The sequence below is a fragment of the Populus nigra genome, chromosome 1, assembly GCF_951802175.1.
Source record: "Populus nigra chromosome 1, ddPopNigr1.1, whole genome shotgun sequence".
Lineage (NCBI taxonomy): Eukaryota > Viridiplantae > Streptophyta > Magnoliopsida > Malpighiales > Salicaceae > Populus > Populus nigra.
In genome coordinates, this window is record NC_084852.1 from 44,705,459 (window position 1) to 44,775,312 (window position 69,854).

At 33.1% G+C, this 69,854-nt stretch overlaps 7 protein-coding genes and 1 long non-coding RNA gene across 15 annotated transcripts; 7 read left to right on the forward strand and 1 right to left on the reverse strand.

Moving 5' to 3' along the window:
• The first annotated feature begins 1,307 nt into the window (after positions 1–1,307).
• On the forward strand, positions 1,308–11,763 carry LOC133680764 (ADP-ribosylation factor GTPase-activating protein AGD3-like). 2 transcript variants are annotated; one of them, XM_062103747.1, is made up of 19 exons: positions 1,308–1,913; positions 2,450–2,526; positions 3,435–3,535; positions 4,721–4,791; positions 5,349–5,411; positions 5,810–5,854; positions 6,624–6,689; positions 6,789–6,836; positions 6,969–7,064; positions 7,158–7,199; positions 8,118–8,333; positions 8,424–8,555; positions 8,660–8,884; positions 9,054–9,140; positions 9,212–9,541; positions 10,089–10,234; positions 10,334–10,427; positions 10,578–11,071; positions 11,260–11,763. In XM_062103747.1, exons 1-19 carry the CDS (start codon positions 1,869–1,871, stop codon positions 11,372–11,374), a joined length of 2,493 nt encoding a protein of 830 aa, XP_061959731.1. In that variant the 5' UTR covers positions 1,308–1,868; the 3' UTR covers positions 11,375–11,763. The 2 variants fall into 2 exon arrangements, with proteins under 2 accessions (XP_061959731.1, XP_061959732.1); XM_062103748.1 differs by having other exon boundaries at positions 5,349–5,405.
• A 6,583-nt stretch (positions 11,764–18,346) lies between these two features.
• On the forward strand, positions 18,347–21,421 carry LOC133680765 (inactive leucine-rich repeat receptor-like protein kinase CORYNE). Its single transcript, XM_062103749.1, has 2 exons — positions 18,347–19,967; positions 20,548–21,421. The coding sequence occupies exons 1-2, from the start codon at positions 19,093–19,095 to the stop codon at positions 20,855–20,857; spliced, it is 1,185 nt and encodes a 394-aa protein (XP_061959733.1). The 5' UTR covers positions 18,347–19,092; the 3' UTR covers positions 20,858–21,421.
• A 1,948-nt stretch (positions 21,422–23,369) lies between these two features.
• LOC133693211 (disease resistance protein RUN1-like) lies at positions 23,370–28,884 on the forward strand. 2 transcript variants are annotated; one of them, XM_062114387.1, is made up of 7 exons: positions 23,370–23,754; positions 23,881–24,373; positions 24,515–25,613; positions 25,723–25,998; positions 26,108–27,034; positions 27,141–27,668; positions 28,393–28,884. In XM_062114387.1, the coding sequence occupies exons 2-7, from the start codon at positions 23,886–23,888 to the stop codon at positions 28,453–28,455; spliced, it is 3,381 nt and encodes a 1,126-aa protein (XP_061970371.1). In that variant the 5' UTR covers positions 23,370–23,754; positions 23,881–23,885; the 3' UTR covers positions 28,456–28,884. The 2 variants fall into 2 exon arrangements, with proteins under 2 accessions (XP_061970371.1, XP_061970378.1); XM_062114394.1 differs by lacking the exon at positions 28,393–28,884 and having other exon boundaries at positions 27,141–27,813.
• Positions 28,885–29,256: 372 nt separating this feature from the next.
• On the reverse strand, positions 29,257–30,306 carry LOC133690706 (uncharacterized). The gene is made up of 2 exons (XR_009841492.1): positions 30,173–30,306; positions 29,257–29,837 (listed from the first exon to the last, which is right to left on the reverse strand). It is a non-coding gene; the product is annotated as an uncharacterized LOC133690706 (long non-coding RNA).
• Positions 30,307–31,364: 1,058 nt separating this feature from the next.
• Positions 31,365–32,312, forward strand: LOC133694157 (light-regulated protein 1, chloroplastic-like). Its single transcript, XM_062115620.1, has 3 exons — positions 31,365–31,599; positions 31,690–31,845; positions 31,955–32,312. The coding sequence occupies exons 1-3, from the start codon at positions 31,424–31,426 to the stop codon at positions 32,019–32,021; spliced, it is 399 nt and encodes a 132-aa protein (XP_061971604.1). The 5' UTR covers positions 31,365–31,423; the 3' UTR covers positions 32,022–32,312.
• Positions 32,313–43,399: 11,087 nt separating this feature from the next.
• LOC133680767 (auxin response factor 2-like) lies at positions 43,400–49,011 on the forward strand. 3 transcript variants are annotated; one of them, XM_062103752.1, is made up of 15 exons: positions 43,400–44,124; positions 44,232–44,344; positions 44,447–44,545; positions 44,643–44,699; positions 44,821–44,976; positions 45,062–45,146; positions 45,627–45,717; positions 45,907–46,071; positions 46,233–46,352; positions 46,493–46,568; positions 46,655–46,823; positions 46,909–47,711; positions 47,826–48,016; positions 48,158–48,365; positions 48,608–49,011. In XM_062103752.1, the coding sequence occupies exons 1-14, from the start codon at positions 44,043–44,045 to the stop codon at positions 48,327–48,329; spliced, it is 2,379 nt and encodes a 792-aa protein (XP_061959736.1). In that variant the 5' UTR covers positions 43,400–44,042; the 3' UTR covers positions 48,330–48,365; positions 48,608–49,011. The 3 variants fall into 3 exon arrangements, 2 of the variants coding, with proteins under 2 accessions (XP_061959736.1, XP_061959735.1); XR_009836382.1 differs by having other exon boundaries at positions 43,401–44,124; positions 48,158–48,425; XM_062103751.1 differs by lacking the exon at positions 48,608–49,011 and having other exon boundaries at positions 48,158–48,557.
• A 6,730-nt stretch (positions 49,012–55,741) lies between these two features.
• On the forward strand, positions 55,742–58,465 carry LOC133688185 (pentatricopeptide repeat-containing protein At5g13270, chloroplastic-like). Its single transcript, XM_062107587.1, has one exon. It carries the CDS (start codon positions 55,843–55,845, stop codon positions 58,246–58,248), a length of 2,406 nt encoding a protein of 801 aa, XP_061963571.1. The 5' UTR covers positions 55,742–55,842; the 3' UTR covers positions 58,249–58,465.
• A 4,745-nt stretch (positions 58,466–63,210) lies between these two features.
• On the forward strand, positions 63,211–68,151 carry LOC133688193 (protein NEOXANTHIN-DEFICIENT 1-like). Of its 4 annotated transcripts, none has more exons than XM_062107605.1 (11): positions 63,211–63,525; positions 64,020–64,157; positions 64,276–64,359; positions 64,460–64,523; positions 64,648–64,694; positions 65,211–65,289; positions 65,692–65,730; positions 66,180–66,348; positions 67,072–67,135; positions 67,224–67,280; positions 67,624–68,151. In XM_062107605.1, exons 2-11 carry the CDS (start codon positions 64,093–64,095, stop codon positions 67,874–67,876), a joined length of 921 nt encoding a protein of 306 aa, XP_061963589.1. In that variant the 5' UTR covers positions 63,211–63,525; positions 64,020–64,092; the 3' UTR covers positions 67,877–68,151. The 4 variants fall into 4 exon arrangements, with proteins under 4 accessions (XP_061963589.1, XP_061963582.1, XP_061963597.1 ...); XM_062107598.1 differs by having other exon boundaries at positions 63,212–63,525; positions 64,037–64,157; XM_062107613.1 differs by having other exon boundaries at positions 63,216–63,525; positions 64,037–64,157; positions 65,235–65,289.
• Positions 68,152–69,854: the final 1,703 nt, after the last annotated feature.

Consider the following 69,854-nt stretch of genomic DNA (forward strand, 5'->3'; position numbering starts at 1 on the left):
CTGATAATGCATACAACCTTTTTCATTATCATCGTGCAACCTTTCGCAGTGGCACTAGAGTCATCTCTGTTAGCTTTATCTGATGATGGAGCGGTGTCCATAGTGGAGTGATGGTAAGTCTTCTTCATACTTTTTTTTGCTTCTCCTTTTAGGTATAATATTAACAACTTATTTTTTATTTTTAGTTATTGTTGATTTTTTTGTTTGTTTTGTTTACTATTGATGTTTTTTTTTTAAATTATATTATTAAATTAATCAAGTTATTAAACTAGTCAAATCAATGACCATAGTCTTAAATTTTTCTTGCTATTTTAAAAATACTAGTGTCATTTAAATATATATTTTTTATGTTATAAAAAAATTGACTAGGCCCATGGCTTAGGACAAGCTGTCTAACTAATATAGACTAGACTGGTTTATCCATTAAGAATAAATACTAGAAGCAACTTCATGTAGATTTTTTAGGATTGAAAAAGGGTGTGTTTATTTACATGTTCATACTATGTTTTTTTTAAAAATTGAATTTTCTTGCTTGAAATTTTTTTTTTATATTTTATATTATTTTAATGTGATAATATTAAAAATAAATTTAAAAAAAATAAAAAATTATTTTAAATAAAAAAAATCCAAAAACAAAAAGTACTACACAAGCAACTGAAAACACACATGCTGCATCAAGTGGAGCACTGAAAACACACATGTTGCATCAAGTGGGCGTGTGTACTGAGCAGTCGTATACTGGTCCCAGCAGTCCCACTTGAAGGATTTTTCTCCATTTTTAAGATAGAGGATGGAGGAAGGTGCAAGTGATATCGCTGTCAGATATTTTTAAGTGCTGCAATAAATATTTTTCTGCTTTTCTTTTCCTTTTCCTTTTCCTTTACGGGGGTTGTGGCGACTACCATTTTCCTTGTGTCTCGAGCATGGTAATAGAGAAGAGAGAAATTTCTGTCTGGGGCCCGCTACTTCCAGTGCTTAGTGGGACTGACAGAAGCGTCTCTCAGATTCGATGCCCTAAAACCCACGCGCAAAGCCGCCACTCGAACTTACCCGCGTGCTAGTTGCTTCTCCTCCACTCCGTTAGCAAATACACACGCTCCTGTAAGCGCGTTGGTGGAACTGGGCTTCCTCGTCCATTTCTTACCGTGTAAAGGTGACCACTGTCAGTAGCTCTCAGACCGTTCCTGATTACTCTAATAATCAAATGGAATGGTAGCTATTAAACGACACCGTTGGATTTGAAGATTGAAACGACGTTGTTTAGTGGGATATATCAATCCTCAAACTCTGCTAAAATCGCCATCTTTCCACAAAATTTGGCTCGCAAAACTGAAAAGCAAAGTCCCAATTTGGCCAAAAGAAAAATAAAAAGAAACCGAAAACAAAAATAAATAAAAAAGAAGAAGAAGAAAGTCTCTCTCTCTCTCTCCCTGTCTCTCTCGGTGTGTTAAAACTCTTTTATCTATGCTTTTGCGCTGTTGATTGTGTGTGTCTGTCCGTTCGACAATTCCAGGCTTTAATGAATGAAGGAAGTGGCTTAATCGATCCACTCAATTTCCAAGACTTCCTTAAACACGCACCAATCTCATGTTTTCTTGCCTCTTCTAGGGTTTCTTTCTTCCTTTGTTGTTCACTCTCCTAGGGTTCTTAAAAACAACTAGAATATACAAACCCATATATAAATAATAAACTTATATGAAAATAACAGCTCTCAAAAGTGGTTGATTAGGATTTTTATCTCACGAAGTGGTGATTGGGATCGGAGTGAAAGAAGGCAACATCTCAGTCAGCTGTGATGATATTTGGTTCGATCGAGCATTTGTTGGAATGGTAATTAGAGTTAATCTCGAAGAATCAAGGTTTCAAAGATGCATTTCACAAAGCTCGATGACTCTCCTATGTTTCGCAAGCAGGTCAGTAATCTTGCCTTCTCTCTGTCTCTGCTTGGTTTTGTAAGGAATTGAAGCTTTGTTCATTGATTGTTGAGAGGTGAGGAAATAAAATTTCCAGCTACATGCACTAGTGTCGTTATTTCTTCTTTTCTTTGATTTCTTTCCGTTGCTTTAATATTCTGTTTAGGAAATAAATCAGAACGTTTAATTTATTTGTTTTGTTAATGACTGGGTTATCTATGTAAGGAATTTGGAGTTAAAGGAAAGCGGATTGATTATTTGTTGTTGTTTTAGAAAAGGAAATTTTACTTGTGGAATGGATATGATCATGTGAGGTTTGTACTTGAAATGTTTTGGTAATTTGTCAATTTTTTAGGAGAAATTAGATCTGCATTAATAGTTCAGCCTTTCAATCGCTACTATCACATGTCTCCCGTCTATACTTTACTTTTTTTTTCTCACTCTGAAATATTTATTTTTTCCTTATCAAATTTATTCGTAACAATTTGCCTGTTCCATAGTTTAATGGGCTCTTGATCATTTCTTTTGTGGAACAGATGCAATCACTGGAAGAAGATGCCGAATCATTGAGGGAGAGAAGTTTAAAGTTCTACAAAGGATGTAGAAAATATACGTATGCATCTATGTATTGGTTTTTACTTTGGTTGACATTATATCGAGAAAAGCTTCTAGTCGTAGTATTCTAAATCTTTAGGGAATTGAAGTTTTCTATTCCACCAGGACGTGGTTAGAATTTCCTTGTAGCCTTGTATATTGCTGTTTTGTTGTTGCCAATCAGTGAAAGATACAATTTGGAAAAAACATGGAAAGCCTTTTATAGTTCATTTTGGCTTGTCATTCTCTTTTCTTTTGTGTTTTTTGCTTGAATTTCCTCGTATGATGATATTATAATGAAAAGAAATCTTGTCATTGTTTTAGGCAAAATTTGATAGTTAATTATCTGCCAGCAAGCTTGAATTTCTCTCTGTAAATGCAGGCCTGCTGTTTTTGTCTCATGCATGTTGATTTGTAGAACTGTTGACACTGTAATAAGCTAGTAGCTGTTGACAATCACTTGAGTATTTGCACACTACCCCCTACTCTTTCAGTTTTAGTTGCACTATTGCATGTGGACTGGGATAGAAGGAGCTGTGCATTACAGGGCTCAGGATTTAAGAACGTGATTTTCTTGCTTTATAACCCAATTATTTAGATATAGACAGAAGTGCATGATATGATTCCCTAAATTAAAAATGCAAATTCATAGGTGAGGCCTGAAACCGAGTTTCTTTTCTCATACTTCATAGTATCCTAAATACTGAAATTTCTCAAAAGGACTCCTGACTTAAAGATAAACAACTGTTACATCAATGTATATTTTTTAAGATGGTTAAGTTTGCTCAATATTCTGGTTAGTTAAAACCACCCATCTGTTTGGCATTATATGCAGTTGCATTGTTTTTCTTTCTCTGGCTTAGCTATGTCATGGGCATTGAGTTTGGGAAGAATTTACCTTTGTGTCATTTTTTTACGCACTTGCAGTGAAGGGCTTGGAGAGGCATATGATGGGGACATTGGTTTTGCCAGTGCTTTAGAAACTTTTGGTGGAGGGCATAATGATCCTATTAGTTTGGCTTTTGGAGGTAATTTTATTGGAAATTATGTTTATAAGTTGTCTTAGACGAGGATTAAAATTATTTTCTGTTGTCATTGGAGAGTTGTAAGCACCAAAATTGTTTCTTCTTAGTTGCTTGATTTTCGTTACCTATCAAATGCAGTACCATTTCAATTTGTAGGATGTTGAAATTGGTGATGCAGACGAGAGTGGAGGATAAGGGTTTGTTACAAGTCAAAACTCTCACAAACCAAAAACATTACAAAGTATAGGGAGACAACCAAAATATTCAATTTTTTTTCATCTACGTCTCCACTTGCTAAAAGGCTATTGCAACATTTTATATAGAAAAAACTAGAAAACATTAATAATATTATAATACTGAATAGGAAAAAAATAAACTAGGAAAAAAATTCCCTTCAAATAAGAAATTTTTTTTAGAAAAGCATCATAATAAATAATAGAAAAATATCTATTTTCCTAAAAAAACTCATATATCAGTCTCCTAGGCTTGGAAGGAACTTGTCCTTGAGGTTAAAAATTGTCTTTCATCAAGAATATCCTTTTGTGCATAGGGTGTTAGGCTACCCCATCATATGTCTCTAGCACAACACCTTTGTGTAGGTTGTCTTATCGTTGGCTCCACCACTAGGATTTCGAATGACAACAACTGACTTAGACGAAAACAACTTACTAGTTTCTGAATTTTTTTCCTTGAGGGAACATCCTCATCCCCTCCCACACACAAAGCAAAATAACCATTAAGGATCGTTGGACTCTAATACCAATTGACAGACAAGAGCGAAGGATAAGAGGTTTGTTATAAGTCAAAACTTTAAAATACCAAAACACCATAAGTATAGGGGACAACCAAATATTCAATTTTTAATCATCTGTTTCTACCTGCCAAAAGGCTACTACAACTCTTTATAAAGAAAACCAGGAAACCCCAATAATAATACTGATTAGGAAAAAATAAACTAGGAAAAATATTCTCTTCTAATGAGAAAAAACTAGAAAAACATCATAATAAATAATAGAAAAATATTTATTTTTCTAAAAAATCTTATGTATAAATTTTCTGTGGTTAATCTTGGTAGTTGAATTCAACATTGTATGAAATTAAAGATATTAGTTAATTCAATGTGTATAGTATTGGAATTTTAAGTCTGTTTATTGAGATTATTGATTGAACATCTGTTTGCTAATGCAGGCCCTGTTATGACCAAATTCACCATAGCCTTGAGAGAAATTGGGACATACAAGGAAGTTCTCCGATCCCAGGTAATTTTTTGATTTATTGCTTTGAATGCTTGACACACATTAACACCCCAACATTTGGAAGTGATTTTGTTCTTATTGTTATTGCTTAAGCTGAGTTGATTGAACTTAAAAAGTTGTGGCACTTGTGCTCCAACTCCTGCACTCATGTTCATATGCAGAAGTTTGTTGTCAAAGGCAAGACTATTGCTTACGGGTCCCACTTCTTTTCCGTTACAACCCAATTGAGCCCTTGAAAAATGACTTCTTTTTACATAACATTTCAAATAGTGTAGTACAATAAGATCATTCATAGAAATTATTCTTGAGGATAAAATCTCGTAGGAAACTTCACGCTAATGTAAGTCTTAGATAATAAGCCAGACAAAGCATAGACATCTAATGATCTTGTGCTCGAATAGAGTATCTGAACCCATGCTGCATAGAAAACAGAGTTTTGATAATGATAGTTGACATTTATTGAGCTTATTTGGAGAACAGGATCATTTTCTTGCTTTTATTTAGAAAAATAATGTTTTGTTCTCTGGTGTGACCTAAGCAACGTTCCCTTTTCTTTTCAGGTTGAGCACATGCTGAATGACAGATTACTACAATATGTCAACATTGATTTGCATGAGGTGAAGGTACAGAATTTTGCCAAATGGCATTTCTTGTCTGACTTATGATGGTCAAATGTCAATGAATGTCATGCAACTCATGCAAAATATAAATTTTGCAAAGATGTGACATGATTTGTTTCTTCCTTATTTTGTATATAAATACTGTACCAGATAGGATAGATTTATTAGTAACCCTCAACTTTCTGCTCTTTTCTCTCCAACTTTTTTCTTTTAACTATTGATTAGTGTGAGATCCCTAAGGAGGTTTATGGTTTCCCTGTTGCAAGAATTGCAAATTTGTTTTCATAATTCTGGTCTGAAGATCTTCCTAGATGGTCATTTTATGTGTCTTTACACTTCAATGTTCTCTAATTCATTGATGTTTTTTTAATTGCTACTTTAAAAATCTTCTCTTGATTCAGGAAGCAAGGAAGCGTTTTGACAAGGCTAGCCTTCTTTACGACCAGGTACTTCCCTCATTTTAAGATTCTTAATAATTTGCCATTCTGGTGGAAGCCATTTCTTGCATGATTGAATGAACTTTTAGCATTTGACAGAATAATAGTTGTTCTAGATTTCTAGTATTATTAATTTTGAAGTAGACTACATGTCAGAAACGTTGGGATGAACCTATAATGGTCTTTGTCAAGTCTAAGGAAATCATAGCTATTCCAATTATGCTGCAGTTAATTTTAGTATTATCCCTAGCTAGAACAATATCCTTTCTTCTTTATTACCTTCAAAGGTAATTGAAGTCATGCACAGCATGCAAGTGAATTGAACAACTTTAGGCTGACAAATTTTAATATGTCGAATGGAATTGAGATGAAACCTTCTGCATCACGCATAAAAAAATTGAAATGTTTATTGTTTATATTTCCTTGTGTCCCTTTGGAGGATGCGGTTTTAATTATCCAAAGATAATTGGACTTTGTAGTTCTGAAGCTCTACTTGGTTTGGCATGTCACATATAGGACCTTGTGCTGTGGAATTAGAAATTGAGTTATGCAGTATCCACAATAGGATGGATGTTGCATTAATTTATAGCATGCAACTTCTAATGACTTGCAGACGCACTATAACTAGAGTTTGGCAATTGTTGAGTTGTTTAAAAATTAGAGTCCATTGATAATAGGGTGAATATATAGAATGTAGCTTGATGGTGTCTTGAAAGTTCCACATTTTAATTTTTGCAAAAAAGTTTTTGTTTATGGTTAATGTTCATGTATGCGACAGGCTCGTGAGAAGTTTCTGTCACTGAGGAAAGGCACGAGGTCTGATATAGCTACTCTTTTAGAGGAGGTATTATGAACTTTGATACATCTGCAGTTCTTATCTATGGTTCTGATATCTTGAACATCCTCCATTTTATATTTCTAATGGAGTTTTGATATATACCAGGAGCTTCATAATGCAAGGGCTGCGTTTGAGCAAGCTCGCTTTAATTTAGTAAGTAAAATCCAAACTAGGCACTGCATCTCTCTCTCTCTCTCTTTTCTTTTAAAATAGTATAGTTAATATTAGCATTTAGTCTTTGATATTTCAAGAACTTGGGTTTTATAATCTGCTCACTCCATCCAGGTAACTGCTATTTCTAATGTCGAAGCAAAAAAGAGGTTCGAATTTTTGGAAGCAGTCAGTGGGACAATGGATGCTCATCTACGTTACTTCAAACAGGTAGGACACATGGTGGCACTTCTGAACTTTGTGAACATGCTTTAATCTCTATCATACTTCCATATGCTCAAGAGAAACCTTTGTTGCTTGTAGGGCTATGAGCTTTTGCATCAAATGGAGCCATACATTCATCAGGTTTATTATTATTATGTATTTTTATATATTACAGTGCAAACTCTTCCAATATTTGTGTCATTATATTCAAAATACATAAAATCTGATTATTTTGCTAAGGAAAACTGTGTTTTGTTCATACTTTTCCTATAATTTGAGAGAAACCAAAAAAAGAGTAGAAGGGGATTTAGGTATGTAATTCAAAAGTGCTCCATTGGATTTTAGCCATCAAGTGACTTAGCCTTTTAAGCAAGGACTGATGAGGGAGGGTAATGAAAGGAGATGTATCAGAGTTTCTTGGTCAACAATTGCCCTCCCCTTTGCATCCTATAGGGTGGGCCTGTGGATGAACAGTCCAGCAAAGTGGCCTAAATACCATAGCACCGTGGATGGCATTTCTCAGGAGCAACCAACAATAATATGAGCTCTGACAAACCTAGAAGCTTGAAAATCTTGTGCTCGTATGGAAATTAGAGCTTTTGGAATGTTGGAATGGTGAGGAAGGTTAGCGTGGAAACCCCCTACAGTAAGAGGCTCTGTTCAATATAAGTAAATGTTAGTAGATTAACAAGTACGAGGATGTGTACAGAGGCAAAACTTCAGCAGTGTTGGTTGTCTCAATGCCTAGCCAATATCCAAGTATTCAACTTGCATTTATGTGCTTAAATTTGTTTGATGGGTATTAATTGAGTTGATTAATTTCTAACGTTTCTGAAGTTACTATGTGTCATTAGTATTGTATGTCTAACTATAAGGTCTGGATTAAACATGGTCACATGACAAGTACAGTGGTAAAAAAAAGAAGAAAAAAGAACAGAAAAAAAATCACGAGGCCATTCATAAATATTTGGATAAATATTAATACAAAAGAAAAGGAATGGTATTAAGGCTTTTGCATATTTGACTTATGGAAACACAACACCACTTCTTGTTTTGTAGGTTTTGACTTATGCTCAACAATCAAGAGAAAGGTCTAACTATGAGCAGGCAGCTCTCAGTGAGAGGATGCAAGAGTACAAGAGGCAGATTGATCGTGAGAGTAGATGGTCTTCCAATGGTTCTAATGGATCTCCAAATGGAGATGGTATACAAGCCATTGGTAGAAGTTCACACAAAATGATAGAGGCTGTTATGCAATCTGCTGCAAAGGGGAAGGTATTTAGAGTTCTTATGCTTGTGAGGGAACTTCTTTTACGGACCAATTTTTTCCCATGAAATCTTCTAAAACAAGAAGCAAACTTTCAGGTTCAAACTATTAGACAAGGTTATCTGTCAAAACGATCCTCTAGCTTGAGAGGTGACTGGAAAAGAAGATTTTTTGTTCTCGATAACCGAGGAATGCTTTATTACTATCGCAAACAGTGCAGCAAACCTTCTGTGAGTAATTTATGTGAAAAATAAGTTTACATGCAGAGTGCTTGAAGTTCATTCTGTTCTTGATACTTTGGGTTTTTATCATCATGCTTGATATGTTCATTTAGGGTTCTGGGGGTCAACTTTCTGGTCAAAGGAATAGCTCTGAGCTTGGATCTGGATTGTTGGGTCGGTGGCTTTCTTCTCACCATCATGGTGGAGTGCATGATGAAAAGTCTGTCGCTCATCACACCGTGAACCTTCTTACATCAACAATCAAAGTTGATGCTGATCAGTCAGATCTGCGATTTTGCTTCAGGATCATTTCACCAACAAAGAACTACACATTGCAGGTATGATGTGGAATGTATCTTGTATCTGCGACTTCTGTAAAAGCTACCTCGCATTTGAAATATAATCTCCATCGTTGATTTCTGGCGGGGATGGATAAGATGACGTGTAATTGAGGGTTCTTTTCTGCAATAGATTCTTAACAATGCTTATTTATGCTTGTCAGTGCAGGCAGAGAGTGCACTGGATCAAATGGATTGGATTGAAAAGATAACTGGGGTTATTGCTTCACTACTTAGCTCTCAAGCACCTGAGAGGGTAATTATTCAGAGCATTATTGACATTTAATTATCATAGAATTGTTTATGTGTAGTTTTGTTAAATTTCAGTGTCTCTCGGCTAGTCCCCTGGGAAGCAGTCATCATCGGTCTGCCAGTGAGAGTAGTTCATTTGAAAGTACTGATTTTGATCCTTCTGCTGTCGATGAATATACATCTGAGAGGAGCCTTGCCGCTTTACATGAACGAGCATTGAGAAGTTCACAACAGCAGCGAGCCAGTGCAGAGAAGCCGATTGATGTGTTGCAAAGAGTTTGTGGAAATGATAAATGTGCTGATTGTGGTGCCCCTGAACCAGATTGGGCATCTTTAAATCTTGGAGTTCTTGTTTGCATTGAATGTTCTGGTGTTCACCGTAATCTTGGTGTGCATATATCGAAGGTAAAATTGTTTCCAAGTTTTAATTATTTGATGTTTTCACAGCGTTGCTTTTTCAACCATATTCCTTAATATATATTATGCTTTTAATGTTGCAAGAATGTGGGTGGTATCAAACATCTATTGGACAGCAATGTAGACCAGTATCTATGAAATCTACTTTGAGCAGTTAGAATAATCATTAAATAAAATAGGCAGTTTGCGCTCGGTTCCTTTCATTCAAACCACACTCAGGAGCAGGATATTTGCTAGGTGGACAGGTTTTAGCATAACTTGATCAACTTCTTAAGTGCTACTGTTTTTCACTCTTCTTTTTATCAACCGCCAGAAGATTGTCCTATTATGCTGGGCCTAAGCATCTATCTCCTTTTTCTGTCTGAAAATAAATTGGCAAAGCTGCTTTATGTTTGGGTATATGTTAATTGTTATGGACGATACTGTTCTTGGAGGTGTTCTGGTTATGTCCATTATTAAATCCCAGACCTAGTAGTGATATTAGTACTGCTGTTTATCTGTCAAACTCTTAATCTTCTGGTGAATGTAATTGCAGGTAAGGTCACTTACACTTGATGTCAAGGTGTGGGAGCTTTCGGTCATAAGTTTGTTCCAGTCTCTCGGAAATGCCTTTGCTAACTCAGTCTGGGAGGAATTATTGCAGTCAAGAAGTGCCTTGCAGGCTGAACTCATCCCCTCAGGGTAAAGGACCTAATCATGATCGAATTAAATATTAGATGTTGCTAACATATTTAGTTTTATTAGATGTTGCTAATATTCATGAATGTTCTGCTGATGAAGCTCATTCAAGTCGGATAAACCGCAGCTGCTTTTTATCAGCAAACCCAATCCTGCTGACTCTATATCAATAAAGGAGAAGTTTATCCATGCAAAGGTTGAACTAATAAACTCTGAATCTCTTTTTGTTTAGTTGCAGATAATTGCTCATGGTTTTTTCTCTTTATTATTATGGAGATACTTGCTTGATTTTTAAAACTGACGTGGGCTTGTTGGAGATGAAATCTTTGTTTCCTTTGGATGACAGTATGCAGAAAAGGCATTTGTTCGCAAGCCAAGAGACCACCAAAGTACTCGATCAGTGGCACAACAAATCTGGGAAGCTGTTCGTGCTAATGACAAGAAGGCTGTATACCGGCTTATTGTTAATCACGAAGCAGATGTCAGTGCTGTGTATGAGCAAGCATCTTGTAGCTCTTCCCTGACACGTGCTAAAACAGTGCTATTGCAAGAGCTGGCCAACCCTGACAATTGCTGCTCTAGCTACTCAACAGGGAATTCGTTGGATAGGTCTTCCACCATCTCTTTAAACTTTCCAGGTACAACTGAAGGCCAGACCTTGGAGGATGTAGATGGGTGTACCTTGCTTCACCTCGCTTGTGAAACTGCTGACATTGGCATGCTAGAACTTCTCTTACAGTATGGTGCAAATATAAATTCAACTGATTCGGGAGGTCAGACGCCACTCCACCGTTGTATTCTTAGAGGCGAAGCTGGACTTGCAAAAATGCTCCTCACAAGGTGAATTTTACTGGTTCATGATGGTCATGATTACATTAGGCATGTGCTGTGCACACAGTTTCCTGTTTATCGTCATTAATATCCTCATGGCTCCGTCCATCCCCCCCTCCTCATATGCCCCCCTCAAGCAAAGCAAAAGATATTAACATCCATGAAATGATCTATTAAATGGTCCTAATGCATTGCAGGGGAGCAGATCCACGTGCTGTCAATGGCAAAGATAAAACCCCACTTGAGCTTGCAGTAGAGTCCAAATTTGATGAGAGTGAGGTCCTTGCTCTATTATCAGACTCAAATGGCTGACATGCTCGAAATAGTAATATATTTAATATTTAATTGGTGATTACAATGAAGCTGGAGAATTGAACATAAATTGGCTTTGATATTGTGCTTTTTCGGTAAGTATATTTTGTAAGTCTAAGAGCTGGTTCTCCATTGAAGATGTAAGCAGTGTTTGAAATAGAGTAGAGTGGTAGGTTGGCATGCCTGCCCCAGGGGCATCTCTGCAAAATTAGCTGCTGCTCAAGCTTGTATTGGTAATGCCCCCCTGGTGAAGGAGGAAAGGTTCTGTAATGTGTTTTGTTTAATCAGCTTGTTTTGTTACTTTTGTGGTGGAGTTGAGAGGGTTTAGGTCAGGCCACTGTGTATTTGTACATTGGTTTATTCTAGTGAGAGCTTTCTTGTGGCCACAACTCTGATTGCAAGTTTGCACCACCAAAAAAAAAAAAACAAACCGGTGAAAGGTTTAAAAATATGAAAGAATTCAGTGAAGCTTTCTTTCTTTCCTCTGTTTTTTGTCATCTTCGGAGAATTAATTAACATCTGATGCATGCAGCCAACCAAAGAAAAGGAAAGGAAACCAGTTTCCTCAAAAGCTCCCCGCAGAGCACGTGTTGCCCTGTCACGTCTCCAGATTCCAGGCAACCTACGTACGTAGATCAGTTGGGTCAAAAGAGCCATTTACTAGAGTCCTAGCAGTTTGTTAAGTTTGATTAGAATGTTTACCTTCACTCGTAGATGATATCAAAAATTGAGTTTTAATTTTATTTTTTACTGTAAATTTTTTTTATATTATTTTTATATCGTTATATTAAAAATAAAATTTAAAAAATAAAAAAAATTATTTTCATGCATTTTTAAAACAAAAATATTTTAAAAAATAATTGTTATTATATTTTTAAACATTCTTAAATGGTGATTGATATTGAGGTTAAACATGAAAGTTTTTGCTTTAAATTATTTTTCTTTAATGGTTTTGGATTGTTTTAATATATTAACATTAAAAATAAAATAATATATACTTTTATACATTTACAAATAAAAAAACATTTTAAAAACAATTTCTATTACATTTCTAATCACCCTCGAACTCAAGATTTGTAGTAAAAATATTAGAACCTTCAAGGACACTTCCCTGGATTTTGTTCAGTATGCAACAAAGAAACCTACAAAGAGTATGGTCTAATATTAGCAACTAAGGAACTACAGAAATGCGACATTAAATTGACTGCATTTCATTTAATACCTTTTTGCTAATTTTTTCTTCACTATTTTTACTTTTGCATTTCATTATCATTACTGTCATGATTTAATCCATTGATCAACTGCTTCCAGATCAAGTACATGACATAACTTGCTGATGTCTCCTTTTGTGCCTTTTCATCTCAATTTTGGCCTTTGTCAGCTTGCTAGCGATACCAACGGGTCAGTCTTTTTTTCAATGTTTTTTTTACAATGCTATAAAAAGATATAAACGTTAGCAACCTGTTTTTAACCGTCAAAGAAAAATCTTTATTGTGCTGAAAAGTTGCTAGATAATTATGCGTTAATAAATGTTAATCTAGAAAAATATACATGTTAGGATATATACAATAATAAATTTGTTTTTTTTTTAGAAAAACAATAATTTCAACTCCAATGAAAAAACTAATTTTCTTGCATAATTCATGCTTTTCTTATCGATATAGTTTCTCATAAAATAACACATTTTTTCATTAGTTCTTACTCGGAAGCAATAAAACTTAAAAAAAAAAAAAACCAGAGATGATTTGTGATAAGGATATATATAAAAAATTCTTCTATTAAAACCTTGTTATCTTATTATTTTGCTTTATTTGCTTTGCCATGTTTTTTAATAAAAAGTTGTGAAAATAAAATTAAAGTGTTTTTTTTTGTAATTTAACTCATTTGAAATAATTATAAAAAATGAATCCCTCCAATCTAAACCTCATTCATTTATTAACACATCTCTCTTGATTGTTTTAGCAAAGATATGTAATTTGATTCCAATCACTGTTTTTCTTAAAAAAAATCCGTCATGATTTAAAACAAACCAAAACAAAAAAAAAATTAAAACAAACCCCAAGTATTCTATATAAAACAAAAATAAACATGAGGAAATTATGTCAAAAATCCACTAGAAATTAAAAAAAAACCTGAATATTTCTAAACTTGTTTTTTTTTCAATATTAGATACATAATAATTGAAAACAAATTGCGAACATCCTCGTAAAAACCTAAAACATTATAAGAAAACCATGAAAAAAAATACAATAATAATTGAAATATCATATCAAGGTTTTTTTAGTGCATTTAAATCTAAATCTAATAAATAAAAAAATACACCAGGGTTAGACCCATGTGGTCGACTTTTTTTAATGTCTCTATTTAAAAAACATAACTGATGATACATCATTTAATTCTGCAAATTCTAGCCACCTAAAAGGCAGCTGAAAAATTGAGGTTCGATTAGTTTGAGTAAAAAATCTACTTTCAAGTTATTTTGATCTCAAAACACCTAATAAATATCTTTAACTCCACAATAAATCAATTTATTAAGTAAAATTTTTTCTAAATCAATTTAAAAATACAAAATTAAACCAAAAAAATATATTTCTCAACCATAATCTTTTTTTTTTCTAGCAAAATGAGGGTCAAACAACACCTCAATAGAACTCCTCTAGTATAATGAAACTTATTGACACTAGAGTTCATGTTTTTTATGGTAAAAAAAAGGTCCAATAGATAACTTTCTATTTTTTTACTTGTATTTTAGCAACTTTCTCTCTCCTCCCTCAAATCAGAGGTAAAAAATAAAATATAATGAAGTTATAGATAAAAAATAAAAGTATAGAAATTAAAGGGATTGAAAAGGTAGTCAGAAAAAATAAGGGGTCTAAAATGAATTTTTTTACATGAATTTTAGAGTGACCATATGTGTTTGTAAAAAAAAGATTTAATCTGGCAACAAAAAGATCTAATCGAGGAGAAAAAAAAATATTAAAGACCAAAAAAAAAAAGATTAAAATAACACTATGAATTCCTATAGAAATAGTCGATGCCTTTTATAACTTAGGATATCTTGAAGAACTAAAGTTAAAATAAAAAATAAAAGTTGTCATCTAATTTTATGATAACTTGAAACTCTAACTGGTTTTTAGAATTCTAGGTAAAAAGGTTAATTATATAATAGAAAATGTGATAATTATTCTAAATATTTTACCTAAAGTAAATTGTATTGTTGTTTGTTTTTTTTTTAAAAAACAAATACTTATTCTGCTCTCACTAAATATTTACCTAAACTAATGTATCTTTTTTGAAGATAAATGATCAATAAATATAAGACAATGATTTGAGACTTATGCATCTCAACAATATTCAATTCTCACTTTTAACAATAAAAAATTGAATCTAAAAGGATGATAGCGCTCCATTATTTAATTATACCAAAAAAGAGCCTGGAGGCCATACTCGCATATAATGGGCCTTCTTAGAAACATTGTTACCCGGCTCGAATTCACTTGCTATGATGGGGGTAATGTATCTAGCATATAAATAAAATTATAATCAAATATTTGCAAAAAAAAAAAAATGAAGGCAAAAAGCAGAAATTGCATGATATATGTTTTTTTTTAAATGAATGTTGTCAGCTGGACAGCTAATTTACTGATAGGATAATGATTTACTTATAATATAAAAATGAATAAAAATATACTTGTGAATGCCATCCCGTTAGATTTCATTTAATTTTTTTTTATTTTTTTATTAATACAGGTGTTTGAACCAGTACGAGTGTACCTTAATTAATCTCACGGGTTTTAAAGTTAATGATCATATAAATTTTCAGTGGCTATCATACTAGCAACCACAAGGCTTGAATCTGAAACCACAGAAAAAACAAATTTTTTAATGCTAAAATAAATTTTTTATTATTAGACTACCTACTAGATGATTAATTATTTTAATTTTTAAAGGATAGGGTTTGTTTAAGGATTATATTACTCCTAGATTGAATAAAAATTCAATTGACAAGACTTTTTTTTGAGGATTTGTCAAAGGTTTTATCATTTCATAAAATTCCACACAAAACTTAATATATGAGAATACTCCTATCGTTTTTATTATAAAAAAATAAAATTAGTGTAACTTTTTTCCCGAATAAGAAATCGCATCTAAACGTAAAGATGAAACTTCCACGCAAAAATAAGAAAATTTCAAATATGAAAATCCATTAAATAAATAATAAAACAGGAGAAGAAATAACATTTTTACCTTTGGAAAACATAGAAAAATTCCAGAAATAGTAGCGGTGCGGGGCGACCACGTGTTGGAGCAAGGATGATAGAAACAATAGAGGCACGTGTCTCGTACACGCTGATGGGCTAGGCGAACTCCCGTGTCGATTTGCATGCTCCGACGACTAAGAAAGTGCGAGGCCACTTGGATCAGGGTGACTCCCTTTCGTCCACCTCTCTGCACTAACGGTGCTATTCAACATCGTCTAAAATAGAAGATATAGACTCAAAAAGCTTTGGTCATTCTTCCTCTCTCTCTTTACTAGTTTAATCGGCGGAAGCTTGTCCGTGCCATGTTTTGTCGATGGGCAAGGAGGATCAACTGATGTGGAGGTGTCTGGATTGACGTTGATTATTTCGCCGCTGCTTTCCTCAGATTTCAGGGCTGGTAAAAGGATGGCAACTGAATTTGGGCTGAGATTCTTTTGAAGAAAATAATTTTTCTTTCTCTTTTTTTTTTTAACAGAAATGTTTTTCTTCCTTTTTTTATATATCTCAATCTCCTCGTCTCATCTCTTCCTTATCCTTAAATTGTTTTAGAGATGAACTTAACCTCTCACGTTTGTCTTGTTCTTTCTTTTTTCTTGATCACTATTTCACTTTTTAATTATTTTATTTTATTTTTCACAAATAAAAATAAAACAGATTATACGGAGATCCTCACAAATAAAAATAAAAGGATTCATCTTTGATTCCTTATAGATGAAAATAAACAGGATCATCTTGAAATCAAATTTTTTCATAATAAAAAAGGTCTCAACTAGAGACGACCGACCACGCTTAACTCAAAATGTTATATTAATTATAAAATTTAGTTTGACTTTCCTCATTCTAGGATTTGATAAAAGAATATCATGATAAAAAGAGTTTGGCTTTAACTTATTATTTGCCCATTTCCTTATTGTACTAATAGATAAATAAAAATTTGGTGGGTTTATAGAGCAACCAAGCAGTCTATTTAAGGTGAATTTTAACCTATTATTTTTATAGAATGATGAACTCAAAGATATTTTTAACTTGTTATTTTATAAAATGATGATGTTGTTATACTCAGACATTATAATGATCAATTAAAAAAAATTTAATTGATAAAAAATAAATGTTAAAGCTATCACTTCACATAACCTTTGAGCATGTTTTATGGTGAACTCATTGTTTTTTTATTTTTATATATTATTTAAAGGCCAATCTTGTTTGCAGTAGCTTCTAATTTGAGCCCATATTGTTTGAGAAAGGCTTCGATCAAATCTTTTTATTTCTTCACTTTAGAATCATTCAACTTTAAATTCTAGACATATATATATATATATATATATATATATATATATATATATATGATGTAGACTTCAAGAAAATATTAAATAATAAAATATAAGTTTGATTAATTTAATTATGTTTAAGAAGAGCTTGTAGGTAAATATTTAGACATTACAAAAAAATTCAGATTTATCGATCTTGATCTTTTGTTATTATTTGAGTCATAATTGAAACTACAAAATAAATTTTAATGTGATTCTAATTTCATTACAAATTAGATATTTATATATTTTCAATGATATGTGGGTTTAAATTTGAATTTTGATTTTGCCAGTAAATTACAAAAACAACTTTAGCCTTATTTAAATTAGTTAGACTATTGTTTTATTTATCTTTTAGTTATTTTAGGCCTTTTAAATATATTAGGGTTTTTATTTAAATTTAGGTTCATTGGATTATTATTATTTTTTAGGTTTATCTATATTTATTAGGAATATTCTATTAGAATTAGGGTTCTTTATAGGTTAAATACTCTTTTATGGAAATATTTTGAAAAAAGGACTATTTTTAATAATAAAAAATTGATATTTTTACTATTTTTTTTTGTGATTGAATGATTCTTATTTTATGTTTTTAATTGAATTTGCAAACTTTTTAAAATTGGATCAATTTCATATTATCTGTTTATATTTGTTTATATACATCATTGTATTATAACTTTTGTTCTCCCAAATAAGTTGAAGTTAGGTAAAATTCGAAACCATTCAAATATAATTAGTATATTTAAAAACATGTCTGCATCGGTTTTGTCTTTGGAAAGACGGCTGTAAAAGTTAACTGACTTCTTAACAATTTTGGTGCTAAAGTTTAACACGGATAAAATGACCGCTTGCTACAAATAAAAGGATGCAAAAAGGAGATTTTGCCACCGTAATTTAAATTAGGTTTTGCACTGAGATCTCTGATTTGACCAAAATCAATCAATAAATTCTTTATAAAACGAAGCATTAATGATTTGCGAACATAGAATTTCACTCACCTAGGGAATAATTATGCCAAAAAAGAAAAAAAAAATTAAGAAAGAACAACAGGGAAAAGCAAATTATTCTCAGACGAAGAAAAACATTACTAATCCCCACGACAGCATTGTTTAATAATCAAACCCCACCCCAATCACAATTTCTCGTGGTGTTTCGTCCTCCCCAAATCAACGGTCCAGATCTCATCACCAAATTAACTCCTCCTTTACGCTGTGGCTGTGGCTATGGCTGTGGCTCTCCCTCACACTCAAACACAGAGTTCGATGTTTCGCTTTCGGCCTCGTGACAGGGACACGAGTATGCGTCTACTTACGTGGCAATGGACCCCACTCTGTCTGGTCTTCTGAAAGGCGGGAAGGGAAGTTTTGTCCTCCTGAGAAAGAGAAACAAATGAAAGATAGAGAGATACCCCCCCTCTCATTTGTAAGAAAGTAAAACGAGAGATAGACACCCACACAAACACACACAGAGTGGGCCTTTTTTTGTTTTTTTTGGGAGACAGTATTAGTTAGTAGTCGCTTAGCTCTCTTTTGTTTCTCCACCTGCTACTTGCAAGGTAGTTTATCAGTACACACATTGTTGAGGGTATATTTTTTTTTTTTGTAAAAAAACTTGTTCTCGAGGTAGTCAGAGAAGACGATCTGTCACTCTTCTATTACAAAGAGGCGAAGATTCTATCATTTCTGATGTTTTTGTGTTCTGGGGTTCGTTGAAGACCTTTTCTTTGGTGAAATGTGGTGTGTTTTGAGGCTAGTAACCGATGTGCACTATTTTTAGAATGAAATTCACTGAAAAAATAGGAATAATTGACGTTATGATTCTTCTTTTCTTTCCGGTGAAGATTTTGAGTCGAGATTTGATTTTCATCTCATAGTATTCCATCGTTTCCAGCACTTAAAAAAGTTCTCTAATCAAATTTGGTGCAGGGAACTGGTCCTTTTGAAACTCTGGGGGTTCTCCTTTTCAAGCTTGTTAGTGTTTATGTCCTAGAGAATGCTAAAGACTGAAGCTTTATAATTAATGATTCTTGGGTTTGAGCTAAAATCTTGAGTTATAAAGAGTTTCGAAGGCGTGTGCTGTGGAGATTTTGTTGAGCTTGTGGTATCATTTATAGGGTCTCGTGGGAGGTTTTGAGGCTTTTTAGGTCCTAATGGGGAAAAGAAGATACAGTACTCAAATTAGCAACAACAAAGACACATCTTCACTGCTTTTTCTGTTCATTCTTTGCTTATACTACACAACTGTACAATGCCAAGAAAGTAGTAAAGTCACACCTCCATTTCCTTCTACACCAACCCATTCCAAGAATGGACTCAAAAGAATACTTGTAAGCATCTTTTTAGGAGTCTTGACTGGATTGACAGGAGCCGTTGTTTTTGCTTTTGTAGTCCGTTTCCTGGTCCGGTACATGAAGAGAACTCCAATTCTCAAAGGCCCGGTTATATTTTCTCCAAAAATCACTCCTAAAAGTCTTCAATCAGCTCTTGAAAATGAGAATCAGTTGCTAGGTTCAAGCTCCAATGGAAAGTATTACAGGACTGTGCTGGACAATGGGCTAACCATTGCTGTCAAGAGGTTTGAGCCATTTGAGATTGTCTCCCCGGAGAGGCAGAGCAAGTCAGTGAAGAGAAGGATACAGCAGGAGCTGGAAATGCTAGCTAGTTTGAGACATCGGAATCTGATGAGTTTAAGGGCTTATGTTCGCGAACCAGATAGGTTCTCTTTGGTTTATGATTGTGTGCCAACTGGGAGTCTTGAAGATGCAATGAACAGAGTGAGAGAGAATGAGTTGCAGCTCGGGTGGGAAGTTCGACTACGGATTGCCGTTGGGGTTATCAAAGGGCTTAGGTATCTTCATTTTGATTGTGTCCCTCAGATTTTGCATTATAATTTGAAGCCTAGGAATGTGATTTTGGATGCTGAGTTTGAACCAAGGTTGGCTGATTTTGGACTGGCTAAGCTTACGCCTAATCTGGATAGAGCTACATCTGGATATAGTGCTCCTGAGTGTTTCCAAAATTGCAGGTACACGAAATTCTTTTTTTTGCTGCACTTCTATTTTGCGGCAATTATGATACGATTCAATGACTTGTAATTGGGATACATCATACATGTTCGCGCCATCTTCATAACTGCTCTTGGTCTCTGCATCTTAATGGTTTCTGATTATTGCGTTTCTTTTGGTAACTTACTAATCTGATAACTAATTGTATTGATTTTTAACATTTTTCATGGTTCTCTTTCGTATCTTCGAAGTTTCAGCTGTTTTATTTGATGGTAAACAAAGGTGAGTAATCTGACTACAGTGGAAGTTAATCTGGCTAATAAACGAATGGGAAGCAAATGGGTTAGCTAAAGCACCTTTAGAAGTAGCTAAAGCTCTTTAAGAGGTCTACCGTTCCCCACCTGTTCTGCTTTTATTGGGATTTCTTGATGCTAACTGGTTGGTGTTTTAGAATCTTTGCTTAGCCATGTTCTTTAGCTTTAATTTGTTTATGATATGTATAGTTGCTTTCTTCTTTTATTTTTGATGCATGCTTGTTTTAAATTACAACTTTGTGATGTGGTTATAACAAAGATGGATCGATTCTTCCAACTTTAATAGGTATACGGATAAAAGTGATGTTTTCAGCTTTGGGATGATATTGGGCGTTTTGTTAACTGGGAGGGACCCTACCGATCCATTCTTTAGGGAAACAGCTAGTGGGGGTAGTTTGGGTCCTTGGCTTCGGCATTTGCAGCAAGCAGGGGAGGCAAGGGAAGCGCTTGATAAGAGTATTCTTGGGGAAGAAGTTGAGGAAGATGAGATGCTCATGGCAGTGAGAATTGCTGCTGTTTGTCTATCAGATATGCCTGCAGATAGGCCTTCAAGTGATGAGCTTGTCCCCATGCTATCTCAACTGCATAGTTTTTGAAAGGAAATGCAAGTAAAATTGCTAAAATCACAAGCCTGCTGATTTTGTGAAAATGGAATTTTATCTTGAGGGCTTTGGTTTGCAATCCATGTGGAGCCAACTCTTTTCTCAGATTGGTAAGAGGTCGAGATGTGGTCCGTGTGGAGCCCTATGGTTGTCGCCTTTTTTTTTGGGTGTCCACCAATTCTTGAATTTGGAAGCTTTGCTCATCGTCATATAGCAGTAGTTTACAGTGTTGTATACCTAATTGACGCTGTAACTGAAGATTGGTAGCCAGGGAGATTGCTAATTCTAGAGAAAAAAACTTATCATCAAATGACTACGTGGGACACAATCTTGCATTATTGTGTTCCTCTTCTAATGATGGTGGGGTGGTGTTGGCTGTCTTTGTTTGAACATAACTTTTTTGAAATTGCACGTCCTTTCACCTTGATAAAAATCCTGCTGTTCTCTTTTTTATCTACTTTGTCTAGCAAAGGTGATGTCAAATCTAAAGCAAATGTCATGAACCTTTAAACTTTATTGCATCAAATTAGATCCAATTGTGGTCTGATCTTTGTTGAATATTGTCTATATAGTCAACGAGTCAATGCTCATGAACCTTAAACTTTATTGCTTCGAATTAGAACAAGGGTGGGATGATGTTTGTTGATTTTATCGCTTATGCAATGTGTCGATGCTTGGCGATATCGTCTTTCCTGTTGAACTTGTTTCAAGGGGTGATTTTGGGACGACCATTTTAACACTGTTAGAACCAACCAAGTTGTATTTCCCCCCATTGACGTTGAATAGAGAGCAGTTCATGCTTGCTTTTCTGCTTTGTGGCTCAAGAGTGACAACTTTTCTTTGCCTTTTGATTTCCTAAACAACAGGAGTTTCTTCTGATATAAATATTTAGGATGAAGATAAATATGGAGTTAGCGTTCTCTAAATCTCTAAAAAAATAAAAAGATAAAATCAAGAAAAGAATATATGTTTTTACTGGTATATTAAGTTTTAAATTTCAAATAACATCTTTTAATATTATAAATATTCATATAATAATATTAGAAAGCCAAACAAAAGAGTTCTTCTATCCTAACTTAATTTACTCCATAATAAAAATTTATATTTATAAATATTAGAAGAAATTGTTTCTTTCTAATGTAAAATAGATATTTTTTATTTTTTTTATTTTTTTATAAATTACATCAACATCTTCTCTACGCCGACCGTTCATACATGTCATGTTATTATCCATAAAGCTTTGCTGGGAATATATTCTAGTATTAATTTTGCTGAATAGCCTGGAATCATTAACTCCACCTGTGTGGCCTGCAAATGTCGTGTTGGCAGGGTAGGAGATAGGAAGGAGTATTGATCGAGAGATCTAAGAGGCCATGCATCCGAGGCCAAAAGCAGGAGGAGCATGCTCCAAAAAGCTGAGTTGAAAATAAAATAAAAGCTGGGGAGTAATAATATACTGTCAAGTGTCAATCGCTCCTTACAACTGTAATTACCAAACGTTCCTGTTTGATCCTTTTATAATTGGAACAAGCACCCATTTTGCTGGCATGTACTCCTCCTTACTCGATCCTGACGAGTACTTGTGAAGAAAACATACAATTTCGCTCTCGTCGTTTTTAAGCTAGGCCAGGCTCTAGGCTTCTAGCAACTCTCTTTCCTTTACCCTCTTATCGGTTGTGATGTGTAGGGATTTTGGTTTTTGGAAGGAGAATTCAGACTCGTAGCAATAATTGATCCAAAGTCACTTCAGACTTCAGTGCGTTCGGGGAGATTTTTTTATTTTTATTTTAAATTAGCACTGCTTTCCCCCCCTTAAATACTAGCAAAATAATATAGTTTCCAAAAGTTTCGATGAAACAATTTAATTTGTTACATGTCATGATTAAGAATAGTAACTTTGTAAGAAATGTTGTTAAGAATAAATATTTATGAAAAAATTATTAAAATAAGTTGACATATACTTTAAGATAAAAATATTTACATTTCAGAATTTTAACAAACTTAAAATTCAAAAATAAATATTTTTATTCTTGATTTTAAAGATTTTTTTTATTTATTTAATACATTTTTCATAAAGATACTAAATTTATTATAGAGAGTCTTTGAGTACTTCCATTAAAACTGGTTTTTGGATGTACTTAAAATTTCTATTATAAACCTGAAATCCTTTAGATTAAGAAAAAAAAAACTCCAAAAACATTATCATATTAATTAATTATTATACCAAATAGTAAATTTTTATTTATTTACATGTGGATCGTCACCTAGTCAATGTCTTCTTCGGAAGAAAAGAACCCAGGGCTTTGAAAAAAAGGTTCGTGGAAATTTATTACCATTTGATTTTTGACAGTATGGGATTAGACCCGCAGACCAAACATCACGTCTGAGAGATGGACGCAGCCAATTGCATGGAAGTGGAATGTGAGAGCCAGGGTCTATTTAGTTTGCCTTGTGGAAAATCATGCTATTTGATGTTGACGCTGCCAGGACAACACGGTTGATAAAATACACCACACATTTTATTTTGTTTTCAACGTTCTACACTGCTACAGTCCCCAAGATAACTGTTAGATGCTCAAGCAGTAACTGTACTCAATCATCAATCGTTACCTCTCAATATTCTAGCTCAATATTGATCAATACGCGGCTAAAGGAACTCTATCTTCGATAATTATCACTTTTTTTATATATAATTTGCAAGAAAGCATTTTCTTTCTCTGAACAATATCCGATTGGATAACAGATGCTTCCTTCTTCTTTGGAGTATTGCCTCCACTAACCTTCAGCCCTCAGTAATTTAATCTTCAGCTAACCTTTCCGACTGCTGCTAATTTGATCATTACAGTCACCAAGTTGGTGGAATCCGATCAACTCACAAGCACCTTATAGAGGTAGGCAACCTTTGCGATTGATGCTACTGATTGCCAAAGCTTTTATGTTTACATCATTTAGTTAAGTTCCTTCCATCCATTTTATTAGTAGATCACTGCTAATTAATTGTGCCTTAATATCTGCAGCTGCCATGACAGAGCCAGAGTCTTCTGGCTCTAGACCAAAAGGGGCCTACGATGTATTTCTGAGTTTTAGAGGAGAAGATAATCGCAAGACTTTTACAGATCATCTATATGCTGCCTTTGTCCAAGCAGGAATCCACACTTTTCGAGATCAGAATGAAATTCCTAGAGGAGAAGAAATCTCCAAACATCTTCACAAGGCAATTCAAGAATCAAAGATATCTGTAGTGGTCTTCTCAAAAGGATATGCTTCTTCTAGATGGTGTCTTAATGAACTTGTAGAGATTCTTGAGAGCAAAAATAGAAAAACTGATCAGATTGTTCTTCCTATATTCTATGACATTGATCCTTCAGAAGTGAGAAAACAGACAGGCAGTTTTGCAAAAGCATTTCATAGACATGAAGAGGCTTTTACAGAGAAGGTGAAGGAGTGGAGAAAAGCTCTTGAGGAGGCTGGAAACCTATCTGGATGGAATCTCAATGATATGGAAAATGGGTATGCCTTTTCTCTCCAAGATTCACCTGCACACATTTACGGAGTAATCATACATTAGATTTTACCATATGAAAAAATAAAATATTTTCTTAGGAGTTTTAATTGCCTCTCTATTAATGACTTGCTTTTGTCTATGGGCAGGCACGAATCAAAATTTATCCAAGAGATTGTCAAGGACGTGTTGAATAAATTGGATCCCAAGTACATAAATGTTGCCACTCACCTAGTAGGTATTGATCCCCTTGTCCTTGCTATTAGTGACTTCCTAAGTACTGCAGCAGATGAGGTTCGCATTGTGGGCATACATGGGATGCCAGGAATAGGAAAGACAAGTATAGCAAAAGTTGTATTTAACCAATTCTGCTATAGATTCGAAGGAAGTTGTTTCCTTTCGAATATCAACGAAACATCAGAACAATCTAATGGTCTGGTTCTTTTACAAGAACAACTTCTTCATGATATTTTAAAACAAAATACTGTTAACATCAGTAATGTTGTTAGAGGAATGGTTCTGATCAAAGAACGAATTTGTCACAAAAGAGTTCTTGTTGTTGTTGATGATTTGGCTCATCAGAACCAATTAAATGCTTTGATGGGAGAGCGAAGTTGGTTTGGTCCCGGAAGTAGAGTAATAATCACGACTAAAGATGAACACTTGCTTCTTAAAGTGGATCGAACATATCGGGTTGAGGAATTGAAACGAGATGAGTCCCTTCAACTTTTCAGTTGGCATGCCTTTGGGGACACCAAGCCAGCAAAAGATTATGTTGAGCTTTCGAATGATGTGGTTGATTACTGTGGAGGACTTCCTTTAGCCCTTGAGGTTTTAGGTTCTTGTTTGTCCGGGAAAAACAGAGCTAGATGGAAATGTCTAATTGACAAATTGAGAAAAATTCCAAACCGTGAAATTCAGAAAAAACTTAGAATAAGTTTTGATTCACTGGATGACCATGAACTGCAAAATACATTTCTTGATATTGCATGCTTTTTTATTGGTAGAAATAAAGAATATGTAGCAAAAGTACTAGAAGCCCGTTGTGGTTACAATCCAGAAGATGATTTGGGAACTCTGAGTGAAAGGTCTCTGATTAGAGTTGATGCTTTTGGAAAGATAAGCATGCATGATCTATTACGAGACATGGGAAGGGACATCATTCATAAAGAGTCACCTGGCCACCCTGGAAAACGCAGCCGAATTTGGCAACGTGAGGATGCATGGAATGTACTCAACAAGCATATGGTAATAACTAAATGCTTACACAAAAGCAAAATCATGCAAGTTTATCTTTATTTTCAACTTCTTGCGTACAATCACTTGGAAGTTCTATTGAATTTTGTTGGTGTTTTAGGGAACGGAAGTGGTAGAGGGTCTAGCGCTGGATGCCAGAGCATCAGAAGATAAATCACTTAGCACAGGATCATTTACAAAGATGAGATTCTTGAAGTTACTCCAAATCAATGGAGTACATCTCACTGGACCTTTCAAACTGCTTTCTGAAGAGTTGATATGGATTTGTTGGCTCGAATGCCCTTTGAAATCTTTTCCATCCGATTTGATGTTGGATAACTTAGTTGTTCTTGATATGCAGTATAGTAATATCAAAGAATTATGGAAGGAGAAAAAGGTGCGAAACATGCTACAATCCTCTAAAATTTGTCCTTGATACAATTTATATTTTCAAGTTACCATTTTTATGATTAGTCTTCTTATTATTTTTTTCACTGACCTGACAGATTCTCAACAAGTTGAAAATTCTTAATCTCAGTCATTCAAAGCATCTTATTAAAACACCAAATTTACACAGCTCAAGCCTAGAAAAACTAATACTTGAAGGTTGCTCGAGTTTAGTTGAGGTGCATCAATTTGTTGGACATTTAAAGAGCCTTGTTTTATTGAATCTGAAAGGATGTTGGAGGATAAAGATTCTTCCCGAAAGTATTTGTGATTTAAAGTCTCTTGAAAGTTTGAATATTTCAGGATGTTCACAACTTGAAAAGTTACCGGAACGCATGAGTGATATTGAATCCTTAACTGAGCTTCTAGCCGATGAAATTCAGAATGAGCAATTTCTCTCTTCAATTGGACATTTAAAGCATGTGAGGAAGTTGTCATTGCGTGTATCCAATTTCAATCAGGACTCCCTATCATCTACATCTTGTCCTTCACCAATTTCAACATGGATTTCAGCAAGTGTTTTAAGAGTGCAACCTTTCTTGCCAACTTCTTTCATTGATTGGAGATCAGTGAAACGTCTTAAACTTGCTAATTATGGTTTGTCTGAAAGCGCAACTACTTGTGTCTATTTTGGAGGCCTGTCCTCTCTCCAAGAATTGAATCTATCGGGAAACAAATTCCTCAGTCTGCCTTCTGGCATCAGCGTCCTTACTAAGCTGCAGCATTTGAGAGTTCAGAATTGCAGCAATCTTGTATCAATTTCAGAGCTTCCCTCAAGTTTAGAGAAATTGTATGCAGATTCTTGTAGGTCAATGAAAAGAGTATGTCTGCCAATCCAGTCAAAAACAAATCCAATTCTGTCTCTAGAAGGGTGCGGAAACTTAATAGAGATTCAGGGCATGGAAGGTCTAAGTAACCACGGTTGGGTTATCTTCTCTAGTGGCTGCTGCGACTTGTCAAATAACAGTAAGAAGAGTTTTGTTGAGGTACTGTCTTCGTCTATCTTGCACACACATAAACACTGACACATACATACGTGCGCGCGCGTAGTGTCTAAAATTTCAGCATTCTTTAAAATCAATTTATCTACAGGCATTGCGCAATGGTGGTTACGGGTATCAGATTCACTTCGATGGTGGTACGATGCCAAGTTGGTTGAGCTTCCATGGAGAAGGATCTTCATTATCATTTCATGTCCCTCCAGTTTTCCAGGGCTTGGTTCTTTGGTTTTCTTTAGAAAATGTCAGTATCATGGATGGTGAGCTTATTATAAAAAATAAAAGCAACGGTATTCAATTGTTTAAATCCTTAGAGCTGGCAAGCTTTGTGCTTCGTGGAGGTTGGATAAGATACGTAAGTATAAGTGAGATGGAAATGGAAGAACATGGCGGAGATGGGGAATTGGAACTCTCTGTGAAATTGACCAACACATATAATGCAGTGAAAGAATGTGGGGTTCATGTGATCGCAGAGATGCCCTCATTTGAAGAGTTAGAAATTGGAAGAGATAGGGTGATATCTGCACCATATCATTCCTTTTACGGTTCAATATCATCTTCAACAATCGAGCAGTGGAAAGATTTTCTACTTATGGAGTTCCCCCTATCGAGAATGGTCTTGGTGCGAAAATTCTCACCTGACTTCAATTAGTTTTGAAAAATCCATGCCTTGTGCTCTCTTAGGTTTGATATGATTGGCTTCTTGTATAAAATAAATAAAGCATTTTTTTATTTTGAGTTATATAATCTTCCTTGTTAAATGCCAATTGATCCCTACTATCATAACTCCGTGGTTCAATTCTGTAGTACCGGTGTTCTTCTCGTCTAAAATTAGCCTCGATTGTTGAATCGAAGGATGACTTTGGGCATGAATTCAAGTGTCGACTAGTCACAAAATTCCATGAGTCCTCTAAGTCTTCCAATAGTTATGGACAATCTTGATTCCAGAACAGATAGTGAATGCAATGGCCATAACTAAGACTTGCTGTTCTGAATATAGCACAAGGCTTAACACCATTGAATCTTAAGGAGACTAGTGGTTGAATGAGTTTTAGGGTTATTTGTATTGCTTTATTTCAGATATTTATACAATAGAAGGAGCAGTATGCATAGAAAGCTTCTGTCTAGCAGCTAAGATTGTGCAGGAGAGCAGAGCCGGCTTGAGCAAAATTATAAATGAAACATTTAAAAATATATAAAAAATATTTTTTATGTATGTCTGACAAGCGAGTCCTTGAGCAAACTTCATTTTGTATTCGAGGCTTTTTGTTAAATAGAGGCAATTTTCATTTCATAAAGCATATTTGACAAATATGCTTTACTTATTCTTGGCGTCTTTTTGTTAGGCGGGAGCTTTGTGCCATTGCCCAGGTTTCCCATGTGCTCTGGCCGGCTCTGCAGGAGTGTGATTCTTGATCAGCTGTAGATTGTGTACCGTGCAGGCATGATTACAGGAGAGTGAGTGATTCTTTAGGACATGGAGTTTGTCTGGAGATTATGTACTGTGCTGGCATGATTGCAGGAGAGTGATTCTTGCCTAAATCTAGCATAAATGATTCATATCTGCTGCATTCCTAGTTAGCGCATTATAGTCAGTCCAGCTAGAAAATAGCACTTCTTCAAAGTTCTGCTTTCCAGTCGCACACAGATGTATGGGTTCTTGCAAATATGAAAAATCTGCTTCGAGATAACTTTAGTATAAGAACAAGAAAAAAAAAGACGATGACAATCTTTATTTGCATGTTTAGTATAGACTGGATAAATTACTGGCAGCTGTATTATATAATCAAGTTCTACCTGATCAACCTAGAATCTTATCTGGGGAAATTGGATACAAGTCTAAAGCTTATATAAACTCTTCAGTTCATGTCCCTTTCAAGAATCGGATCACAGCGATTCTTGGCATTCCTTTTGCCTTAGAAATATGAGCAAGTGTTTGGGTGTTCTGCTCATAAAAGATCAGAGCCAACTTGTGTCAATTTACTCTGCTATTATCGAGAAAATCTACCGTAGATTGGCAACGTGGAAGTCCAATATCACAAGTTTTGGGGCAAGAACATTGATTGGGTGTGAATTTCTTGTTGGTTGCGTAACAAGCTCTTTTGCCCTCTTAGTGTTATGAATGGCTTTAGTTGATTCTGGAAGAGAAATGGTGCGTGGAAGAAAAAAGTCCCTTCGTGGTCAAATGGAAATCCACAACGAACAAAGAATTGCTACAAATTGATAGATCCAGTGCCATTGTTCTAATCAAATGAGGCCAGAATCCAGAAATTACGAATATCTATTCATCTGAAATTCCTTCATTGCTTTCACGTAGAATATCTGGAGTGACGCACTTGGTTGTGTGCAAATACTGAGCTATGAACCTGACATTTCACAACCATCTTCACTAGGTGGAGGCAATATTGGTTTTTACCGATACGATTCTGCAGATCTGACAGCCATAGACCAACTGAAATACTAACTTGCAAGTTGCAAATCCAATGGTTTAGATTAAGTGCAGATAAACTATGAACTCCACTCTCTCTTCCAGTCGTCCTAGCATATGCAGATTGGCTTGGTTGTTCACTGCTTCCAACCCTGAAATTTATGCTTATGAGGACTTTACACACAGCTGATGTTGCAAATGCTTTTGCATATAATTTCTCCCATTCGGTTATCATCTTGGATCATAGGTTAGGAGGAGGAAACGCATGATCTGGATAGAACTCTACCATGTTTAGCCCAGCTGCGTCATCAAGTGAGCTGACTTTTCTCGTGTTATTTCTGAATTATAGTACTGGTACCATCTCTGGCAAATAAAACAAAGTTTAAGTTCATATTTTGATATGAAGAGCCCTAATAAGCTGGCAGTTGTTAATCATTTGTCTCAAGAAAAGCACTATGAATATCTGAAGATTACGGAATTTTTTTCCAATCCACATGCATAATCGGTACGATAACCCACTCAAAAAGCTAATAAAATGGCAATCAAGCTCAAGAAGCAGATGACTTGATACAGTGTGAATCAAGATATAGATAGCTCAGGCAAGGAACCCGATTAGAGAAACATGAATTGATGTGAAGAACCAGCAGCTGGCTCTTTAAGTTTTGTTTCTGTCAGAAAAATTTAAAATTGGAACTTACTGCTCATCTGATCATTGTGAATTTGACAATAGATTACACAAATGTAAGAGATTATCAATCGATCGCTCAGCAACTGTTTCTGCAGATTGATTAGTAATTCCAAATTCATATCTTCCTCATTTCGTACTCTTCGATATACTGACTAGCACACAAGCCTAATAGTGCTTGTATCCAAAATTTTATTTTAATTAAAAGTTAAAATTTTTAAATTTTAATAAATGGATTCTAACTTATACCATTTTTCTTCCTTCAAAAAATTATTTTAAATAATTTATACCACACATATCTCTAACTTTAACTAATTTTTGAAATAAAATATTTATAAAAAATAACTCTTAAACTATTACTCAAAGCCAAAAAAAAATTTTCACATGTCGATTGCACTCTAAGTCAAGTATTTAAACTCTTTTTAAAAAATGATATTAATTACAAAATTAATGCGTTGGATACAATCCAATATACTTAATTAACAGGGGTAATTAAAAATAAAATATAGTAAAGATGTTTTCATAGTTTAATATTTCTCATTATAGTTTCCGTATATTAAGTATTGATACTCACATTTATTCTCAAAAGATACTTCTTATATTTATTTTTAATGAATTTTTTTCTGAAAAAAATTAATTAACCCATAATTTCCTTTATTTATCTAACCTTTCTCTAGAACCTTAATAAAAAAAAAACCTGTTAAATTTCGCTCCGCCACTGGATCAACTATACCAAAATTGTTTTTGCGATTTTCAGAATATTACATAGAAACTAAAAAATTCTGAAATCAAAATCCATGGTATAATCGGTGGGTTTAAGATTTTGGGCCCGGCTCATTTTGGATTTCATTTCAATTAGTATTTTTTAAAATTTTAAAATTTTAAATTGTTTTGAAGAATTTATATTAAAAATAATTTTTAAAAAATAAAAAAAAATATTATTTTAATTTATTTTTTAATAAAAAAACATTTTTAAAAATAACTACCAAATATCACACTAATGAATATTTCCATTGATCTTTTGTCAACATTTGAAATATTAAATGAGCAAGATACTCGAGGCTGAAAATGCCAAGCCATCTAAAAATTAAAACCTTTACCACCACATTTTTCAGTCAAATAAAAATCAAACCTTATCCGTTCCAAAAAAAAATCTTGGCTACCTTATCCGTTGTCCATGATCATTATCCAACTACCACATTAGAAATACAGATCCCTCTCCTCTCAGTGGCTTCAAGCTCCGATCCCACACTATTCACAGAAAATGGAGGCAGCCATATTTCTTACACCATCAATTCTCCCTCTTGTAACACCTAACAAAAGTTTAGCTTCGGCAAGGAGGGTCGTCCCAAGGTTACAGACCTCCAAATGTTCCCCGATCAAAGCAAGTGCTCCAGTGACAAACGACACTTCAACAGTTGATTACAGCTCCTTTACCTCGTAAATTCAGCTCTCCATCACCCTCAGTTTCCTATCTTCAACATTAAAAGTTACAGTTAACAATATACTTTCATTACATGTTTTGTCCAGTGTTTTTCCAGCTGAGGCTTGTGAGACAATAGGAGGAGAAGCTTGTAATGTTGAGATGTATCCTGAAGTGAAGCTCAAACCAGATGCCAGAAGTAACACTCCCAGCACTTCAGAGCAGATTGATAGAGAATATTTAGAGTACAACAGTGCCAAGACGTAAGATCTCAGGACCCCATCTTTAGTTTTACAAGTTTAAAGATTTGCAATGACAAGAATTGAACAAAATATCTGAGGTTTTAACAAGGATTCTTTCGTTTCATTACAGGGTATTCCTAGACGAGGCTTGTGATGATCTCGGAGGAGAGTTCTGCGACCCTGGATATCAGGGATGAGTTTAGCAGTAACATCTTACCAAGAAAAACAAGGAAAAAGAATGGAATGTGTCACCTTTACGTTCTTGACTTCCTTTTCTTTCACTGGGGTAGCATGGTTCTCTCGGTAGTGTACATTAAGTTCTTGAATAAAAAACTTACGTGAAGTAAGCTTTCTATACTATCAAATATAATAGTGCACTGTAAATGCGCAGGGCTGGAAATGATTAGGAAGGGATGCTTTCTATTAGAACAAATTCCGGCTTAGCTAGTTTGCTGTTAATACTGAGAAAAAGGATCATTTCAAGTTCAGGTTATTTGCAAATGCAGCTGATATTGAAACTATGGGAAGCGTTTAACAAGCCAAGCCACAACAAAAGAGTGAGATTCGGGCTTGCACTAACGAAGTTCATAATCAACCTTTAAGATGTAGTAATGAAACTAGATGCACAACTGAGGCTAACAACAACGCAGGAAGATGAAACAACCAAAATGGAAATACTGAAAATCTCCCTGGAAACTTTAGTTGCGGGAATAACCATGACTAATTGCAAAAGAAAAGGCAAGCTTCTGTTCAAGTATTTAGAACCATCAAATGCTGAAATCAACATTTCATTTCAATTTGCAAAAACAAGGTACAAGATAAACGGATATAAACACATATGAACACATCTGTTACGGGAATTGGGACTAGAAGTCACAGAATCCAAAAGAAAGGGTTGAAAGCGTACCTGTAATGGTGTGGAAATCATATAACATCATTTAGCGGAGAATAATTTCTCCACACTAGCATTAACAGCAACATCATTTTCCATCTCCTCATCCTCAATGATCCCCTTAGACAATAATGAACTAACGACTACTTTGCGATCATCCTCAGCTTCTAATAGCACCCCGGGAAAACCAAGAAACAGTAGTATTTCTTTTTCCCGCTGCAGAAATTGGTGTATGATGAGAGATTACCAGGAAGGAGAGAAGCACAAATGGGTGGGACTGGGAGTGGTGCATTTGGCTCGTAAAGAAGAATGCCAGCTCCACCATCCACGTTGGAGATAACTGCCTGCTAAATTTTCAAAGCTACTAGCCTACTAGAATTTAGATAAGGGAAGCCTTTTAAAGCCCGATAATCGAAAATCTCCCAAGCCCATGACTATAAATAAATTTAATCAATCTGTATTTTTCTTAAATAAAGTAGAATAACTCAAACAAAACTTTTGTTAAAACACATTAAAATATGTGCTATACATCATGATTGTTAATACTTTCTAAGTTTTTATTTTCTCCTTCAGCGATTCATTTTTATTTAATTCCAAATGTAAAACTTAATAAAAATCATTTAAATCTAAAGATTGCATTTCACTTCTTCAATATAAGATCACCTCTTTACTCTCAACCTAGCCATAGCTTTTCTTTTCTGTTTTAACATAAATAATTAAAAATAATTACAGTTTAAATAACACATCCGAATGTAAATACATGAAAATTGTTTTAGTTTCTCGCTCGCATTAATTAGTAAATAAATTGGATTTTATTTATTTATTTGTGTAGTGGCTTTGGGCCTACCAACCTAAGCAATCAAATTATTGGTATCATAGAATTGAAATTGAAGATCATAGAATTAAAATCGAGGCTCTCTTCTAAATTTACTATAATATTAGATGGAGACCCGATGGTTGGGTGGTATATAGTTTGTTGTGATCCTCCTTTTATTTTTTTCATAATCAATTATATGTCCCATTAAAGTCAAAGTTACGGCAAACATAATGGTGTATGCTAGTATATCTTTTCTAAATGTTATTGATTAATAGATCAAGATTAAAAAACAATTGAAACATTGATTGGTTAAAAAAAACATCATGTTCAGTCGTATAATGATTTCATTGCAAGACAATAAGAGTGTTAATCATACACATTTTCAACTTTTAATCAAAGAGATCCTAAGCTATGAGCATAGGATCACCGTGGTATATCTAACATACCAAATATGCCAATATGTTTTGCTTTCCACGCTGGAGGTTTGTTAAAATTAAAAACATATTTATTTTTATTTATTTACTTACGTCGTTTTGATATATTAATATTAAAAATAAAAAAAATATTATTTTAATTTATTTTTAATAAAAAATAATTTTTAAAAATAACCGGAAGTCCAACTCAATTAAGCTCAAAGCAAATAGTATGATCTCTCTTACACAGTTGTTTGTTCTTATTTTTTTCTACGTGATTTGAACTAACAGCCAATTGGCATTTTCCTCTAACGGAATCTGTGAAGTTGCAGGACAGCGTTGGGCATAGACTAGGCCATGATTGTTAATTATGCAACCTCTCCACGATTTTCCACATGAAACTGGAGAGATGCAAAAGGCCGGATACCATGGGAAAATGCTTCTACGAAATAAACATTTTTGTACGCAAAGCATCGTCGACTTTCGAGTTAAAAGCTTGCTTTGCTTTCCAAACCTTTTATTCTCTTCCAAATATATTGTTTAAAGCTTCAGTTGAATTGATCTTTTCTCTGTTTTTGGAAGCATAGTGGTTATTGATTTTCAAATATTTTTCTTAAAAATATATTAAAATAATTTTTTACTTTAGTATATATAAAAATCTAAAAACATTAAAAAAAAGTATTTTTAAATCTTCACGAAACACAATTCAGTGGAGTACTACAAATGGATAGAAATGGATAGCCAGCCCTTTTCCCTCCTGCTCAATAATCCCTGGAGGGCTGTATCATCATTTTTTCTTTATATAGTTTTTTTAAAAAAATTAATAGACCTCCTAATAAATTAGAAAAAAAAATCAAATATAATTTTTCTATCTAGAGACATTTTCCCCGATGAGATTAATTAGAAATGAAAAACGAAGCATTGACCGACATGTTACATTCTATATTCAATATTTTTTTAAAAAAAAACATATATATAGCAACATGCAATATTACGTTCAATATGAGGAGTATATAGTGCATCGCAGGGCAAAAAGGCCACAATTTAATGGAGTTTAAATAATTCAGTTGCGAGCAAAGGCGTCTGATCAATCTACTAAACACAGAAGGATAGAAAAACAACTTCTTAACGGTATCAAAATGTCCTTGAATAGAATTTTGCTATATGCCATACAAAAACAAGACAGGGAGAAATGGTGCTAATAATTAATTGGGCAATATCTAAATAAAAAAATAATTGCAAAGCATGTTGTACCACGCTGATTTTTGATCTTATCTTTTGAAGCCGCAGTGACTCATGATTCAACAAAGAATGGTCACTGCAACCAGGGTTCTTTCTCTCCGTGTTTATTTTTTCTTCTTAAGCCAGATTCCTCGTCGGGTTGATTTGACCCAACACTGCTGCTAGAAGACAAACCAAGTGGACGGATTAAATTTCTGCAAAGCTTTTCCCTGGCCAGTTCAATGAACTTTGTCTATGACCTCGCAGGCATCGCGTATCTGGTGAGGAATATAAAGAAAGAGAAAAGTAATAAAATGCAGCTTTTTATTTTCAAATGTATTAAAATAATATTTTTTATTTTTTAAAAATTATTTTTATATTAATACATTAAAATGATTTAAAAATATCAAAAAAAATATTAATTTGAAGAAAAAAAATAAAAAATTTTCAAATTTTTTTAAAAACACTTTTGAAACGCAAAAACAAACAGAGTAGTGTAATTTTTTTCATCTCCAAACTTTTTTTCTCATCAATTTAGTTCTAATTAAAGATCAATTACTTTTAATTTCTTGTAAAATGGTGAAATTAAAAAAAAAACAACATATAAAAAGACATTAAACATGGGTGGCGTGGCATAAATTTCTCAAAAGATACACTTCGATCCTTCAATTTTAAAAATCATACAAATTATAATTTTTAAAATGATGAAATTAAAAAAAAAGATGCACTTTGATCCAAACTTTTTTTCCCATCAATTTAGTTCTAATTAAAGATCAATTACTTCTAATTTCTTGTAAAATGGTGAAATTAAAAAAAAGGGACCATCATATAAAAAGATATTAAACATGGGTGGCGTGACATAAATTTCTCAAAAGATGCCCTTTGATCCTTAAATTTTAAAAATCATACAAATTATACAATTTCAGTATCTTAATAAATTTTCAATTCAATTTTGGCATAATTTTTTTTTGTTATTTTTAATTCCTAGTTGAAAGAGAAGAGAAAGAGGTTGTTAGATTTTAGTGGAAGGTAAAGAAAAGTATCTTTAACACCGATGCAAGTCATCAAAACGAACGATATTTATGTCAAATAGTTTCATTTGATAAGAAAAGTTCATATTAGGTGTTTTTTACCTTTGAAGTTCATTAAAAAAAACAAATCTTAATTTGGGTTGACTTTTTGTTTTGAGTTGATTTAGGTTTTTGGAGCGGTTTTTTGATGCCATATATAAGTTTATCATGAATCCTACAATGTTTTTATAGATGCTTTAAGTCAAATATGGGTTGAAAAATAAATTTTGGGTAAAAAAACTCTTAAGCATTGATTTTCCGATCACCATAGTGGCTAAAATTTAGGCAAATTAAATGACATGTCGTCTAATTCTTTTTCAAAAAAATTAGTTGCAAAAAAATAATTAAGGCCTAGTCGCGTGGTCCTACCAGGGCAATCCCGCGCGTGGGCCCCAACAAAATGGATTGGGCGGGTTAGCCTAGCTTGTCAGACCCAACATCGCTTGACCTTTGCTCTCTTTTTTTCTAATTCTTTTTTAAAATTAATGATTTGTTATGGTTTTTTCTCTTAATTTTTTTAATTTTAATTTAAAGTAGTACACCTTCTCTCTTTTATTTTGTTTGGAGAGTCTCTTTTAAATTATAATTATTTTTTTAGTTATGTATTTAAATTTGAAGTGTTTTTCTGATTTATTTATATTTGTTTTTTCTTTTGTATGAATAACTTTATTTTTTAAAATAATAAAATATTTTCAGATAATATTTCTAATATGTGCAACCTTGCATGGTGTTATTTTCTAATTTTATTTTATTCAATCAATATAATTTGTGTCTATATTTCTATTATCGTTTACCTGAATAAAAAAATCAACAAACAAATTTAACAAACACAACCGAGTAAATATCTTGTTTTTCAAGATTAAATATCTTGATCTATATTTATCTCTTAATTTTTCAAGTTTTGTTTCTAAGTATCGTTAATGACTTTTTATTTATTTATTCGCATATATAGTTCTTAATTTATTTGATTGCATGTATGTATAAATTTTTTATTTGAACTTAAATTTTTAAAACCACATAAAGACGTTGAAATAACCTATATTTATATTTTTTTATAGTAAATAAAAATATCCGACCTACGGTGGAGCACGAGTCACATAACAAGTGGTATAAAGAATTGGTGTGAAGTATGGAATTTTTTATAATCTCCAAATCTTTGACATTCAATTATATTATGGTACTTCACTTAATATTTTAGTAAGAATAATTCTGACAATATATAGTTCTTCATGGTTTCATAATATATTTTACGAGAAGTAGATTTTTTTTATGGTCACACAATATTATAGATGCACACCATTCTCAGTTAAAATGTGATTCGTAGTCCAACTAGTGGAGTACAAGAAAGATAACCGCACAAAAGTTTATATCATCGCTCGAACGAATTAGTCATCTACAGGAATCGATACTCATTTTCAAGCGCAACATAGTTCTTTATGGTCTCGTATTCCTAAGATAAGCAAGTTTTTGTGATTGCCACAGCCTCCCAGATACAATCGTTGTTTTGTATATGCAATATATAATAATATAAGAAAATGGGAGTTTTTTTTTTACACAGTAAAAATAATAATAAAGTAACATGGTTAAAAAATAATTAAAAAATTAAAACAATTTAACTACTATACGTAACTTGCGTGTCGCGAATGCTATCGAAGACTTGTTTCGACTCTCTATTTTTATCACCAAAAACACTTCCTAGAAGCCCAAAAACACTCCTCTCTCTCTCTAACTCTACTAGTGGCAACTACATTTTCTCTCTCTACCAATAGCGAATGTTGAATTTTTCCACTGAAACAGCCACCATTATTCACCCTTGCCACCCACATTTCCCTTTTAGAGGTATGTTAAATACTCCCCTTTAATTAATTTAATGTAATTTATATTTAATTAGTGTTAATTTAATTTTATTGAATGTGAGGGTTTTGAATTAGAAATTAAGTTAATTAGATGTAATTGAAGTTGTTAATTAGATATGATTATGTTATTTTGTTTAATTATCGATTATTTTAGGTTGTTGTTGATTTGTAAATGAACAAAATTAAGTGTTTGGAATGTTAGTGTTAATTTAGGTTAAATTATAAATTATGTTAATTAAATATATTTTTAGTTGATGGTTTGGTTATTTTGTTTGAATAATCAATGTTCGTTTTGTTGTTGATGGCCACACATTTGATTAACACAAGTCCCTCTGTACTACTTCGATATTATTGAGATGCATTGTTCAGATCAAGTAATGCGATAATTTGGACTATCTCAACATATACTAAATTATGTTGATACTAGAGAGGATCTGCATAATATCAGTCATCAGGGTAAACGTATGGGAAATTGATTGGTAATTCATGCATCTTACCTTGATCTCTAGGATGCTAGGATGTATCGTGTTTTTAAGGAGCGACAACTTATGATTGATATAAATACATATATAACATGGTATCTGCCTATTACATGTTTCATTACGCCGACCTGATCGTGTTTCTCGAGATGTCTATTATGCCCCCAGTATCTGAAACAGAATCGATTGATATGCAATATTGTTTTATATTTATTAAATGTCAGAATAATTTTATTATGGATGCTGACTACTAATTGATTTTTAATGTGTGTGTATAGATTAGTTATTTAGTATGAGAAGTTCGGAAAGCAACAACTGCTACCTGCAAAGGTATCGATAAGATGAGACATGTTGTGGCCAACACCACACTCAATTTATGTCAGAAAAATTCAATAGGTTAGGAAGGTTGAGCGTCTTGAAGCAAAATTAATGGAAGATGATATCGCTTATCGTGGGAGTGTTGGGGATATTGACTCATCCATGAGCATCCCAAGTCTATCTACGAGTGACCTATGTCTATCCATAAGCTGGGATGATATCGGTCCATTTCAAACCTACATGGATATTACAAACCGACCTTGAGTTGGATAAGCTGGAGAGATTATTAGATATAATTACATATTATTATTAGTTATGATAATTGTGAATAGATGTATAGTTGATTTATTTTTTTAATAAAATATTATGTTGTCTTCATTGTCAGTGTACACTTGTTATTTATAACTAATTATATTATGTGTTACTTATATGAACTGTGTTTTCATAGTGGAGAACTCGTTATTTTTTATTATGTAACTTGCTGTTTTTTTTTATAAGGAGTTGATAACAAAATAGAGTGTCCTTAGACACCTTTGTTAGAAGAGATGTAAATACTATCTACGAAATACAAGTCGTAGATAGTATTTGCGACAATTAAGTCATAGATATTATTTATAACTCTCTCAACTGTGTTAGATTTCTAATTATATTTTTACAAATTATAATTTATAATTCTCTTTAAATGTGTTAATTCACCAAAACACTCAGAAAAATAGTAGGTGATCTACACCATTGGCTTTATTAATGAATTCCTTCCACTCTCTCATGTTTGTGATGTCAAGAAGCCTCTTGCTGTAGCAAGGAAAAGAAAGGTTATAGCTATGATGTATTACATGAATGCATGGACCATAGCTCTAAGTAACATGATAATTTTTCAAACTAACACTAGTTACATGCCCCGCGCGATGCCGCGAGTCAATTATTTTTTGCATTTTAAAAATAGTTAAGATCTAAAAATATTAGGTTTTTTTATAAAGTTATACTCAAGAGTCTCAGGTTTGGTTGCAACGCTTGATCCAAGAGTAATGTTTATAATATTAATAATAACATTAAACTTGGGTTAACCCTTAGCATAAAAGTGTCTGAATTGCAATACCAGACCCAATAACATTGGACATGGGTCTGGCTGCAAGATTGTGTCATAAAAGTGTGATAATTTAATAAATTAGTTAAAAAAAACCAACAGAAAGAAAAAAACTAATGAAAAAAAAGAAAAAAAATATGAATTAATTGGGTTAACCCTTCAAACCAGGTTAACCCGTCATACCTTGAATTTGCATCGTGAAAGCTTGATAGTTAAAAAGAAAAAAACAAATTAATGGGTTAACCCAGAATCCGTGTAATGAAAGTTTGATAACTAAATAGAAAAAAATTTAACATTAACAATTTAAATTAAACAAAAAAATTAATTAAAAAACAGCATCAGCCTTTTCACAGTGGACTGCACTGTGCAGTTCACAGTCAAAGGCATAAAAAAAAACTAAAGGCATCAGTCGAGAATTACTTAGAAAAAAATTTAATATTAATAAACTAAATTAATTAAATAAAATTAATTAAAAAGAAAAAATAAAAGAAAAAAAACCTCTAAGAAGAAAAAAAACTAAATAGAAAGAAATTTAACATTAACAAACTAAACTAAACGAAACGAAAAAAATAATTAAAAAGAAAAAAAAAGCAAAAAATAAAATAAAATTCATGTTAACTCGTCAAACCAAGTTAACCCGTTAAACCCGGGATTTGTGTCATGAATGTCTGGTAACTAAATAAAAAAAAAGTGAATATTAACAAACTGAACTAAACAAAAAAAATTAATTAAAAAGAAAAAAAATCCGGGTTAACTCGTCAAACCATGTTAATCTGTTAAACTCAGTATTTGTGTCATGAAAGTCTGATAACTAAATAAAAAAAATTTAACATTAACAAACTAAATTAAACAAAAATATTTATGAAAATAATAATAATAAAAAATTGACGGGTCAACCCGGAATTAATTGGGTTCACCCGTGAAACCAGGTTAACCTGTGAAACTCGAGATATGTGTCATGAAAGTCTAATAACTAAATAGAAAGAAATTTAACATTAACAAACTAAACTAAACGAAAAAAATTAATTAAAAAAATAAAGAAAAAAACAAAAAAAATTCCCAAAAAGCATAAAAAAACAGCTAAAAAAACTTAGATAACCTATATATATAAAAAAAACACACCTAAGAAAGGAATCAGTGTAACCTCTAAGAAGAAAAAAAACTAAATAGAAAGAAATTTAACATTAACAAACTAAACTAAACAAAACGAAAAAAATAATTAAAAAGAAAAAAAAAGCAAAAAATAAAATAAAATTCATGTTAACTCGTCAAACCAAGTTAACCTGTTAAACCCGAGATCTGTGTCATGAATGTCTGGTAACTAAATAAAAAAAAAGTGAATATTAACAAACTGAACTAAATAAAAAAAATTAATTAAAAAGAAAAAAATCCGGGTTAACTCGTCAAACCATGTTAATCTGTTAAACCCAGTATTTGTGTCATGAAAGTCTGATAACTAAATAAAAAAAAAAATTTAACATTAACAAACTAAATTAAACAAAAATATTTATGAAAATAATAATAATAAAAAAATTGACGGGTCAACCCGGAATTAACTGGGTTCACTCGTGAAACCAGGTTAACCCGTGAAACTCGGGATATGTGTCATGAAAGTCTAATAACTAAATAGAAAGAAATTTAACATTAACAAACTAAACTAAACGAAAAAAATTAATTAAAAAAAATAAAAAAAAGCAAAAAAAAAATCCTAAAAAACATAAAAAAACAGCTAAAAAAACTTAGATAACCTAAAAAAAAATAAAACATGCCTAAGGAAGGAATCAGTGTAACCTCTAAGAAGAAAAAAAAACTAAATAGAAAGAAATTTAACATTAACAAACTAAACTAAATGAAACGAAAAAAATAATTAAAAAGAAAAAAAAAAGCAAAAAATAAAATAAAATTCATGTTAACTCGTCAAACCAAGTTAACCTGTTAAACCCGAGATCTGTGTCATGAATGTCTGGTAACTAAATAAAAAAAAAGTGAATATTAACAAACTGAACTAAACAAAAAAAATTAATTAAAAAGAAAAAAAATTCGGGTTAACTCGTCAAATCATGTTAATCTGTTAAACCCAGTATTTGTGTCATGAAAGTCTGATAACTAAATAAAAAAAAATTTAACATTAACAAACTAAATTAAAAAAAATTATTTATGAAAATAATAATAATAAAAAATTGACGGGTCAACCCAAAATTAACTGGGTTCACCCGTGAAATCAGGTTAACCCGTGAAACTTGAGATATGTGTCATGAAAGTCTAATAACTAAATAGAAAAAAATTTAACATTAACAAACTAAATTAAACGAAAAAAATTAATTAAAAAAATAAAACAAAAACAAAAAAAATTCTCAAAAAATATAAAAAAATAGCTAAAAAAACTTAGATAACCTTAAAAAAAAAGGAGACAGTGTTTTACTGTGGACTGCACAGTGCAGTCCACAGTAAAACACTGACTCCTTTTAGTTATAGTTTAATAGTTGGAGAGTTATTCCTACATATTAGTCAAAAAAGTTAAAAGTTTATTTAATATATTTTTATGTAAAAAAAAGTTTTAATTAGAGTTGTATTAATTAGTTACTATTAATAAATAGTTATATTAAAATCAAATATATTAAAATATAATTGATATTTCTAAATAGTTTTTTTTTCATTGAAGTAAAAAATATTACATTTATACTATTTAAAAACTCATATTATCAATTTGACTTTTTTAAATAACTCTCATTAAAGATGCTCTTATAAAATTTTTTTTATAAAAAAAACAGCATATGTGATTTTAATTTTGGAAAATAGTAAATGCGATTGTTTGAAAAACTACACTTTCTAGCTGCAATTTATTTATTTTTTTGAATTCTTCATTTTTTTTATTCTTCAATATTAGATGTTGCAAAATTATAGCTTTTTGTTGCAAAATTACTGGTTTTAAAAGAAAAAATTGAAAAAAAAAGGAATTTAGAAAAAAAAACCGTAGTTTTCACATGTGGTTTTTGATACCGGTGTTATTTTAAAAATCTTTTTCACACGTGTTATTTGGCTCTTTTTTTTAAAAAAACGTGTTAATAACAGAACATTGGTTGCTTGCATCTGCAAGACCTGGAAGTTGATGATTGATCATCCAATACGCGCGAGTTCTGCTCTTGCATTTTCCACATTTGCACCCTCTCTACCATCACAGGTAATGTCTTTCTCATCTCCTAATTTACTGACACGTGTCCTTTCATTTTACAGCAATGTAATTTACAACCTTTGATTTTTCCTGGTGAACCGCATCTGTCCACGGCTGTTATTTTCATCGTTGACTGGTGATTCACTGCACGGTGACATTAACATTATCCCTCATTTAAATCTGATCATCTGCCTGTTAATAACGAGACAAAAAATCTCTTCCCAAAATCAGAACAGCTTTCCGTTTCCAAGGACAAACGCGGTCCCTATGTCAACCAATCAAATATGGCCACTAAAACGTAATACACAACCCCGTTAACGAAAACCGTGGCTTCCCCAGTGAATAAAAAGAAAATGTCTCCGTTTGCCGGTTAAGCAGAGGACAAAACAGTGAAGAAGGGCACAGTAACCGGAGGTACCGGTAGCCTAGAAACGGACAATAATTCCACTAGCTTTGAAGTAATTGCAGAATCTGACTTCGCTGCAGGCACACAGAGTGAGAAATTTCATTTTTTTTTTAAATAAAATAAAAATGTAGTGCCATTTGTGAGGAGAGAGAGAGGGAGACAGAAACAGTGTACGAGTGGTAATGGCAGCGACTATTGCTGAGACAGTTGCTGAAGAGAGAGAAAGCGAAGCAGAGAAGCAAAGAAAGGACAGTCTCATTATTAGATCAGATTATTTCTACTATTTTTCTTCTCCGTATGAAGCCAAACAGATCTTTGAAGTCGTTGCTCTACTCTTGTTATTGCTTCAAGAGAAGCAGAAGATCATTTCGATTGCTAACGTTTCACTTTCTGTAGAAAATCATTCCCTGTAATAATTAATCATTTAATCAGTTTCTAGTTCATAAACAGTCGTTTAATTGAGTACTCTTATTAGTTTTGGATTATAATAATGATTAACGGAAGTTATTCTGTGGATAATAAACGTAATGGACTTGCGAGAGGGAGTTCGACTTTTCCGGTGGCCGGTGAAGGTACCTATGATGATTTTCAATGATTTCCTCTCGTTATCTTTTGATTTTGTTAGGTTTTAGTAAATCATCATGATTACGTTATGTGATTTTTATTTTGGCATGAGTAGGATCAGAGGATGCACTGTACAAGGAACTGTGGCACGCATGTGCAGGTCCGTTAGTGACAGTGCCTCGCCAAGGAGAGCTTGTTTACTACTTTCCTCAAGGTCATATTGAACAGGTTCGCTTTCATCTGCTTCCTTCTTCTGTCATTTCACTCTCTCATCCTTGTTTGTCATATTTTTTTTTTCGAATTTGAAATTTTTGTGATATACTAATCCAGGTTGAAGCATCGACGAATCAGGTTGCTGATGATCAGCAAATGCCGGCTTATAATCTTCCTCCTAAAATCCTCTGTCGTGTGGTTAATGTTCAATTGAAGGTAATTAATATTGAATTAAGGGTTTGCTCTGTCGTGTAATCTGTAGAATCAAGGGTTCATTGAGTTAGGATTCTATGCTCATGTTTTTTAATTCCAGGCTGAGGTGGATACAGATGAAGTGTTTGCTCAAGTCATTCTGCTTCCTGTAGCTGAAGTATGATTTATTCTTATATAATTCAGATTTTTTTATATATAATTTTTTTGAATGCTAATTTTAAAGAACACCTCATAACTGAAAATAATTAAATGCTGGTAAAATTATGGAAACTTGCCAGCAAGATGTGGACTTGGTGGAGAAGGAGGATTTGCCGCCTCCGCCTGCACGTCCTCGGGTGCATTCCTTTTGTAAGATGCTTACAGCATCAGATACGAGCACACATGGTGGATTTTCAGTGCTGAGACGGCATGCTGATGAATGTCTACCTCCTTTGGTCTGGTTTTTTTTCCTTCTCCATTCTCAGATGTTTTATTTCCTTTATGTTCATGTTATTAATGGCTTTATTTTTTCTCTAACAGGACATGTCCCTACAACCTCCAGCACAGGAGCTGGTAGCCAAAGATTTGCATGGAAATGAGTGGCGTTTCCGCCACATATTTCGAGGTAATTGTTATCAGGTTGGAATGGATTCTCTGAGTGTATTCTGTGCTTATACAGATCATGTAATATAACCTATTTCTCTAGTTTTGCAACCTTTGTTGTGCATGTTGAAGTCTCTTTGCTTTATGTTCATGTGTGTGAGTACCATCAGTTTAAGGATTGATTTTTCCCTTTAGTGCAAGTTTTCAAAATCTTGGATTGGTGATTGGATGTCCAGGTAGCTAACAGCTAACAGTTTGGCCTTGCTCTGCTCCACTAAAATTAATCAATTGTCTATTCTTCTTTATGTTTCATGAATGAGCCTCTCACTTTGATCTTGCATCAAGTTATCCAGTTGATTGTCTCAGTTTTATGTAGATCCTGATTTATTGGATAAGATATTACCTATTTATTGGTAATATACATGCTATAGTTGCCAACTTGAAAGTGTTGTTATCTGACATAGCTGTGTTGTAATGTGTTATTGTGAATTCCAAATTGCAGGTCAACCAAGAAGGCACCTTCTTCAAAGTGGTTGGAGTCTCTTTGTCAGTGCCAAAAAGCTTGTGGCGGGAGATGCTTTTATTTTTCTTAGGTTTGCATCTTCATTTTTAGTCTCTTTGAAGATTGCTACCTCTAGCTCGCCTCGAGTATTTTTTGTACCTCATTGCAACCCAGGATTAATCATGGCACTTTTTTGAAACTATGTAGTAGGTTTACCTGTCAGAGCTGATTCTATGGTGAATCAACAAAGCATGATTGACTTCTGGATTTTTATTTTCAGGGGTGAAACTGAAGAGCTTCGTGTAGGGGTAAGACGTGCTCTGAGTCAGCCAAGCAATGTCCCATCTTCTGTAATGTCTAGTCACAGCATGCATATTGGCATCCTTGCAACTGTGTGGCATGCTGTTTCGACAGGATCAATGTTCACTGTTTATTATAAACCAAGGTTTGTGGTTTGTTCTGTAGACACTGGCGAGATTGTTACATATTTTGAAACTGAGTGATTGCTCTGGATGATATGCATGGTTTGTAGTATGCATTTCACTCATCCCTTGTCTATGGTTTTCTGACTCCGTATTGTATTTTTGTGTGTTTGATGTGTTTCAGGACTAGTCCTGCCGAGTTTATTATTCCAATTGATAAATATAGGGAGTCTGTCAAGATAAACTATGCTATAGGGATGAGGTTCAAAATGAAATTCGAAGCTGAAGAGGCCCCAGAACAAAGGTATGTTTTTCCTTGAAACCATCCCATTTTTTAATTGATTTGAACTTGGACATAACCAGAAAAAAGGAAAGGTGAAAAGATGTATAGTTGTCGAAGGTGGATGGGGCTGTGTTAATATTTGTATCATCATCTGTGGCCAGGTTCTCTGGCACTGTAATTGGAGTAGAAGAGGCAGATCCAAAGAAGTGGCCTCGCTCAAAGTGGAGATGCCTCAAGGTGGCGGCATATCTATAACTTACTGGAATGTGGATTTTTTTTTCTTTTGCTTTGCATCTGCTAAAACCTCCTCACACTCGCTTTAGGTTCGCTGGGATGAAACTTCTCCTGTTCACCGTCCAGACAGGGTTTCTCCTTGGAAAATAGAACGTGCTTTGGCTCCTTCTCTGGATCCCGTTCTGGGGTGCCAATCGAAAAGGCACTGTTCAAACATGGCAACATCATCTGCAGATTCCTCTGCTCCTACAAAGAAAGGTATAAATAGCAAACTACAAGTCTGTACACTTCATTTGTCATTGTGCGGTTATGAATATGCTCTGGTTATGCTAATGTCAACTAGATAATGAGCCTTCAAGACACCTGCAACATCAAGAAATCTTGACCTTGAGAAACACACATGCTGAGAAGAATTACTCAGATAGTAAGCACAATCCTGCACAGGCTCTATTTCAAGGTAAGGATCAGACTGCTTTTGATAATAGAAAATTTGGACCAGATGACAAGATTCCTCAAGTAATGCATGGAGCAAAACTCATGAACCTAACAACAGGACCTGGAACCCTGCGTGAATCCTATGAATCAACTCGCCCCTTCTTTGAGCTGAACTCTGATGACGTTGATCGACCCAGTAAACTTAATGAAACAGGCATGTTCAACTGCCATTCAGCTCCCTTGATGTATTTAGGCCACCCATTTAACATGATGGCATCTAGGATGGAAGTTCATGTGGCAAAAGATAAAGACATACAACAGCAGCGTGGAAGCTGGTTTTCACCTTTGCCATATGCTGATAATTCTTCTCATCCTTCGGGATCTAAACCACAGCATCTTCCTTTTCAACAACGTAACAAGGAAACATCTAAAGATGGTAATTGCAAACTTTTCGGCTTCTCCCTTTTTGGGAATCCTATGGCTGCAGAACCAGCCATTATACACGGGCACTCCACAGAGAAACAACAGCAGCAAATCAATGTTGCATCAGATCACCTGAAATTGTTGGGTTCTGAAGGATTTTTGGAGCAAGCAAAGCATCCAAAGCATGTTAGACCTGAGGAACAAGGGAACATTTTTCAAGCTTCTGCTCTTCATTCTAAAAATGTCCAGGGCATGCCCGAGGGTGATTCAACCAGAAGATGTGTAAAGGTTGTTACCTATTTGAATGCTCAACTAAGATTCCTTTTATTGAGATTTTATTTCTTTTCTTTTTTATTTTGGATATGAACTTGCAATTTGTATATGTGGCCTTCACTGGTTTAGGTTTACAAGCAGGGGACTGCTGTGGGGAGGTATCTGGACCTGGCAAAGTTTAATGGTTATAATGAATTGACAGCAGAACTGGATCAGATTTTTGAATTTCATGGTGAATTAGTTGCCCCTAACAAAGATTGGTTGATTGTTTTTACTGATGATGAGGGTGATATGATGCTTGTAGGAGATGATCCCTGGCAGTAAGAACTCAAACTCGGGTCCTTTATTTTAACACAAATTGATCAGCAAATTACTTCTTCACGTGTTAATCCTACGATCATATTCTGTAGCCTACAAGATTTTTGGAACTTGAATCAAGTTGCTGTTTTTGTATGATGTAGGGAATTCTGTAGTCTGGTGCGCAGGATCTTTGTCTTCACTAGAGAGGAGATAAACAGGATGGAGCCACGATCCCTGAATCTAGAAGCCGAGGGAAATTCACAAACTGCAGACCAAATGGTTGATTTGATGGAGGATGGAACTTCAAAGCATCTTCCAGCTTTGAGTCCCTAGGAGTTTTCAGGCTTGTGCTACACGACTGGCAGTAAGGTTAAGAGATTCATCTACGTGGACGCCCAGGCCATAGTTTGAGAAACATCAGAAAGCTAGGTGCAGGGAATGTCATTTTTATTTTTAAAGGCTAATCAGTGACTAAAATCTTGTTGAGCCATTCAAGCCAAAATAATTTTTATTTTCATATAGGTTTAATCTGTTAATTCTGTTTGCGTTTTTTTCGCCAAATGAGTTTTCCACTTTTTTTCAATCTATTTATTTCCCTTCACTTTGTTCAGGTCAGGAGGCTGAAAAGGTGACACAAACGAAGTTGTTGCATTGTGGCCAAGATGACAATGTTGAGGCAGTTGTGATGTCCTCTTCTAAGCTTTGTCATCTTGTGCAGCGTGGCTTGTTTGGTAGATAAGAGTTTTTGTCATACAGCATATGTAACCTTCTAATGTTTATTTTTTACTTACTCTTGGGAGGATTGGAAAAATAGCATCAGTTGTTTTTATTAGCTTGGAATGCTTAGACACACGGGCAGACCAGGGACCGCTTTCCAGTTCCACTCGACTCTTTCCTCTGTTATTTATGCCCGTGAAAAGAAAATTGCTAGAGACAGCTCGTCTGCAACTCACAAAATCTTTGATTGAACACATATCATGGTAAGTAACCCCATCACTCTTTTTTTACCACCTTATATTCTCTCTACTTGCTTATCATTTATGCCCATCTCTTACCTACTACTGGCTAGATTCGTTGCTTCATGCAACAAGGGTTGGGCTTTATATATATATATATCCAGTATTTCTGTAACTCAGAAGCGCAAAAAGACCGTGTGTCTAAGCATTCTAAGCTAATACAAATAAATAAATAAAAAATCCAAGCTCGGTGTTGTCGAACCAGTGTTCAAATTGATTTCTCGGATAAAAAAACAAAAAAAACTAATTACATGGTTTGAGATTCCATATGATGGTTCGATGCAAAAAAAAAAAAAAAAAATCCAAGCTCGGTGTATTCGAACCAGTGTTCAAATTGATTTCTCGGATTAAAAAACCAATTACATGGTTTGAGATCGCATATGATGGTTTGTTGCAATGATTTCCCTCGGGCTTAATTTATGTTTCCAAAGAAAGTTAGCGGTTGCTTGACTATCGAGAAAGCAAATAGCTCCCATCAATTTCTCTCACAAAAATGTAATTGCCACCAAAATGGATGGCCCGCTTCAGTCATTAAAAAAGAGGACATTTTACTGAGAGATTGGAAAGCTCGAAGTTGTATTGGGGTGATCGTTAAGTTGGCACCATGCCAAAACGTAAAGGGAAGAAATTAGATATAGCCAAAGCATAGTTTAACTGATAGGCGATATTACTTGTCTCTGAAAGAGGAAGTTCGTTTTCTCTCTTTAAATCTTTACACAAACGAGAACTTAACTCTAGAAATTTAATACTTCAAATAAATTGGGGGAGCGTGCACGAATAACTGGATCTGAGTGCAGGGAAGAAATTAATTTCTACTGAATTCAATGAACGCTCTCAAATTATTGCACCTCAAAACATAATCAAAACAGCCAAGAAATCATCGACTTTATACTTGCAATGGTGAAGGAGAGCCATTACCAAAACCTGCAGTCTGGTATTAACTCCAGCAGATCACCGTTCTCAAAAAGGGATTGTTGAAAGGCCTTCACACAACTTTCAGCTTCACTATCATTTACTATCAAAGAGATCTTCAACTGACAATACAAAGAAAATATTTTTTACAAGCAGAGTTCGACGCATAAATGCTGAACAAAGTGTTCAGTTGAAAGACCTTGGATGCCCATTGTGTGATCATCTGCATATCGACTGCATTTGTTCTTAGAACAAGAAAAGCATGCCATAAGAAGCAAATAACATGACGTGTCCACGAAAAAAAGAAGATTTATTATGCAAAAGGACTTGAACCATATAATCCAAGCGACTCATAAAAGCAACATTTGAAATGTCTCTTTGTATAAAAGAACACCGTTTAGTATCAAGGGCAAGGGTTAAAACTCTCCATCTTTATATATATATATATATATATATATATATATATATATATATATATATATATATATAACAGAACATGTTGTTGACTTTCTTTCTGCCATAGATTTGGTAAACTCCTAGCCAGCGGACAAGCTTGAGATTTACAACGGCAACTTTTTCAAGCTCTTCCACTACATTGCCAAGTTCATGCTCAAATAAGACAATTCTGATATGGTTTCTGTGCCAAAGCAGTCAGCAAGATTGAAAAGATAAATAAAGGACTTGAACCATATAATCCTAGCGACTCATAAAAGCAACATTTGGAATCTCTCTTTGTATAAAAGAACACCGTTTAGTATCAAGGGCAAGGGTTAAAACTCTCCATCTTTATATATATATATATATATATATATGACAGAACATGTTGTTGACTTTCTTTCTGCCATAGATTTGGTAAACTCCTAGCCAGCGGACAAGCTTGAGATTTACAACGGCAACTTTTTCAAGCTCTTCCACTACATTGCCAAGTTCATGCTCAAATAAGACAATTCTGATATGGTTTCTGTGCCAAAGCAGTCAGCAAGATTGAAAAGATAAATAAAGGACTTGAACCATATAATCCTAGCGACTCATAAAAGCAACATTTGGAATCTCTCTTTGTATAAAAGAACACCGTTTAGTATCAAGGGCAAGGGTTAAAACTCTCCATCTTTATATATATATATATATATATATATATATATATATATATATATATATATGTATAACAGAACATGTTGTTGACTTTCTTTCTGCCATAGATTTGGTAAACTCCTAGCCAGCGGACAAGCTTGAGATTTACAACGGCAACTTTTTCAAGCTCTTCCACTACATTGCCAAGTTCATGCTCAAATAAGACAATTCTGATATGGCTTCTGTGCCAAAGCAGTCAGCAAGATTGAAAAGATAAATATACTTTTTCTTGGGAGGAAGAAAGAAGTGCAGGGGGCAAGAGATTATGTCCCGTGTCAGAGAAAGAATTAGGTTTGTTTAATAACGTGGTTAATGTGTTATTAAAAGTGATATTTTAGGTTAAAACTTTATTCGAATTTAATCCTTAACAAAATATTAATAAAACTAAATAAATTATAAATTAATATCAATTAATTTTAATCTTTAATTGACATGTTTGGATGAAACCGAAAACTCTTTAAAAGCTTCTATCTCACAAGGGAAAAAAAAACACTATTTTGGTGTTTATAAAGTAAGAAGTTGTAAGGTTAAAATTAAATTTAAAAAACATCCAAGCTTTTAAATGGAAGAGATCCTGATAAAAGTTAGCATTGAACTTAAAACCACATGTGTAGGCCAAATTTGACCGAGCTTTGAGCTTGAGTTTGAGCTCATTGTAAAATATTTTTTGGATCATAAAAGATTATTTTTTGCCAACTAAGCTCTATGAAGAATTATTTCTTCCAACCCAGTCCATTATTTAGTCCAGTCCAAGAAAGTTAGAATCTGATAAGTTTTTTCAAAACTTTTTTGAGTTTACATGAACAAATTTTTGAGCTCAAAAGTCATATGATTTAAATAAAAAAAAATTCATGTTTAATTATGGTTTATTGTGGGTAATCAAAGTTGTTAGTGAGAGAAATCCATCAACCTTTGGTTCCTAAAATTCTCTTTAAAAAAGGGCTGAAGAAGAGTATTTTTGGGTTGAATAATTCTGTATTATTTTGACAGAATTTAACATTATTCTTCATTTTATTTTCCAGCATTGTTTTATGGTTTTAAACCTTTTTTTTCCTCTCAAAATATATCATAATCTAGAGCTTGAATTCAGTCTTTACAGAGAAATCATTGAGTAATATTTCACTAGTTCGTTGGACTTTTTGGGAGTCCACTTAAATAAAATAGTGTTGTTGGAATCTTAGGTGACTTATTGAAGAAAGTCTTATTACACGTGCACTAACCTATCTTGACAAGGCTCCAAGTCAGGTCTGGTTTTGAGTTCATTGTAAAATATATTTTTGGACCACAAAAGATTATTTTTTGCTAACTAAAATGCTTGGTCTATGAAGAATTATTTCTTCTAGCTTGGCCCACTGTTTTGTTCAGTCCATAAATATGAATGTTAGAATCTGATCTAGTTTTCAACTACTCTTTCAAGGTTACATGAACAAAATTTTCAGCTCAAAAGTCATATAATTTAAATAAAAAAATGTTCATGTTTAATTCTAGTTTATTGTGGGTAATCAAAGTTGTTAATGGAGGAAATCCATCAACCTTTGATTCCTAAAATTCTCTTTAAAAAAGGGCTAAAGAAGAGTGTTTTGGGGTTGATTAACTCTGTATTGTTTTGATAGAATTTGACACTCTTCTTTACCTTATTTCCAACATTGTTTTCTAGTTTCAAACCTTTATTTTCCCTCTCAAAATATATCATAATCTAGAACTTGGATTCAAACCTTGTAGAGGAATCATCAGGTAATATTTTATTGGTTCATTGGATCTTGTTTAGGAGTGCACCTAAACACGGTAGTATTGTTGGAATCTTGGGATGAAAGAATTATTTCTTCTAGCCTAACACATTTTTTGTCCAATCCATGAATGTTAGAATCTAATCAGTTTTTCCATAACTCTTTTAAGGTTACATGAACATATTTTTCAGCTCAAAAGTCACATAATTTAAATAAAAAAATATTAATGTTTAATTCTAATTTATTGTGGGTAATCAAAGTTGTTAGCAGGGGAAATTCATCAACCTTAGGTTCCTAAAATTCTCTTTAAAAAAGGGTTGAAAAGGAGTGTTTTGGGGTTGATTAATTTTGTATTATTTAGACAGAATTAGATACTATTCTTTACCTTATTTTTCATCATTGTTTTCTAGTTTTAATCCTTTATTTTTCCTCTTAAAATATATCTTAATCTAGAGCTTGAGTTCAATCATTGTAGAGGAATCATTGAATAATATTTCATTGGTTCGTTGGATCTTTTTTATGCATCTAAATAAAGTGGTGTTGTTGGAATCTTAGGTTACTTATTGAAGAAAGTCTTATTGCACGCACGCTGGCCTATCTTGACAGGGCTCCAAGTCGGGTATGGTTTTGGGTTCATTGTAAAATATTTTTTTAGGCCACAAAAGATTATTTTTTGCTAACTAAAATTCTTGGTCTATGAAGAATTATTTCTTCTAGCACAGTGCACTGTTTTGTCGAGTCCATGAATGTTAGAATCTGATCAGTTTTTCCACAACTCTTTCAAGGTTACATGAATAAATTTTTCAGCTTAAAAGTCACATGATTTAAATAAAAAAAATATATTCATGTTTAATTCTGGTTTATTATGGGTAATCAAAGTTGTTAGCGGGGGAAATTCATTAACCTTTGGTTCCTAAAATTCTCTTTAAAAAGGGGTTGAGGAAAAGTGTTTTGAGGTTGATTAATTTTGTATTGTTTTGACAGAATTTGACACTCCTTTTCACCTTATTTTCCAACATTGTTTTCTAGTTTTAAACCTTTATTTTTCCTCTCAAAATATATCTTAATCTAGAACTTGGTTTCAGTCCTTGTAAATGAATTATTGGGTAATATTTTATTGGTTCATTAGATCTTATTAAAGAGTACACCTAAACACGGTGGTATTGTTGGAATCTTGGATTGGGCTAGTAGAATTATTTCTTCTAGCTTGACCCACTGTTTTATCCTGTCTATAAATATAAGAATCTAATTAGTTTTTCCACAACTCTTTCATGGTTACATAAACAAATTTTTCAGCTTAAAAATCACATGATTTAAATAAAAAAAATTCATTTCTGGTTTATTGTGGGTAATCAAAATTGTTAAGAGGGAAGTCAATCAACCTTTGGTTCATAAAATTCTCTTTAAAAATGGCCGAATATGAGTGTTCTGTGGTTGATTAATTCTGCATTATTTTGACAGAGTTTGACACTCTTCTTCACCTTATTTTCCAGCATTGTTTTCTAGTTTTATACCTTTTTTTCCCTCTCAAAATATATCATAATCCAAAGCTTGGGTTCAGTTCTTATAAAGGAATCATTGAGTAATATTTTATTGGTTCATTGGACTTTGTTTAGGAATGCACCTAAATAAAGTGTTGTTGTTAAAATCTTTGGTTTTTTATTGAAAAAAATCTTATTACATACGCACCGACTTATCCTGACAAGGTTCCAAGTAGGGTTTGGGTTTGGTTTTGGGTTCATTGTAAAATATATTTTTTTTGCCATAAAAGATTATTTTTGCTAACTAAATGCTTGTTTTGTGAAGAATTATTTCTTCTAGCCTAACCTACTGTTTTGTCTAGTCCATGAATGTTAGAATCTGATCATTTTTTCCAGTACTCTTGCAAGGTTACATGAACAGTTTTTTAGCTCAAAAGTTACATGATTTAAATAAAAAAAATGTTCATGTTTTATTCTAGTTTATTGTGGGTAATCAAAGTTTTTAGCGAAGGAAATTCATCAACCTTTAGTTCCTAAAATTCTCTTTAAAAAGAGGTTGAAAAGAAGTGTTTTGGGGTTGATTAATTTTGTATTGTTTATATAGAATTTGACGATCTTCTTCACCTTATTTTCTATCATTGTTTTCTAGTTTTAAACCTTTATTTTTCCTCTCAAAATATATCCTAATCTTGAGCTTCAGTTCAATCATTGTAGAGGAATCATTGAATAATATTTAATTGGTTCGTTGGACCACTTAAAAAAAATGATGGTGTTGAAATCTTAGGAGACTAATTGAAAAAAGTATTATTATACTAAGTGAAGAGCAATAAAGTTTTAAGGATAAATTATTAATCCTCAATGACAACAACGCTTGATCATTTTATAAATTGCTTCAATAAGTAAGTATTATTTTTATTCTTATTTAATTTTATATATTGATATCGTGGAGAGATGGAGTATGAGTTTGGTGAGTATTTTTATATTTCAATTAAAAATGTAAAAACAAAAATAAAATCATGATTTTATCCAATTTTACCGAGTCAAAACAATTTTAATTTAATTTAAATAGTTTTTGAGTTTTTACATTGATTTTATTACTTTAAAAATATATTAATTCGTAAAATTATATAATTTCATAATTTCACTCATAGTTTTAATAGCATTGAAAAATTTTACTTTTAAAAACCTTATTAAATAAAAAAATATGACATATGAGAATCAAGCTATAATACTATAGTGTTTAGTATTATAGTAGTGGTTGTATTTTAAAGTTTTTTTTAATGTATTAAAATAAAATTTATTTTTATTTTATAAAATTTATTTTTTATATTAACACATAAAAAACAATCCAAAAGCATTACAAAATATTAATTTTAAAAAAATAATTTTTTTAAAAAATAATTTTTTCAAAACAAATTACAAAATTCAGCGTTTAAAAAGAAAATCAGCGCGTGAGCAACCTTGTCGTTCATTGCATTGTTATTGCACTTGCGCAGCCACAAGCTATAGCCGTTCTGTTTTACTCCGTCTAACACATCTTCTGCAGAGGAAGAGAAGGGGAAGAGGATGTGTTGTTTGCATGCAAAGACAACCTGCCTGGCTGTTAGCACTGAACAAGAGTTCGTCGCATAATTATATTGTAAAAAAATTCGAAATTCCTGCAAATTCCCTGTATTCAATGAATGCCCACTACTGTTTTGCTGTGTCCTCTCTCAATCCATCGCCAGTAATAATAGCTCATGACAAGATTCCACAATCCATAAAAGCTGCAGCAAACTTTTCTCAAATACCTTCATGGGTCTCATTAAAATCAACTCCTTCTTCACTCCAAACCCAAGAAAATATTAACAAAGCCCAAATTGAGAGTATCCACTTGATTTCTCTATCTAAACAAGGGAAGCTCAAGGAAGCTCGTGAATTTCTCAAACAAATGGAGGACGCTGGTATTTCTGTTAGCCCTCGTTCTTATAAATGCTTGTTTGAAGCGTGTGGAAAGATTAAATCTTTATTGGATGGGAGATTGTTTCATGAACAAATGCAAAGAACAGTGAAAAACCCACCTGAGTTTCTTGAGTATTCAGTGCTAAAGATGTATTGCGAGTGTGGAAGTTTAGCTGATGCTCGTAAGGTGTTTGATGAAATGCGTGAAAGGAATTTGGTTTCTTGGAATACAATTATATCAGCTTATGCAGAAAATGGTGTTTTTGATAAAGGTTTTTGCATGTTTTCGAATATGCTTGAATTGGAAACTAAACCGAATGGGTCCACTTATATTGGGTGTCTACGGTCCTTGTTAAATCCTTCCGGTTTAGAGATTGGTAAACAGATACATTCTCATGCCATAAGAAGTGGGTTAGGCAGTAATGCTTCAGTTAACACAGCAATCAGCAATATGTACGTGAAATGTGGTTGGTTAGAGGGAGCCGAGCTTGTTTTTGAGAAAATGAGTGAAAAGAATGCAGTAGCTTGGACTGGAATAATGGTGGGGTACACTCAAGCTGAGAGGCAAATGGATGCTTTGGCTTTGTTTGCCAAGATGGTCAATGAAGGTGTTGAATTGGATGAGTATGTATTCTCAATTGTTCTCAAAGCATGTGCTGGTTTAGAGGAGTTGAATTTTGGGAGGCAAATTCATGGTTATATTGTTAAACTTGGGTTGGAATCTGAAGTTTCTGTGGGAACTCCGCTTGTGGACTTTTATGTTAAATGTTCAAATTTGGAATCTGCGACTAAAGCTTTTGAATGGATCAGTGATCCAAATGATGTTTCTTGGAGTGCTTTGATAACAGGTTATTGCCAAATGGGTGAATTTGAGGAAGCTCTCAAAACTTTTGAATCATTGAGGACCAGAAGTGTGGATATAAATTCGTTCACATATACAAGCATTTTCCAAGCATGCTCTGCACTTGCAGATTTCAACAGTGGTGCCCAAGCTCATGCAGATGCAATAAAAAGCAGTCTGGTTGCATATCAACATGGAGAGAGTGCAATGATTACCATGTATTCAAGATGTGGCAGATTAGATTATGCCACTCGAGTCTTTGAATCAATAGATGACCCTGATGCAGTGGCTTGGACTGCTATAATTGCTGGTTATGCTTATCAGGGTAATGCTCCTGAAGCTCTAAAGCTTTTCAGAAGGATGCAGGATTGTGGTGTGAGACCAAATGCAGTTACATTTATTGCAGTTTTAACTGCTTGTAGTCATTCGGGTTTGGTCATAGAGGGCAGACAGTATTTGGAGTCGATGAGTAGCAATTATGGGGTTGCCGCAACTATTGATCATTATGATTGCATGGTTGATATATATTCCCGAGCTGGTTTTCTGCAGGAAGCACTTGAACTAATAAGGAGTATGCCATTTTCACCAGATGCAATGAGTTGGAAATGTTTGCTGGGTGGATGCTGGACCTATAGGAATCTTGAGATTGGGGAACTTGCAGCTGAAAACCTCTTGCAGCTGGACCCAGAGGATACTGCAGGTTATATTCTCATGTTTAATCTGTATGCTTCATTTGGGAAATGGAAAGAAGCAGCTAATGTTAGAAAGATGATGGCAGAAAGAAATTTGAGGAAGGAGCTTAGCTGCAGCTGGATTACTGTCAAGGGTAAAGTGCACCGGTTTATAGTAGGTGATAAGCACCACCCTCAGACCGAAGAGATCTATTCAAAGTTGGAAGCATTGAATGATTCTGTTATAAAAGAAGAAACTGGCCTTTTAACAGAAGAAGATGTATCAAATAGTTTGCCAGAGAGGAAAGAACAGCTTCTTGTCCATAGTGAGAGACTTGCATTGGCATTTGGGCTCATATCTACACCAAGTAGTGCTCCTGTTGTTGTTTTCAAGAACCTCAGGGCTTGCAAGGACTGCCATGATTTTGGCAAACAGGTATCCTTGATCACTGGACGTGAAATCGTTGTTAGAGATTCTTTCAGATTCCATCACTTCAAGTTAGGGGAATGCTCTTGCAATGACTATTGGTGACCCGTGAGCCGTGACCCTACACAGCATGCATCACAACAGATTCAATGGTCTCATAAATCAAGCCTGACTGGTAACAGTTCCTAACAATAGCCCCGAGAACAATATGGATCATGGAAACTGAATATCTGACAGTATAATGTCATGGAGACTTTGTAAGTGGGACAGAGTTGTATTCTCTCTACTGTTGACATGGATGCACGCGTGACATGGTTGACAAGATCTTTTACCACGTGAATATTGGAGTTTTTTTATAAAAAAAACAGCGGTCCGAGTTTTTTCTTTTTTTATTTTTGTGTGCAAACTAGCATAATTACAAAGAGAAATAACAAAGTTTGAGCAATTACGCCACTGTAACTAGCGCAACTAATACAAATTTAATAAGTTGCGCTACTTTTAATAACTCAATCTATTAAATTTTTTTATAGTGTCTTTTGTAATTTTATCACAGCTTAATAAAAATTAAGAAAAATAACGCATGATAGAAAAATAGCATTGGAGTTCTTTTAAAATTTATATCTCTTTCAAATTAATTAACATGTACAAAAAAAACCTAAAATTTTATTAAGATTTAATGAACAAGAAATGAAATTTAAGATTCAATGGCACGATAGAGAAGCTGTTGTGGCATAATAGAGAAAGAGAGAAGAAAAAAAAGTCATCAGGGATATATATAGGCTCTGTTTTCAATATATCCAGTATTGTTAGAAAGATATCAACGAGATAATTCTAATCAAACTTTGAAAGATTATCAAACGATGTCGTAATTGGTTAGCGATTTTATTTAGGATTAATTTATGGTTAATTAGGATCTTATTTGATGGTTTTTTAAGGTATAGTTAGAATCCTCTCATAGAAGTTTTTCTAACGATATCGAATATATCAAAAACAGATCTTTAATGTGTTTTTGGTAACCTATTTTTTCTTTCTCATTTAATTTTTTTGTCACCTTATTTTCTTAGTCATTTGATCTTGAACTTTATCTTTTGGCTATTAGATTTTCAGAATTAATATTCAATGGGAATAACGGTTGTGTATAAAATTTTAAATTTACAAATATAGTTGTGTTTAAACTGTGTTATTTTACAAATATTTTTTCAACTCATGTCATTCTTTTAAAAAAATTTCTCCAAGTATGTTATTTTTCAAAAAAAAATCCAATTTATTTATTGGCTACCAATTATCTAAACTAAATTATTTCTTGCAAGTGCATGATTAACCAATCATGGCATGACAGTAGTTTATACAAGGTCATCAGCTTGCAAATGATGATAGGTACTATTATTACATGGTGGGGTTAAAGTACGAATGTCTAAAGGCGAGGCTTTGTGAGCTGCCACGTTTGAGGGTATCTAATGCAGGTAAAGCTGCAAATCTGAAGGATTTTCTCTCTCAGGAAAGGGGCTCACGCTTTAAAACCCCATGATGATTTTATTTAGCATTGTGGGGACATCAGGCCTCCACAAGCACCCAAATAGAAGATTATCTCATGCGTGATTGTGCTTTTTTGGGTTCCATGCCACCTTGTGATGCTGTTGATAGGAAACTTCCTTACGGTTGCTTTTGCAACTTGATTGATTATTTATAATCAAATTGGGTAAAAAGTGGTAAGAGATATAGTTATTTATTCCTCCTCTCTAAATATATATTTAGTATTGTGGTTTAGACGAGTTTTAAATTAAATTGCATTTGAGTTGAAATTTATGCTTTTGAATAATTTTTAATGATAATGCTATTGTTGAATAGGTTAACATGATGTAAAAAACCAGAAAAAACATTAATTTTTAATCTAAAAAAAAACATATTGAAAATTGTCTATACCGCAATGCCAACAAAACAATCATATCATCTATCTAAAAAGACATAATTTTTATCATTTCAGAGTCCATTTGTTTTTACATTTGAAATTACATTTGGATATGTTTCAAAAACATATTTGACATGAAAAGATATTAAATTAGTGTTTTCTAGTATTTTCCGATAATTTTGATGTTTTTGTATTAAAAAAATATAAAAAAAATTATTTTAATATATTTTTAAAATAAAATATTATGCACCACAATACAAAACACGCACTTTAATCTTACATGTATGATGGTAGTTATTTTTTTTGCATTTACAAGTTCCGTTTATGGCTAAATTATAAAATAGAAATTCAAACAAAAAATCATTGAGAATTTTTTACCAACTTTCGCAACATAGAAAAATTAAAATTTTATCCCAATCGGGTCTTAAGTAGCTCATTTGCAAAATTAACATGTAATTAAAATATTTTAATTGACAGTTGCCGAGTAAAGATTGCTTCGCAACAACAATATTACTAAACTTAATAGAATAATAACAGAATCAGTGCGCGCACGGGGCAAGTACAACCATGACGAAACCTCAGTAATTTGAGGTTGGTACGTGAAATGGCGTTTTGGTATAATAGCAATTCACTAGTGATTTTTTGATATCTATATATTATTTATTATCTATCATGAAATTTTTTTTAAATGCAATTCAATTTTGAATATTCACTGTATAAATATTATTTATTATTTAATAAAAAATATATAAAATAAATAATAATGAAATAAAAAAATAAAAACTACAATGAAAAAAAAAACATTCGAGAAATTGTAATTAAATGACTAAATTGAAAAAAAAATTCTATAAAAAAATAAGAATGAAATAAAAAAATAAAAAAATAAAAAGAAAATATAAAAAATACTAAAACACTCTCGTAAACTTGTTAATTACAAAAATATCTATGTGAAAAATACCAAAATATCTTCCAAGATAAAGCTTTTTTTTTTTTTTTATCTTTTCTAAGATTAAAAGCTAGGTTTTCACCGTATATGGATGGTGGAAAAAACATAAACACCATTGGTCAGGAGTTCAACAAATTTTTTATTTCAGGAGTAAAAAAGTAGTTTTACTATCAAGAAGTTTATGAAAAGTCAAGAAAGCTCCCAATCAACCGTTATAAATTTTGTTGATTCTGTAGATGAAAGAGTATTTTACTGTATAAAAAAATAAAAAAGACATGCACCCTAAATAATTTTTTAATGACTAATGAGCTAGTAAAGAAGATTAATAAACCTCCAATTTCAAGGCTTAAGTTTTTCACACTTAAGAATAAAAAAATAATTTTATTATACTAATTCATAATAAATTATGTGTAGAGCTATCGTGGAACTCTCATGCCTGTTAACTTTTCTTTTAATAAAGTATGGGCAATACTAAATTTTTTTTTCCCACTAGAAACAGGCTATTATAAAGGTGTACATTCAAATAGAGTTTGATTTATTTTAATTAAAAAAATATAATATTAATTGATTAAGAAATGGCTGGCTTAATTGAAAAATAAAAGTATTTTATCGAGTATGTATATTTACGTCCAACAATTCGTAAAGCTTCTAAATGTTACATGGCTGTGATTAACAAAACAATTAAAAGAGATGGGTCGGTTTCACCGTCCAAACCAACTATTTTATTTTTATTTTATTTTTTCCCTTTTCAATTTAACTCCTCTGTAACCTAATTAAATAAAATCTTACTTGAAATTATGGATAAAATACCAGATTAAAAGATAAAAAACTAGAAAGTAAAGCATGAAGAAAAGATATATAGCTTATTAAAAATTAACAATAATTTTTGTTTTGATTTTAAAGTTTATTTTATTTATTTTTACATCATGAGATAGAAAGATGAGAGATAAACTTGTTCGAAAATAGCAAAGAAAGAAAAATGTTTGTTTCTTCACTTTTTGGTGATGAAACTTGTAATTTTTTGTGTTAATAAGTTTTATTTGATAAGAAAAGTTTAATGGTAGTTATTTTGAATTTTTATATTAAATAAAAAACAAATCAAGGTGGAGAGAAAAACATTTCTTGATTTGATTTTGTTTTTTGAAATCTCTTTTGTGTTTCTTGGGTAGTTAAATTGATTTTTATATGTTGTAAGGGTGTTTATTAGATACTTCTGTGTCACAACAAGTGGAATTCAAATTTTTTAGCCAAAAAACCATAGCAATAATAGATTATTTGTCGTTTATCTTAATTAGATAACAAATTATTTATACCTTGAAAAAAAAAAACAAGGCCCTAATGCACCAGCCTAGGTGTTCTAGACAACCTAAACCAATCCGCGTGTCTAGATTTTTTTTTTATCTTTTAAATTTTTCATTTTAATTTCATCATTTTACCATTTTTTTATTATTATATAATTAATTAAAATATAGTTTAAAATAATTAAATTATTAAACTTAGTGGAGTTCATTACAGAGTTATAGGTTTAGTGAGTTAAGCTGTGAAACCTGAGTCAATCTAATATGTTATCATTTTAATTTTTTAAAAAACAAAATGCCATATTAAATTTATTTTTTTAAAAGTATTTGATTTATTTTGAATTAAATTTTATAATATATTTTGATTTAATTCCCGTATGATTGATTTGTTATCATGATTAATTGATCCAATTTATGAATTTGCAGGTTAAACTGAATTAATTTAGGTTAATTAAATATATTATCATTTCAATATTTTTATTTAATATCATCTTAATTATTATTTTTTAAATCCAAACTATGATATTACATGTTCAAGTTGCCTTTATTACATGTTCAATTCATGTATGATTGATTTGTTATCATAATTAATTGATCCAATTTATGAATTTGCAGGTTAAACTGAATTAATTTAGGTTAATTAAATAAATTATCATTTCAATATTTTTATTTAATATCATCTTAATTATTATTTTTTAAATCCAAACTATGATATTACATGTTCAAGTTGCCTTTATACCTAGATACTTGGAGTGTTTTTTTTTTTTTTTGTCATATGAATTTTTTTTATGTCCATTTTTTTATTTTTATCCAACTCGCATCGTAGCATTATCATTAACCTAATTTAGTTACAAAGAAGGAAATGGTGAGACATGAACCCACGTGGTTGCGTCACTATACGGTGTAAGCAAAGAGAGAAACAGAGTTATTGGATCAAGAAAAGAAGCAAACCAGCATTACAAGTGGTTTGAGTTAAAACAGCGACAGGCCATGGAGTTGGTTAAACTCTGTTGGCGCCAAAAAATGCTCATTATTAATGAATGGATAAGATCCGATCCACTTCTTCTGCTACTGCTGATTGCTTACCTCATACCCTCTCTTTCTCTCCTTAAAGTCTGTGAGACTCACACTCTCACACACAAACTGCACTGAAATCCCTACCTGTAAGCTGGACTCTCCCCGTGTCTCTGTTTTCTTCACTCCACACCTCATCAAGTAATTAAGGGAAGGTGGGTTTTACTTATTCTGTGTTTCTTCAGTCTCTTCACTTTCTTTTTTTAGTATGTAATTTTGTTTATATGATTTCAGCTTTTTTAGTTACATGCAGTATCTCTGCATGTTCGTTTACTGAATTGCTAATGTTTTTGAATTAATTTCGTGAATTGTCATAAAATATGGAGGATTATGAAAAACAAAGGCCGTTTAAGCAAGGTGGAAAGATTTAGCTGCTTGAGTACGCTCATTGAGGTCTATTTAAAGCCAAGTATCTTTAATTGACCAGAACTTGAATTTAATTTCTTCGAGTTGCACTAAGGAAATAAGTACGTTCTCTGTTTAACATTTGGACAGTTTACATGTCTGTGCCTGCCATGTATGTAAAGATTTATCTTCTATAATTGTATACTGTACATGACACTCAGGGCAATGCAGTCCTATTTTAGCTCAGATTTTTTTTTAATGGTTTTTAGAATTTCATTTCAATCAAATAAAAGAATTTCCCTAGCCATATTTTTCGTGCAGTTCAATTCGATCATTGGCATCTCCAAATCTTGGTTGCTTTGAGCGTATCTGAAGTCATGGCAGCTGCACAAACAAAATGTTCCTTAGGGTATGGCAAGCCTCCTTGGATATTTAAAGGCAGGCAAGAATCCTACAAGTCTTAATTTAGTGTTTGTTTGGTCTATTCTGTGATGATGACTGGTATGATTAACATCATTCCCATTCATGAATGTTGTTTGATGATATGATTTCCATTTCAGAGCCTTGTACCAACTTCACCTTGTTAAATCCAAAATTGCCCAAGCATCCATTCCGAAAGAGTTCAGATTAGTTGAAGCATTTGGGTAATGTTTATTTTTTGCAACTGTTGTTTGAACTTTGAAGGGACAGGGGTGGGGTTCAGGATTCCAATTTTTACTGTTAACTCACATTTCTGCACTGCAGATACACCCTTGGAGGGTTTTTTCTAGCTAGCTATGAAGACAGTCCAGCTGGGGTTTTTGATGAGGTTCTATGGCATGACTTAATGAGCTAAAAAAGAAAAGAAGTAGGCATTTAGTTGATTCGTTGTGCACTATCAGAAATGACAGAAAAATTTCCCTTTTCTTTTCCCTTTTTTCCCTTTTCTGCAGCTTGTGGTGATTGCGGGAATTGTGTGGAACCCCCCAACATCTTGTGCGTAAGTTTAACGACCTATCTATTCTTGTTTATAATGATGAATTGTATATGACTGTGGACAAGGAATCTTTTTTACTAGAAAAAAAGTAGCAAGTCCCAGAGCTGATGAAACTTGATTTGGGTCTTTCCATCTCAATTCCATAGAGGCAATCATATCAACTTTTTAAGCTATATTGGGCCAGTCAACTTTGAAACATGCATTTCCCTTCTAGTGCATTAACAATATTATTAGAGGAATCAACTAAAGGCCTCACAATTGTTTTATATTTTTTCTTCAAGTGGCCTAAGCAACTGGTCAGGCTGCTGTGCTTTGATGTTCAGTAGCAGTCTAATATAACAAAAGCAGAGACATGTTTTTCAACCTGTACTGAACCACCTGGCTTTCGACACAGTGAGCCTAAAGAATATTCAAGATGTTAGCAGTTTGCTCCCCCCCCCCCCCCCCCCCCCCTTTCTAGGATAGTCTGAAGTCTTTATATCTTGGAAGCTATCACCGCAATTTGAATCCTTTTAGCAGACTTTTGCTTTCTTGTTTCGACAGATGGGCAGCCAGGGTGCTTGTCAACAGTGGCGATGCTTGTGATCATGGACGAAAGGTGGGAGGTCAACAAATTTTTTGTGCAGTTCTGAATTTTAACTTTTAATATAAATGAGTTCCATCAAGGTGTTGCCTTATGGTTTGAATAGTTTGAAAAGGATACTGGCCTCTATTACTAGAGTGGGCTATTGACAGAGACTTTTGAAGCCAAACGAACCAAAATTATATACAGGATACACATCCAGATGCAAATTGTTCTTTCTTTCTCTTTGTTTTTGTAGAACACGTCCTAGATAAAACTTAGTGGGTTGCATACTCCTCGAAGCTATAACTGATTCAGCTCTGACGAGTTGACATTGGGACATTATGCATGATTATGATGCTTTTGTGCCCCTGAACTGGAGGCAATTGAAAGGAATTTTTTACATATTTCTGATCTTTCTTTCACGTTCTCTTGCAGGATGTAGGGCTTCCTAGTCAAGTTGCCAAGTTTTCCAAGGTGATTTTTGTTCTGTGCACATATCTTGTGCAATTAAACTTCCAATTTCAACGTAAAAAATAAAGAAAATTAGGAAAAAATTGGTCCTTGATCTAGTGAATTTTATTTCATTTTAAAAGAATCTTTCCTCGGTATGCAGAAAATTCAAAATTTTGATCATTTGATTGCTCGGTACTAATCATCCGGTGTATATGCTAGTTTATGACAGTGAACTATACTTAAAATAGCCCCCCTCTGTGATTATATTGCTTAGGATTATGCTACCCCCAATTTAGGAAAGCATTCAGTTGTTCCATAAATTATCTTCTATGATGGGTTATGGTTATACCTTCACTTAATCAAACTGATGCAAGAACGCATGGTATTGCAAATTCCATGAGAAGCTTACATCAATGTTTCAGCAAATGTGAAGCTTGTTTTATGTTTTATAACGTGCTCTTTTGAAACAGAAAATCACAGCAATTCCTAGGCAAAGAAAGAGCAAATTGAATGGCTTTCTAGACATGATTGGTTTCGGCACTGCAAGTTCGAGTACGAAGGATTGCATGGATGTTCTAGTAACTGAAACTAATGGTCCTTCCGCAACTGATATCTGCAACATCAAACTTACAACTTCTGGTGAGTATGTTACACTAATAATTGTTTCTAGCTACGACAAACATTATAATTAGCTGTTGTTAGTACAAGTTAGTTGTTTTTCAGTAAACAACCCTCTTTGCGCAAAGATCCTGTCATTTTCATGAGTTTTTCAAAACCTATTCAATTTTTCTCGTCAAGTTGAGTACTTGCTTGATCTTTGCAGTAGCATTAAGAATTTCTCTCGGTTGTGTGTTCTGCATGGATGTATCATACAAATGAGCTTGGGGGCTTCGTCTGAGCGATGCACTCTTGTCATAGGCTGGTTTGTTCTGTTCAGTCTTTCTTGCTAACTTGTTAGTTTGACCCTTCCCATAGCTAGCTTCTGCTCATATTCAGGAAAATGGGCCAGGGTTATAGAAGCCTCAAGGTTAGACAATGATTCAACTAGGAAATTAACCACTTCTTGTCCGGTAACATTATTCTCCTCACAAGTCTTTGAGTTCCTCCTGGCGCCTAGGAAATTAAGAAAAAAATAACAGCACCATTTTCCTTTTGTTGGCAGTGGTGTAATACGTATAAGAGCTTGTAGGTCCTCTTGGAAGCTTACTTGCTCCCAGAGCTTGACTAAATATGAGAGGAAAGGGAATTCACTGTCTTCGCATAACTGATATCCCATTTTCCTTTTTTGGTTTTCTTATATTTAAGTTTTGTTACCATGTTTCTGATTAATCTAATGCCTGGTTATGGACTTCTTGATGATAGTTCCTCGGGTAAAATTTGACAAATGGAAGGGGCCAGCAATCAAAATGTCACTACCAAGTTTTAGGTAAATTTTCATCTGAATTGGTGTTTAAACAATCACCATGCATTATGCGTACGGCATCTTATATTCTCTATATGTTGTGAAATTGCAGCGGACGTACAGAGTATAACCCCAATCTTTTGCAATATACTTGCAGTATTGAATGCAGGTATACCTTCATACTCTTGCAATTGTTTAACTTCTTGGATTTATTTTAGAGAGAGCACAGAAAGTACCTTAGCAGGTCCTTATCCAGTAAGAACAAAATCATGCCTGTAACCCAATTCTGTTGGATTCCAGTTGCTCTGATCACCTAAAAAGTAATGCACTCATGTTTTTTCTCAAGGTCTGGAGAACTCCAGAGCATACCGTCACATACATTCAGCTCCTATGAGTGTCTATAAAACGATCACTTCACTTCTGAAATAAATTCATAGCAAAAGTTTGTAGAGGACAACATCAGCGATTGATTTCGAATCTGACACATTTTGATTTAACGATTTTGCTGGTAGGGTACGAGCAGTGCAGGCAGCAAAAGTGTCAAGGCCATCTTCACCACCAAAGCACGACACTGAAGAGTCACAGAGCCAGCTTAAATTGAAAACTGTGGAACCCAGTAGTAGAGAACTCCTGGATGAGGGACAGAACCTGAGCATATCTGTAATGCTATCAAAACCAATACTAGCTTTGGAGCTCAGTTGTTTGAAAATGCAGGTTGAAGCACCAGTTGTAGTTTCCCAGGATTCTAAAAGCAGGTTTAACTAGAGTCGCAGATTAAGGGCATTATTTTCGTTCGAAAAATCCATTAATGCAATCAATACCAATTCTGTATTGATTTTTACATTATTATTATTATTATTTGTAAATGAGTAATAATGGTAGTTGCAAATGGTAGTTGCAAATTGTCATTACTGTAAACAGAGGCAGTCTGGCAGAGCTAGGATGTTTTCGTAACAGGCCAAGCAAATTCATGATTGTTTTTTCCAGCAATTATTACCTAATACTAAAGACATGGGGTATAACCCAAGGTGCTTCACCTCGATTTTTTTTTTTTGTTTCATTTTTGAACTTTTTTTGTTTGTTTTTTTTTTTTTTTTATCATTTACAGTCTGGCAGAGATAGGATCAGGTGCGACATGCGTGATTGGGAGATATTTTCACAAGTGAAGGGTAATATATATATATATATATATATATATATATATATATATATTCATAGCAGAAGCAAAGTTGATTGGACATATCTTACAACCTAAAAACAAATTCATCGATGTTAAAATTAAATTGCTTTACATGTCAATAAAAGAACACCGATGATTTGTTTAATTTACATGTGTTGTATCACGGTAAACATCACAACAGGGCCAAAAATATATATCTAATAATTAGAAATAACTAAAAATTCTAAAATTTAATACTAGTTCTAGAAATTAAGGTAAGGAGATAATTATGTTTAAAGACCTTTAAAATATTATTTCTTATGAAAAATTGTTTTTGATGTGTTTTTTTTATTGTTATTAATTATTCTAATATTTTTTAGTTTATTTATTTATTATTATATAAATTTTTTTCACATCGGTCCTATAAAAATAAGAGATGCATTGATTTAATTATTAAAACTTAGAATCAATCCTAAAAAAATGACGAGAAGAAGACTTTGGATATCGGTCATAAAAAAAAAGCCTTATCAAAATAATAATAAAAAGGTAAATTAAGGTAAAAAAAAAAAGCAAACTGATGCCATAAAAAAATAATTTTGATAAAAATAAAAAGAAAACTTAAAAAAATAATATACACACAAATTAATCTACTACTTAGTCTAAATCCACACTAATTTAAATGAAACAAATCAATCCATCGGCCATGCACGTCCATATAAAGTATTTGTGAGCGCACAACTAGAAGCCCACACCAAAAGAAGAAGAAAAAAGCCCACTTTATACACAAAGGCCTAGAATCGAAATACAAAACAACCCATAAAATAAACGGGCTCAAAAAGCCCAATTAGATTTCCTTATAAGCCTAGTCCAATAAAATTAGTGTAGTAGCCCATTTTCATATTCTGAAGATAAAACTAATTAATTTCTGAGAATTTGCCCAGCATCCATTTCGTTCTTGTTTATTTCTTTTTCATAACTCTCTACTTTTCCTAACAACGCAAAATGGGAAGAACATGAATATTTAAAGGAAGAGATTGTTGACCAACTTTCTAGTAATGGGAACACATTAACTCGAATTCATATTGTTCTTTTATTTTTTTATTTTTTTCTTCCCTTAAAACTGCAGTTGCTTACAAGCTAACCCTGCATATTACTAAGTTTCCTTAACAGTATATAGAAGATTGTTTTCGGATTACAGCGATCCTGATTAATGAAATCAAGTATAAAATCTCACATATTCATACATCAAGATCAAGAAAAGAAAAGAACTTATGAATCAAATATCCTTTATATAAAGGTTTATTTTATAAAGAACAATATCATCATACAAAAATAGTTGAGCCTGGTTTTGCACAAAATATGTAGTGGATTTTGAGAGTTAAAGCTTGATTTCTTGTATCGTGATTATAGATAACATATCAGAGAACACGTTCCTTGTTTTATTTGTGGAGATAGGATCAAATTTTGAAAATTCAATCTTGCATCAAAATGGAAAGAATAGCTGCTACTATTGGAGAGAGGCTGATTAAGTGAGCATGTTTGGCATGAAATCTGTAATGGATTATGAGAGTCAAAACCTGATTT

Coding starts and splice junctions, on each gene's coding strand:
- LOC133680767 (XM_062103752.1), top strand. CDS start 44,043: ATGATTAACGGAAGTTATTCTGTGGATAATAAACGTAATGGACTTGCG. Junction 45,718..45,906: donor GATGCTTTTATTTTTCTTAG/GTTTGCATCTTC, acceptor TTTTATTTTCAG/GGGTGAAACTGAAGAGCTTC. Junction 46,072..46,232: donor ACTGTTTATTATAAACCAAG/GTTTGTGGTTTG, acceptor GATGTGTTTCAG/GACTAGTCCTGCCGAGTTTA.
- LOC133680765 (XM_062103749.1), top strand. CDS start 19,093: ATGGGGAAAAGAAGATACAGTACTCAAATTAGCAACAACAAAGACACA. Junction 19,968..20,547: donor GAGTGTTTCCAAAATTGCAG/GTACACGAAATT, acceptor CAACTTTAATAG/GTATACGGATAAAAGTGATG.
- LOC133688193 (XM_062107605.1), top strand. CDS start 64,093: ATGGCAGCTGCACAAACAAAATGTTCCTTAGGGTATGGCAAGCCTCCT. Junction 64,158..64,275: donor CCTTGGATATTTAAAGGCAG/GCAAGAATCCTA, acceptor TTTCCATTTCAG/AGCCTTGTACCAACTTCACC. Junction 66,349..67,071: donor CATCAAACTTACAACTTCTG/GTGAGTATGTTA, acceptor TCTTGATGATAG/TTCCTCGGGTAAAATTTGAC.
- LOC133680764 (XM_062103747.1), top strand. CDS start 1,869: ATGCATTTCACAAAGCTCGATGACTCTCCTATGTTTCGCAAGCAG. Junction 6,690..6,788: donor TAGCTACTCTTTTAGAGGAG/GTATTATGAACT, acceptor GATATATACCAG/GAGCTTCATAATGCAAGGGC. Junction 9,141..9,211: donor GCTCTCAAGCACCTGAGAGG/GTAATTATTCAG, acceptor GTTAAATTTCAG/TGTCTCTCGGCTAGTCCCCT.
- LOC133693211 (XM_062114387.1), top strand. CDS start 23,886: ATGACAGAGCCAGAGTCTTCTGGCTCTAGACCAAAAGGGGCCTACGAT. Junction 24,374..24,514: donor CTCAATGATATGGAAAATGG/GTATGCCTTTTC, acceptor GTCTATGGGCAG/GCACGAATCAAAATTTATCC. Junction 25,614..25,722: donor ATGTACTCAACAAGCATATG/GTAATAACTAAA, acceptor TTGGTGTTTTAG/GGAACGGAAGTGGTAGAGGG.
- LOC133688185 (XM_062107587.1), top strand. CDS start 55,843: ATGCAAAGACAACCTGCCTGGCTGTTAGCACTGAACAAGAGTTCGTCG.
- LOC133694157 (XM_062115620.1), top strand. CDS start 31,424: ATGGAGGCAGCCATATTTCTTACACCATCAATTCTCCCTCTTGTAACA. Junction 31,600..31,689: donor GATTACAGCTCCTTTACCTC/GTAAATTCAGCT, acceptor TGTTTTGTCCAG/TGTTTTTCCAGCTGAGGCTT. Junction 31,846..31,954: donor GAGTACAACAGTGCCAAGAC/GTAAGATCTCAG, acceptor GTTTCATTACAG/GGTATTCCTAGACGAGGCTT.